Source organism: Hippoglossus hippoglossus, chromosome 3 (assembly GCF_009819705.1).
Source record: "Hippoglossus hippoglossus isolate fHipHip1 chromosome 3, fHipHip1.pri, whole genome shotgun sequence".
NCBI lineage: Eukaryota > Metazoa > Chordata > Actinopteri > Pleuronectiformes > Pleuronectidae > Hippoglossus > Hippoglossus hippoglossus.
The window spans coordinates 21,061,967-21,134,055 of record NC_047153.1 but is presented as its reverse complement, the minus strand read 5'-3'; the positions used below and the strand labels follow the sequence as shown (position 1 = coordinate 21,134,055).

The 72,089-nt window shown below is 40.5% G+C and overlaps 1 protein-coding gene and 1 long non-coding RNA gene across 2 annotated transcripts; one reads left to right on the top strand and one right to left on the bottom strand.

Annotated features, from left to right (window-relative positions):
- The first annotated feature begins 46,869 nt into the window (after nt 1–46,869).
- loxl1 (lysyl oxidase-like 1) lies at nt 46,870–67,890 on the top strand. The gene is made up of 7 exons (XM_034580978.1): nt 46,870–48,414; nt 53,358–53,466; nt 54,898–55,035; nt 62,191–62,347; nt 62,755–62,850; nt 63,275–63,390; nt 65,583–67,890. Exons 1-7 carry the CDS (start codon nt 47,268–47,270, stop codon nt 65,587–65,589), a joined length of 1,770 nt encoding a protein of 589 aa, XP_034436869.1. The 5' UTR covers nt 46,870–47,267; the 3' UTR covers nt 65,590–67,890.
- Nucleotides 66,604–68,352, bottom strand: LOC117758961. Its single transcript, XR_004613394.1, has 2 exons — nt 67,251–68,352; nt 66,604–67,157 (listed from the first exon to the last, which is right to left on the bottom strand). It is a non-coding gene; the product is annotated as an uncharacterized LOC117758961 (long non-coding RNA).
- Between the last annotated feature and the right edge of the window lie 3,737 nt (nt 68,353–72,089).

The window sequence follows — 72,089 nt, the reverse complement described above, 5'->3', positions numbered from 1 at the left end:
CATGTGAGAGTGTATAGTAGTGTTTGTGAGAGTGTATGATGGTACATGTGAGAGAGTATAGTAGTGTTTGTGAGAGTGTATGATGGTTCATGTGAGAGAGTATAGTAGTGTGTGTGAGAGTATATGATGGTACATATGAGAGTGTATAGTGGTGTGTGTGAGAGTATATGATGGTACATATGAGAGTGTATAGTAGTGTGTGTGAGAGTATATGATGGTACATATGAGAGTGTATAGTAGTGTGTGTGAGAGTATATGATGGTACATATGAGAGTGTATAGTGGTGTGTGTGAGAGTGTATGATGGTACATGTGAGAGAGTATAGTAGTGTTTGTGAGAGTATGATGGTACATGTGAGAGTGTATAGTGGTGTGTGTGAGAGTGTATGATGGTACATGTGAGAGTGTATAGTAGTGTTTGTGAGAGTGTATGATGGCACATGTGAGAGTATAGTAGTGTGTGAGAGTGTATAGTGGTGTGTGTGAGAGTGTATGATGGTACATGTGAGAGAGTATAGTAGTGTTTGTGAGAGTGTATGATGGTACATGTGAGAGAGTATAGTAGTGTTTGTGTAAGAGTATACAGGGGTGTGTGTGAGACCAAGTATTAATTATCTCTCATAGGGCCTCTCATAAGAATGAGTGGATAAACATACTGTCCATGAAATTACATGGAGGTTTTTGCAGCTTTGATGATTTCCTGTGTTGTTTGACAAGTATGGGAGCCTGCAGGGAGAAAAACCCCAGACACCACAATAGAGGGAGGAAGAGTGCAGGGCGAAGAATGGTATTGCAGGCCAATGCTTGCGTCATGAAAAGAATTATAGTTCATATCTCTGGAGCTATAGGCTTGTGTTCCCTTTTGTATTCAGTTTGTGTTTCACTTTCTTTTATCTTTTAATGCAGCCATTTGTCTCATTGTCTAACTCGGTGGCAGAAAAAAATAAGGCAGCATCCCATTTCCTCGCAGTGGTGAATAAATCATAGATTTTGCTCAAAATCTTTCACTGGGGCTTCGGTTAATCAGTTTGAAGTCACACGTGTAAAGTCTGTGGTCAAACACACCATCTGTCTTCAAAAAACAAAATGCAAGTTAAACAAAAGTACTTATCGGTACCTTCAAGACAGAGGACTTTTCAACACAGCACCTGATTGATATTTGGGCAACTTGCTGTAAACTTGACCGACAACATGGGAGGGGAGGCACAGCAGAAAGCATGTCAGTAGCAATTAAACTGTACAATGCATGTTTTGCACCTTCTTATTCAGGTCAGGCCAGAAGTGCAATGGAAAAAACATTTTCAAGTACATTGGAAACCGCTAACAGTGATCACATTTGTCCCGGGAAAAAATTATCACTATAAGCGGTTGTTAACTATAAATGAATTGCGTAGCTTCTGTATGATCCCAGAACTTCAGGGAAAGGTAGGGCAAATTGTAAGATGAGGACGATATCACATTGCACACTCGCGTATGTATGCACACACACACACACACACAACTCAGCTGATGTCTCTGACCCGCTACAGTTTAAATGTCGATTAAAATAACGCCACAATATCAACACTGATCACTAATGATCAATACCTTTCTTAATGAGTAAATCTTTCTTCATAGCTGCACTCATTCAGCTCGTCTCTCGCGCTGACACACACCAACACATGCACTCACACACACATTGATCGGACAAGCTCAGACTGGGTTTAAACAACAGAATTTGAAAACTCAGGTAATGGTGGGGCGCGCTCGGTTTGGCTTGATTTGGTTGATAGTGCACATCATAGAGCACATGGCCACATGATAGAGAAGCACAGAGGAGCAGTAAATTTCTTACAGAGCTGGTAAAAACTGTAGAAAATAACTTTTTTACCCTCCCATATAAATGGTTGATTACTATCTGTGATCACTATAGCCGATTCCACTGGATTTGTCTGTTTTCTTGACGGTTATTGCAATTTGTGGGGGGGGTTTTCTTTCTTTTTCCAAAACTGAATCAGTCTCTGGTTCATTTAGGACCCAGAGGACTGTGTTGTATCTCCTAAAATAAGACACTTGTTAGATGTAACATGTTAGACTTCAGAGACAGTTGCAAATTGTTATATGGACACCAATGTTAGCTTGTTTTTGAATGTTTGCTAATGGTCACAGAATTCATTAAATCCAGGACCATTATGGGGCAGTGGTGTATTGGTTAAACATTAGCATGCATCAATTAATTATTTTACTATCAGTAATAAAGCTCCTCATGTGCTCAGATCAAATTATAAAGATATACTGAATGAAATACACTATGAAACCGCAGTTATGGGATCACTATATCAAATAATTTTATGACTTTGCAAGACATGCAGAGAATTCCATCTGCATTTGACTCTCACTCCCCTCTGTTGTATAATTTTTTCATAAATGTTGGACTAATGTTTCTTTCTACTTTGTTAAGAATTGTTAACACTCATGAGTAATACACATCTGTTGACAACACATCACTGTCAGGACAACTGTCACTGATCAAAATCAGCTGTTCCACTCGTCAAGTGTCACCAATCATGCCTTATCAATACAATGCAGTTGTCTGTAGAATTTGACAAGCTCTCACTCTTGTGCCGCCACTGCTGGTTGGTCTTTATTCTCGCAGCCTGACTATCATGGCTGTAACTTCGCCCTAATGACTGCTTTACTCCTTTCTACCCATGCTTCATCTGCTGCGACTTTTTATTGTTTTTCTTAGATGGCATATCTTGCCTCGTGCATTTGAATAAGTATTTCTGGCTTAAACAGATTCATTTTAAATGGCTTGTGACATTCCTTATTGCAATAGTCTGCAGTTTGTGCGGTTTTGTTTTATAAATCTATAGCAATGTAATCTGCAGTATCTCCTTCAGGACTCTACACTTGTGTGCTTTGAACATTTATTACTGAACTTTGTTGCGCTTTAAAAAAAACAAAGATATTCATGTGTATTTTCATGAGGGATCATTTGCTGCCTGATTTTTACATGAAGGCATTGATTGATCACATCAGTTAGATTTCACAGTGATGAACATCTCTAACAGTCTAAACAATGTGGCCTATGTACACTATTCCCTATACTATAGGTTGTAAATGTATACATATTTTGTGTATAAATTGGTGTATTGCAATTGCAATGGCCACAGATACATAAAAGTTGTATTGAAGGGAATTGTATGAGTCATTTTGCCTGAGGCAGATATTAAAGGAGATAACATCTAAAAATAAAAGAGATAACTTCCTGTATCCTTAAAATAAATACATACACATAGGGTAGTAGCCTCAGGTTTAAATATTGTACTAAGTTATGTTGCTTATGATATTCATTCAAGCCTGGAGTTGCTAAAAAGGCTTCAGCATAATATGCATTGTTTTGCATGTGAGTTTTACAAGCATGTGTGACTAAAGAAAAATAATATACATGTTTACATGTGCTCCACATCATGCATGCATGTGTAAAAAGGCGATCAACATAACTCAGGATATATGAATAACGTATTTCATTGATATAGAATATTGAATATTCTGAAGATAAAGATAAAAAGTTCTACTGAAATATTTAAATATGATTCATGGAAAGTAGAAGGGATGGCTTCAAGGCATCCAAGTAATTTTATTCATAAAGTGAGTGTTGTATTTTAAACTTTCAGAGGTCACAGCAATATATCAGACTATGTGTCTGGTTTGGGCTAAAAAGGTTTGTAAAAGAAAAAAATATTTAATCATTCAAAAGGTCCTGATATGTTTACTTAAAATGGACTGAGCTTATAAAAGTTTCTTAAAATTGTTTCTACTCTAACAAAAAAATCAAATAACTAATTGAAACCAAACCAGGATGTATGACTGCAGCCATCCACAGGAGGCTTCACTTTTGATGGGATCGGTAATTTATTAAGGCATTTTATTTACGTACAGTTTATGACAGTCACATAAAAGTTAAAGCCACTGTATTCAATCATAATCGACCACATGTTTACCTGGGATAATGAGCGAATATAGAAATATAGAATTATCACCTGATTTTTGCAGTTTACCTCAGCTCTATGAAGCTTTATATTGTATTTCAGTATTTTTGTTGTTTATAATATTAGTTTTTTGTGTGCAATGCTTTTTGTGTGTCACTACTTCACCTTGGGTCGCTCTCACCACTGTCATCATTGTCGTTTTCAACATTGAAATATAGGACTGACATTGTCCAGGTGGTGTGAAACATCAGTCCAATTAAATGCTAATGTTACTCTGTATTTGCTATAGATGCTGTTGCAATAGGGATAATATGTTGATTGTGTTCATAGCTTGTTTCTACTGCCTCACAAGACATAATTAATGTGTTTTTAAGAGACAAGTAAGTAGCTATGTTACCAGAGGAGTGAATTTGAATGCCACAGTGAATCATGCAGTCTACAGTATCTGCAATGCATGTACAAGGAAGCCATTCTTTCTCACACAAGACACAAGAAGAGCCGTATTGGTCATTTTAATTTTAAATTAAGCCGCAGCTTCTTTTAGACATGTTCAGATGAGTGGGCTGTCATTGTTTGAGTAATCGCTTTCGTTAGCACTTTCGTTATTGACCTGGCGAATGCAAAAACGGGGACACTGGTCTTTTGTTTGTGTAATTCGAAATGAATAGGCAGACTGTATTGGCATTACTCACCGTCATCCATAATATTAAAAACAGACGCCGTCTTGATGTCGTGCTGAATGTGTTAAGAGAATGCTTTTCAAGCTGCTACGTTAATTTAAGGATAAGGATACGAGCCAGTGGTAAAGAAAGGTGCTCCTCAGACAGACAGCGGGGGCAGTTTTGCTAAAAAAAAAAAAAAAAAGATAAATGGACAGAGATTACGGGGGTGTGGGCAGAATTAGGGTGGCAGAATATGAAGGAATAAAGGCAGCGACAGAAGGAGTCAGTGGAGGACGATGTCTGTGTCAGCTGCTCGGACAAAGACGCTTTTCTTCAACAACTATGATCAGAAAGTCACTTTTTTTTCCCGTACAATTTTATTCTGTTTGGCTGCTGTTTCTTATCTTTGTAGAAAAACCAGGAATTTATTGTTGAGTTACAAGTAATTCACAGGGGTGGATGATGTAAAACAACAAATGCCTCCTATCTAACATCTGATACAGTATCTAAATTAGCCTAGCCACTAATGGGAATAAAATGTAGAAATTGGGTTGTTTACTTCTGTGATAGCACAAGATGAAAAAAACATTTACACAACTTCTTTAAATTTTTTTCTGCCAGTCTTATTTCTTAACCTAATTTGTCAAATTGTTTCTGTTTGTTCAGGCCTTACAATGCTAGAGGATTCACAGAATTTGGAAGCTGTCTCGGGTTATTTAGGGTTGTTTGGCTCTCTGACTTCTGGGTTTGCATTAGACTAAATGATCAAAAACAATATCATAATTACAATCATTGCAGGGATCTGGGCTCATTACCCTTTTTCCAGATGCAGGAATTCGTCCAATTCAGCGGGTGTTGTTCTGCCTCCCCAGACTTCTAATTTCTTGGTGCCCCGTGTACATCATTTGTCTTGGACCAAAATCTATTCTGAATGGAAGGCTTTCATTAAGCCATCCAATAATGAGCCTGTTTGTCAAGTACAAATGCCAGAGTGCTGAGGGCAGTCATTCAAAGGCACATTTTCCTTGCGGTGTCAATACGCTGCTCTGTTCACCCAGCACTCAAAAAAAGAAAAATCCAATATCAGTTTCCCTCAAGAATATGACCTGAAATTAAGATATTAGCGTGATGGGTGCATTGACGTGTTTATTTCCCCCTGTCTTCTTGCTGCTGTCTCTTTCTGGCCTATTTTGCTCATACGGTATACATTTTTAATTGACCCCCTGGGTCTACTCTCATGTAAACTGTCCATTCGCACATTCAAGGGTTTTTTACCTCATCGGATCGATACACCAATCTCAGCGAGGTCTCTGTCACTGTCTGTCAGCAGGTAGTCTTGTAGTAGTGATAACACCTCTGCTTTTTTCTCTTTGTAATGAAAAGGAAACGTCTCAGAAAACTAATTAGTCTGTTGGATAGTTCAATTTCTGCAAGAGAAGGATTTCAAGGCGCGTCCGGCTGACGGAGGCTTTGTTCGAGAGCAAAGCTCCGTCCACACAAAGACAAAATAAACATGGAAAGAAAAAAAGGGCTTGAGTTTATTTTCCTTCGACGTAGTATTAGGGCCACTTAAAGGGACGAAAATATCTGAGAGAAGTTGTAATATTTTGAGAATAAAGTCATAATTTTCAGAGGGGGAATATTTGAAGATCAGCATGTTACTAATGAAACTGGGATGTGGAGCATGCTAAGTTATACTTTAATTTAGGTCTCACAAATAACAAAATACTTAGTCACATCAGCACCACATTATCATAGGTATCAGGACTTTGGAAATATTGTGCAAGAAACTGTCTATTCTGAAGAAAAGACCAAACAGACTTGGAGGAAATTGCCTCTTTTGTTGGAGAGGAAATGTGTGGTAGTGGTCGACTGTGAGGTTGTCAGTGGTTACATCTGTGTGATGTTCAAAGAAGTTTCATAGTCTCACACAGAGATTAGTTCAAGATTCTGGATCCAGAGGAAGTGAAACGCGGCAGAGTATCGGTTCTCCTTGCTGCTTAATTCCAAATAAAGAATAAAGTTTTGTTTTCACTTTCATAATATTGTGAATTTTTTTCCTAATTAAATGATGACTTAATATTTCAAACATATTCCAGAAGTATGACTACATTATTCTTAAAGTCTCTGAACTTGTTTCCTTCAATATGACCCTAATACTACATCGTAATTTCCAATCCAAGTTACGGGATTGACAGAAAACCCTCTCTTTTTGACCCTCTGCATCTTTCTTTATTGCCATATTACTGTCTACATCATCTGCTGCTATTCAATACAATGAAACCAGTGTGGAGAATGATGTATAACAGTGCAGTGGTTTCCCCACCATCACCATATCCACACCCCTGGGCAGGTGAGAGCAGGCTAACGTATTACATACAGTATGTGTAAAAGTCTCCACTGCATCATGGTTCGATGTAATATATTATGTCTGTGAAACACAGGAGATGAAGCAGGCTGAGACATGATGTGCATGCAGCTGAAGTTTGCAACAGAGAATGTTCTGAATTATTTAATACCAAACAAGGTCTGGGTGAGTACTGAGGATAACAGTTCATTTAGGTAATGCATGGTGAGAGCACTGTCAAATTTTTCCCCAGATACATTCTTAACACATCCAAAAGAATAGAATTATAAAGCCACATTGTCTACCCGCGCTTGAAGGCCTCCCACAGGCAGTGAAGGCCTTGAAAACAGGCTAGTTTGAAACACATGAGGTGTTTTTTTTATTAGTATTTTATTCAAATACAGCACTGTTGGATCTTAAACTCTGTCTTGGTTGATACGTGTGTTTATTATTCCAGTTTTGATATGAACATTTAAATCATCACGCATTCACCAAAGAATGTGTTTACTTTATAGATGTAAGAGAGGCCCATCTGTGACATGTTGTGCCGTGCACGGAGCCTCAGGTGGGTTACACGATTCCTAATGTGTGTGTCGCAGACTGGAAAGGCTATTTAGTACCATTCCTGTGCTATATATGTCCAGCAGGGCATTCCTAACTAAAATAAATGATGTTTTATATCTGGGGCTACTCTTGCTCAGCTAGCCATGCTTGGTATCATAAACAAGCCACCCGACACAATAAATTCCAGACTAAGATGTATTTCCTGCACAGACAGCAAAATCCTAATCTTCCCTTACACACAATCATCTGTGTGATTCCAGGGACACTGTAGAGGAAAGAGATTCAGCCTGGATGAAATGACCAAGTGCAGTGTGTGTTCCATAGACTGTGTATAAAGATGGACGACATGACTGCTTCTCAAAGGAGAAGCCAAAGCATCTTGATCCCTACCTGGTGGCAGGCTGCAGTATAGGTCATACATCCTGCCTCCTCCACATTAATGGATGGGACATAGACCAAATTAAAAAGTCCAAGTGCATGTCAAATACATTTTTCATTTAGGTTAGGATTAGGGATAGGATTACGGTTATCCCTAACCCCACATATGTATATGTGTAGTAGAAGACATGACCTAATTTGTATGTATGACTTTGAAGTTTTGTAGCGCAGCTGCAAGCAAAAGGGTGTAAACCAACAACATAGAGAAGTTATTTGACAGACGATGTGGCTTTCATGAAATATCCTTTAAACATGGCACCACCACAAGTCGACGGCCTCTCAGTTGAACTTAGAAAGCGTGCAGTGATCTGAGTCTGGTAAGTCTAAGATGCAAACCTTCACCTCCATTTATTAACCTCGCATCCTTAAAAGTAGGTAAAGTGTGTAATGAATTGTATTTAAAATTGATGTCAGTTAGATTGTCAAAGCCAACAAAAAAAACTGAGCAAGGTGCCCACATCATCCGTGTAAGTATAAACATGATAATAAAAATCAAAGCAACCCAAGAGGTAGGGCTGGGCGATAAAACGATAAAGATAATAATTGCTAAATAACTTTCCGTTGATAGAAATGTAAGACATGGTCGATACAACGTCGATAGAACTCATTCCATCCATGTTTTGACGGACAACCCAAACAGCCAATGATAATTAGAATAGCACTGCGCTGAACCAGTCATGTGGCTGGAGTAGACATACAGCCACGTCAGGTTAGGTTGACGCACACAGCACAGAACTGAGGCGTAGCAGCCAGAAGCAGCACACGTGCTAATATTTGGGCTACTTCAGCCGTGCACACCAGTACGTCAGGAGTGGGAGCGAGATAAAAACAACAACAGAAAATGAAGACGACACCCCAGCAGACACACCCCCCGAGGCTCAAAACACAACATTTGTTGAAATGAAGGGTTCGAAGAATTCTGTAGTGTGGAGACATTTTGGCTGTTTAAAGTCCGACAAGAAGCAGAGTAGTGTGCACTGCAAATTGTGTCGAAAGCATGTTCCCACAAAGACAAGTAATACCACTATTCTTTTTTACCATCTGAAGCAGAAATGACAAAAATACCCATGCAGTACGAAGGCAATCAGGGATTTGAAGAGGAAGAGCAGGATTCATCGGGACCAGAGGAGCGCTTGAGAAAAAGGTTTTACCAGCAGCGCAGGAACAAGGTATGTGTGCCCTCAGATCCACATGGGATAGTTGTGATTAGTTGCAATGCTTCCACACATACTAGAATCTTTCAATCCGAAATAAGCTAAATATACTTAATTTGTTCTATAAACAGACGATGAGCCAGCCTGAAGAGGAGGTGATACAAAAACCACACTGAACGAAACAGAACTCAGGAAAGGAGGAGGAGAATGTGCCACAAAGGACTTACCACCTGCGCAAGAAGAGGGAATTTGTGCCCTCGAACTGGCAGACACCAGTGAGAGTTGTTCTGATCATTTCAGTGCTTTCACACAGTACAAATCTTTTAATCTTCCTTTCACTTTTCAAAAAACAGATGGTGATCTTCCCGGAAGATGACGGGACAGACGATTGGAAACCCAAACAGGATGAATCAGAAGACGGAGGAGGAACAAGTGGGACAAAGGGTTGCTTAGGTGGCCATGAAAAAGAGACTTGAGTGTCCCAGCCTGCAAAGTCAGAGTGGTGTCTTTAGTTTCAATGCTTCAACACATACTAGAATCAAAAATGAGGAATATATCTTTGTCTTTTCTAAAAAACAGATGGAGAGCTCATCTGAAGATGATGGGACAGGTGATTGGCAACACGCTCAGGGTTAATCAGAAGACAATTGAGAAAGAGGAAGACATGCAGGAAAATGTTAAGGTCACCAGGAGTAGCAGAAACTTAGTAATAGTAATACAGTGAAAACCGGATATAGTGATCAAAGCTTTATATGGATCAAAAAGCTTGGGACAGAATTGTTCCTATACAAATGCCATTTAAATATGTTGGCTATAATGATCAAGTAATCTGCTTACAGTGATAATTTCTGACAAATCCACGTTTAAACGTAGCAGGTCACAGACGTCTGCTGTCACTATGCAGTTCGTTGATAGTAATCAACTGCTTATAGCGATCATTTTGGCCCAGGAAAAAACATGATCACTGTAAGCTGTTTCCACTGTTGTAAATCTAATAATGCTGGAGGCTCATTTATAAGGACAGAGTCCTAGGCACTGGAAATGTAAAAAAATCTGTTGCTAGTAAATCCCCACATAATAAAATCATAAACACTGTTTTTTAATTCTTAGTAAAAGAAAACCTGCAAATTGGTGGTTGAAGTCCATTCTTGTCATTCTGTTTTTAAATAATAAATGTCAATACAAAGTTGGTTTATATATAATTTTTTTATTCTTGAATTCATGTCGGTAAATCTATCTGTCACTCCCATGACACCCATAGTAAGTATAATTTACAACATATGTCATCACATAAGTAAAACTGTTACCCATATTTAGTTAAACTATTTATTTTACAATAAAGGGACTTGTGTTTAGAAATTTGATCTTTGCCATTGTGGGTAAGTGATAAAAGGGAATTTCTGTGCATGTCAAAAAAATCCAAATTATAATTTTGTAAGTGAAGCTGATCTGCAAACCTTTTGTTAAATTGAAGTGTCCTTCTGTCAAAGCAATTGATCTCGAGAATGCTTAAACAACCCTCAACCTTCTGTGGGAAGAGGTCAATGTTCCTGTGAAAGTCCCTTCTGGTGCGAGAGCACTCCAGTTTAACAAATCTGAACTACAATATAATTTTGAGCCCTTATTTGTATCAGTAGTGATGAAGATGTGGAAGGAGCAAAGATCCACAAAGAGCCCTAAAAGAATCCAGAAGGCAAAGAAGGAGAAATGGCAGAAGCAGAGATCCAGGAAGAGCCCTCAAAGAAAAGGAAAGGCAAAGAAGGAAGAAAGTAGAAGGCAAGAGGGGTCCTTGAAGAATAACTTCAAGTGTGGACATAAAGATACTCAGGAAATAAGGAAGTAAAACATGTTTATTGAGATTTTCAGTTGGAAGGCACCAAAGAGATATAACTTGGCCGATTTTGTATTTTATTTATTTGTGTATTCCTTTTCTGAGGCCTCCATGTTGTTTTCTTTATTAAAAGAGTTCATATCAAAACATGTTTATCTATTTCTTAATTCCTGAGGTTTGATGCTGCAAAACTACATTACTAACATTTCCATATATTGCCAGAAATGTTAATATTTTCTGTTTTTATTGAGCTGAAAAGATTTGTACATATGAGTTTTAATCATGACCAGCTTCTCAGTTTACAGAGGTCCGACACTCATCCACCCGTCTTCAGTGTTTGTTAGTGAGGTGGAGGTGAAGAGCGAATTTTATGGGACAGCAGTGATGTCACTAATAAGGGAAATACACTGATAAACTGCTGCTGCTGCTGCTGCTGCTGCTGCTGCTGTCAATACAGCGAGTGAGAGTGAGTACGATAGAAAGAACGGAGCCTGATGGCACAGTCATGTTCACTGCAGCGATTTTACACACACTCGTCCTTGATGATACACGCGGTGTTAGAAGATATTATTAAAAACTATTAATGACTCGGCTCTGTAACTCCGCTGTTTAATGGTATCTAAACGTAATTTGATGTAAGTTGTTTTATATCTTTTTCAGTTGAAGGGTCTAATGGAACAGCTATGTCGCGCAGGCACAAATAACGCTGTTGGTTTTACTGTAAATCATGACTGTGGAAACGCTTGCCGACGCCATTACCTCCTTGAAAAAAACGGTTCGTCACTGTAGTGCAATGGATTCTGGGATAGGTTGGCCTGAGAAGTTGGCCTAACTTCACCAGTTAGAGCCCTTGTCTTGCAGGGATGGATGGACAAATTTGTTGGTCACATGTGTCGGAGCCTTGGAAATGGGACAGTGCAGTCACGCTGCTGTGATGCATTTGGTCTATGCAGCTTAAGATGTGTTCAGGTCTGCATGAGTGTTGCCTGCTGGTTTTTGAGTGACAGGGGGCACCGTTGCCTAACAGAGAAGAATTTGCTTTATGTTTTTTTTTGGTAGTGCAGCACTACCCAGTGTTTGCACATTGTTGCCTCTGCTTAATGTTCGCTCCCAGTGTAAGCACATCTCCAAAACACCAGGGGCTTCACAAAGTCATTTTCCGTCACTTATGGTACAAATTTGCAAGCGTGAGCACATTGTCTCGATTCCTGAGACACCAGTCAACTCGCATTTTCCATGTGTCAGTAAAATAATTCAACTCATTAGGCTTCCAAGTCTTATCAGTTGTTTTTGGGCTCACAAGAACCAGAACTTTATTGGCGGGTGATTCCCTCAGGCACCCTTGCCTTTTATCAGGGCCTGTATCTCTGTATCTTGTGTTAAGCTTACTGTCATCAAGGAGCCCTTTCTCATCTCCATCCACAGTAGTTATCACTGTCCCTATTAACACAGAGCACCAGTGAAAAAAAGCCAGCAGCCTCCAACTGATCTTATCAAGGTCATCCCCTGAAAAGCACTGAGGAAAAATAAAACAGATAAGAGATCTTCCATAACTTAATTAGCTTTTTATCACACAATGCAATTACAAAATTGTCAAGCACTCGGTGTAGGAGGCCAGGAACAGTTTGAAGGAACTAACAATAACAAAGTGGTCAGTGCCACTGGGAGAGCGATGGTCCTTTTCGTCTCTTCAGCTCAGGGCTGTAACTCAGTGCTGAGGGTAAATCAGAGAGAGCAATGTGGTTTATTTAGCATCCGTTGAGTAATAGTAGCCCAATGCAGAACATACCATTCTGGGGGCAGAGCACCCACTGAGATGCTGATAAGAGAGATTAATGGTGTTGTCGGAGAAGCTGGCATACGATCAGTGCTTGAGCAACCCAAATGTGTCTGCTATCTAAAGCATCTGTATCCCTGCGAAGCACTGAGCTGGATGAGGCAAAAGGACAAGATGTCACATGAATAAATAAAGCGACAAGAACAGGAGGGTAAAACGGCCCCGTGCCCGTATATTCTGGTCATTGCACAAAACCTGCATTAGGCCAACACATGAGAAAGACACAGGGAGTCTGAGCGAGGGCGAAATGAAATAAGTATAAATGTATAAATAAATCAAAAGGTTAAGCAGAGAAAACAGAGGGTTTGAGTCACTATCACGCTGAATATGGAAATCTTTTTGTAAGTATGCTAAAAATTTGCATGGAAATTGCATTTTGGTCCCATGCTCTTCTGTCTGAGTATGCATGTGTGTGTGTATTTGGCGGGTATGAGGGATGGGGGTGGTGGTCTATTATCACCTTTGTAATCTCAGTGCTGAACAGAATCAAGAACCAGGATCTGGATGTGATCTGCCCTTTTTCACATGGACCATTCAAGTTTTACCAAGTACACCAGCTTGTAAAAACACCCCCGAGTAATGAATGACCAAATGAGGTCATTTGCAGAAGAAAACAGAGTTTGCATAGTCTTAATATCCTGTCATTTTATATACGATTTCAGAAATGGGTTACTGTAAGAGAAGTATAATACAAATAGAACATTTGTTCAAAATATGTTAAGTAAAATACAGTGAAGAAAGAAGCAATCACCTCCAGTAGTTCATGATATTTCTCAGTTGTTCTCTTTTTTTTCGACTGCTCATTTATCCGAAATGTATTATTCGGTTTCATTGGCTGTATAAAAAACAAACTAACACAAACAGAGCTTCATCGACATGGTTTCGTAAACAAAGCAAGAAAAATAGATCCTGTTGGTTGCAGTACCTGCCCAGCTGAGTTCCCTCGTTGACCAAAAAACGTCCAGTCAAACCTCATAACGTCTCGCACAGCAAACAACGCTCAGTCTCTGTGATTTTCTCAGGGTTAGAAACAAACGCTGGTGGGAAGATCGGTCGGCTCATTAGCATCTGGTGCTGACTTTTGCACCCAGCAGTTGTGGAGATGGAGAGCTGTGTAAAGATCAGCCATGTGCCTGCAGACCACCTCCACTGTCAAGACAAGAAATGCACGCAAAAAAAATACATAATAAAAAAAGTAACCCTACCGGTCTGCGTGATTTGGTCTTAGATTAATAATTACTTAGCCTAATCAGTAAATATTGTAAGAGGAAAACTATTTATTACTGAAATGTAGCATATTGATTTTGCCTACTCTGTCTAGTAGCACGTAACGTGGGAATCTATGCCAGTGTAGCAACGTATCGATTTTACTAGAACCAGTATCTTATTTACATGGGCTATTTATTAACTTCGTCACAATACGACCTAAACTCCGTCCAGCAACATCAATATGCAAAAAACATAAAGCTCACTGATTAAACAATTGGAGCTTAGGTCTGTCTTTCTCAAAAACACTTTTCAACCTTTGAAGAATAAAATATCATAGGATTTTATCACAATCAGCTTAATTCAATATGAAAAACAGACAACATCACATGGCACACTAAAGCTGAGGATTTTTAAAGGTACAGTCGAATGTATATTTTAACGATGCAACAAGTCAGCACACGTAACCAGCAGGGATGGTTAGTTTAAACCATATTATTTCCTTCAAATAATGAATCGCTTATTGATGTTATCAGTCTCAACATTGTTATGTATTGGCCTATTTATCATTGTATATACAGTAGTCTACTCTGCTGTGCCATGACAGTAGAAAGTTTCACCTAAATTTACCATCTACTATACTTTGCTGCGATTTACTCTGCTATTTAACTTTTAGAATGTACATTGTTGACTTAAGTTTATGTATATTGCTCGACCTGTGATTGTTTATCATATGGCTTCCCTTGTACATTTTGATTTTATACACTTGTTCTTTCCCATCATTGATTTCAAATTTGGTTCCGTCTGTGCTATTTCTTACCTTGTGCTGCATGAACACCTACATGGTTATTCTTAAAATATATAATACTAAAGTAGCTCTGTATTCTTCATGCTTTAATCAAAAATAATAATAAGGGCTTTATGAAAAAGACAAGATTGAATATACAGCATATCACAAGAATTCCACAAGGCGGTTTTATCGATTGGTGGGAGCTCTGAACAAATTTAATTTAGTGGAGAATGAGCTCCTGGACAAATTCTGAAATAGTTTTCAAGGGGAACACAACATTTTCCAGGACATTTTACTATGTTAATCCTGCATCAAGTGTTTCACAATTCTGCATTCACAGTATGCCAGATATCTTCTGTGATCTGTAATTTCCTCGAGGAACTTCCACATATCTTCTATGCAGTAAACATCTCATTTGAAGGGCTATAAGACGCCCTCACTTGTTCTTGCCACCAAAGGATTTCCCAAAAGCTGTGCAGCGTCTGCCAATGCCTCCCCCATCTTCAGTGCATCAGGCAGATCCACCATGTTGAAAAACACATGTTGGTTTTCTTGGGCCCATTCTGCTGCCTCCCTGCAGTCATGCACTATCCTGGGCTCCACTCTGTCCAATAGAAAAGAGAGAGAGAAAAGGGGTTGTCTTTCTATCGTAGAAATCATCTGCTCCTTTTTCTAAAAAAAAATAAGAACATAATCACTTGTACTATTAAAATAATGATAATAATAATAATGAATACAAGCAATGACCCCATCAGGGGCAGTTGTTGAACTAATCCACACTGACTGATGTTAACCAGCTCAAAAATGGCTAATATTTATATGTTATACATATTGTGGTCATAGTACATTTAATTCAATTAAAATATGTTCAAATAACATTTAAAATGCAGGTAGACTTTAAGGACTTATGCCTCAGTGTTACGAGGCGACGCAAACTGGCTCGTTATTGTTACCTGCTAGACCTCTACTCAATGCTGGGTCCTTCACGTTATTAGTTCTCAGAGTTTTGCACTGGTTTCCTATGAATCAAAGAATTGATTACAGAATATTACTTGTGTAAGCTTTTTAATTTAGTTGCCTTATTTTGGAAGTTTGGTCAGTGAATTTGTGTTTCCTGTGAGAAGCAGTGCATCTGTATGGGACTTTTATTGTGAGAAGTTGTCTGTTTTAGTCCCTTTATTATACTATTCCTCTCAGGGTGGGTGAATTAAACCCTCGGCTACACTAGTGACTTAGAAAGCAATGAGTCGTTTGGAGACATGCTGCTCTGTGCATTTGTTCCTGAAATATACTAATATTAAATACATAAACTTGTCTTGTCTGTGCGATGTAGTCAACATCTCAAAAGCAGACCTACGCCATCGCCTAAACTCACAAAGCCAAACACGCAGTTTATACACTTATCTTATCCACAAAAATAAAAGCTAAGCCTAGCATAAAACTTCAGGCGCTAACGCTGGCCACCATTGTTGTTAAGCTAACTACCTTTAAACATGTGTGTGTGTAGCATTTGGTAATTTGTATGATTTCATCGTACACTTATTGATAGCTGTAGCTATTTTGATGGTGACAACATGCAAGACCCATGCATTCAAACTTGAAAATTGTCAGTTACCGCTGTCACGAAAGTGTTGACTGCACCATAAATCAGTCCATGCTAATTTCCTGTCCTGACAGTGGAGTTGTCCTGAGAGCGGAGCCTGCACCGGAAGCGCCCCCACAGTGGAGGTCTGCCAGCAGACACCTCTCGCCATTTCTCTAAATGAGACCTTGAGTCATATTACAAAGGGGAAACAGTGTTCCTTAAACTGCTTGTTATTTATCATATTACGCTCGTTGCAGTATCCAGGCCACAGAGACTAATGGCCTGTTGACCTCATTATGTGAATGTCCAGTGACTCACTGTTGGATGACAGCTGGTTTCAGGGTGATGATGATGACACGTTGATGCATTAGTGGTCCAACTACAACACACACTTATTGCTTTGCACCGACATCTGAAGGTGGATCTCTTCTGTTCAATGCAGATTCTTGAAACTTGATTCTGAAGGAGCTTGTGCAGTTTGGTTTTTACATTTAATATGAAAATCCTGCAGAGGTTTTGAAAATGTCAGAAAAGTGAACTGAAACTTTTGAAAATGTATTCTATTATTACACATCCTTTTTTAATCCTGAGATTTTTGTATTCTTTTGGGGTTTTCTTTAGCTTTGCGTCTATCACGTGTTAGAAACATCATCAGCACGCCCACTCATACGCTGTGAACTGTGTAAAAGCTGCTCCACTCGCTAGACACAACGCCTCAGAATGATCTTGAGGTGACACCTCATGTGTTGAAGTGGTTTGTTACGAAATAGGCTTTTTAAATAATAATAATCACATTGACAGGGTCAGGCAGTAAGTGCTGTGACCTTATTGTAACCAGTTAATCAAAGACAGGCTTCTCAAAGGTGAGAAGCCTGTCTTTGACCCAGCTCTACTGTTTCAGTTTGTATATTCACACAAAGACCACTATATTGTGTCCTCTTACTGTCCAACTGACTAAACCCGTATGGGAGAACTCATCAAAATTGACTTACTAACACTAACTCCCAACATTTAAGGTTTATAAGCAAAAGCCATTAGTATTTTAATATAATTATAGGTGATTTTTGTTTATAGTACATTGTTACACAGATATGATTTGGCTTTTTGTGTGTACTAACATTATAATGAAGCAGACAGAGGACAGCATAACTACCAACTCAATCATAATTTACTCTTTTTGTAGTTTATAAAGGAAACTTTAAATATTGAAGAAACGATAAGATATGCAACCTGTAGTGTTTTTCCATCTCTATCTTAAGGAAAGCCTGTTGTTTTTGTACATTTACACCAAACAAAATCAATATAACTCATACAAAATAATTTGCTGTTTTTCACAGAACATACTGTTTTTCTTACTGAGATTTCCAGTACCTTATACATTTTTTGGAGTAGGATCAATTGGTCGGTTGTTACATCAGTCTTACATTGTTATTTTGTGAGGGATAACGGCCTGTTGCTGTGGTCTGTCAATTTCTGACACAGGCCCTCACTACCAATGAGGAAGTAATGTCTGCAGCCATGGAGACTGTCATGGTTTGTAAACAAGATGTGTAATGTGAGCTCACTGCACCCACTGAGGGTGCACTATTTGGCAGGAGATTGATGCATTGTTCTACCAAAGTATGGGGCAATGAATGATGACACTGACAATAATATGAAAAAGTAACGTGTAAAAAGAAGACAATTCACTCATAAATTTAATTAGCTGACTGATTTTACAAAAAAAACCTCCTTGCATAATTATTTTACTCCCTAAGAACCTGAATGGCGTTTTTGATCAGCTGATAGTTCCGGTTGTTTCAAGAACCTGACTGGTGCCTAAAGGCCACCGTGGTTTCTCAGTACCCGCCCCCAAACTCTGGAATCACTTGCCAGCTGAGATCAGAAATGCTTCTCTGGGTGAATTTAAATTAATATTTTTTACTTTTATTACATTTTTTATTTGGGTATTTGTTGAATTTAATCGTTGTTTTAACCTCTTGGGAAGCACTTTTAAGTAACTTTTGAAGAAAAGTGATTCACAAATATAGCCTATCATTTTTTACATATTTTTATTATTTAACCACCTGGCCAGAAGTTCTAACTTATGGAATCAGTTAAGTTTAATTCCCCTTTTCTAAACCATCATGACATTGTAATACAACCCAAAGTTGCTTTATAATCAGCATATACAATTTACACTCAGGTAGTCCTTTTCCACTTTGTTTAACATGCAGGAGACTTTCCAAATAAATTAATAATTTCTCTAACTCTCTAAAGACAAAAGTTCAGTATGAGGGACCTACCTGAAAAGAACTCTTTACGGTACCCGAACACAAACAACACAACTTAAATTAGTTATAAAGACAATACACAATAGACAAATTCAGAAATGAAAATAAAATTGGCTTATATTCACATTAAGTGTAAAAGCTATTAGTATGTAATGTAAGTAAAACACTCACTAAAGTTGAACGGTTAATCAATTTACATAAATTTCAATTCTCACACCTGTAACGTTTTATAGAAATATATATAAAGTCTGATATTATCTACTCTGATAGTACCCTTTCTTTCATAAGTAATCTATGAGCCTTAAATGACTTGTAAACATAGTATGAAGTATGAAGTTTTCAAAGTTTTGCAACCTCTTCTAGAAGGAAATATTTTAAACTTAAGTGGTTGATTTTACCAGTGGGAAAGATGACCCCCCCCCCCTTGACTTGAGGTTCTTACTAAGCAAAACAAACTCTCCTCTCACTAGTTTAAGAGGTGCACTTTAGAGTGAGTGTACAGATATGGTGACCGGGGGTGGATTAAAACAATAATTCAGGTTGGGAATTTACTCCATCATGGATCATCCATACGTAAACTATCAGCGGGCTAGTTTTGTAGGTTATAAAACTAGCAGTAGACAAACACATGGCCTTTGAGCAGCAGCAGTTGAGCGAGACACTGCTTGTTAGATGATCACTGATCAAGTTGATGGTTTACCGTGGGCCAAGGATCCTCAGGTCAACGAAAAAGGTCCTGGTGAGGATGGGCTTTGTCTCCTACTGATCTTACCAGTATGAAGACCTTTGACGTGATGTGACTTTAGCATCCATTGCTAACAATGCTCCTGGTTGATCAACCTCAATACTCTCAAACACTACACCAAGGGTACATTAAAATCGCAGCCATCTTCTTGACAGTCTGCACCGTCCAAGGTAGTAGATATGTGCTATTGATTAGAGGGAAGTCTGTAAGTCAATACCCGTGACCTGTGCTGCATTTAAATTGCTCTTATTAACCAGGTTTCTATGTAGTTAAAACCTATTTAATACATTTGGTGAATCATTTGATAGTTAACAATGGTGTTTAACAAATTTCTGTCCTGTTTTAAGCGTATTGTATGTGGCAGCCAAAGCTGTACTTCATTTATCAACCCCTCTCCATGCTCTGCGCATCCATTGAGGCCCTGATTACCCTGATGCATTATTCATAGTCAGTGGGTCTTGGTTGACTGTGTGAAGAAACAGGGTATAATTTAAAGGGCGGGGAATAGAGGCTTGGCCTGTGTTGGAGTGCTGCCCAAGGAGCATGTTGAAACGAAACCACACTTTTTGTAATCTGCCTGGCATTTATCAACAGGATCGCTCTAATGGGGATGTCATTGGAGGAGGAGAGCAACCGTCTCACTGGGCTTCAGAAGAGTCCCCATGATGGAGATGGAGAGCTGTGTAAAGATTAGCCGCATCTCCAAATGAGACCTCAAGTCATATTAGAAAAGGGAAATAGTGTACTTAATCTGTTTGCTTTTTATTATATCACACTAATTGCTGTATCCAGGCCGTGGGGACTGATGGCCTGTTGACCCCCCATAGCAACTGACGCAGGATGATCACTATGTGAATCTCCAATGACTCACTGTTGGAGCACAGCCTGTAGGTTTCAGGGGGGATGGTGATGACAAGTTGATGTATGTTGAAGGTAACACAGACTGATTGCTCATAAAGCACAGTGTGAGAATATATATCTGCTCGCCGGAGCCTTTTTGTTGCATCGCATTAACCTCTAAAGGTGGATCCCTCTGCTGCTCTTTTATCAGAGCAGTTTCTTGAGGCTTGATACTGAAGGTGTTTAAAAGTTTGGTTTTGGCATTTGCTGCCATCTTGCATCAAGAGACTCTGATATCAGTCAAAGCAGAGGATGGTGGAGGGTAGGATGAATAAACTGAAACCACCCCAGACGACTGGGCTGGTCGCAAGAAACCTGTCAAGCAACAGAAATATGCAAATTGATGCAACCTGACACAGGCTCATACTAGAAGTGTATATCAAATGTCGACAGTTATGCATCTGGCTGGGGCTTTGAGGGTACAAATAAATAAAATGTGTAAGAAGTTCACAGTGTATTTACATGTTGGTTGCCTTATAAAAACAGCAGCCAACTTGCATGAATTATTTCATGCAAAACTTCGCTTTGAGTTCACTCTGAAAACACCTCTAGGCACTTATGCATTAGCTTCACCACGCGGAAACAGTGTTTGCTGCTCGATACAGCAAGAAACACAGACACAAGCAAACACCTCCACTCATGAAAACACACAGAATCAAGCTCACAGACGAACAGGATGAGTCTGCACGAATGAAAGTGGACACATCCTTCAGGGAAAACTTTATCATCGCAACGTGTGGGTGTCAGTGGTTGTTCAATGTTTCACAGCTTTAGCAGGTGATTAGCTTTATGCAATGAAGGCAAATATATTTCATGTTCAGAGTGATATGTAAATGTTGTTTATAGATGCATTATGTAAAATACTTATTAATAATCCTCCCTACTTGTGCTATAGTGTTTCCCTTCACCTTGAGAATATTGTCCATTTATTAGCATCTATTTGAGAAGATATTTTTGAGTCAGCTGAGCTTATATTTCGACTATGATTATGAACATCTGCACTTGGTGTCTTTAACCTGAAATAATAATGTTCAGCTTCTATAGGGGTGTAAAAATACTGTAAGTTTATTTTTCTGACTCACAGTTTGATACAGTCAGTCACCATCCCTTTAACAATATTTGACTGGAAATAAACAGATAGTAGACAGTATGATTTTACTATTCATAGTTTATATGAATACATCTAGATTTGTATACCTCTGCAACAGCCAATGGCCGGAGGCATTGTGTTTCTAGGTTGTCGGTCCATCCATCCCATCGTTGTGAACATGATATCTCAAGAACGCCTTATGGGAATTTCTTCAAAGTTGGTACAAAACTTCTCTAAGACTCAAGAATTATCTGATCAGATGTTGGTGGTCACAAAGCACTTTGTTTGCCCTCAAGGTGTTCCAGAGACATCTGGAACACCTTGAGAGAATCCTTTGACATGTGACACAAACATTCACTTGGAGTTAAGGACTAACTGGTCAAAAGGTCAAGGTCATGTGACTTCAGGTGGTTGTGAACACGATATATCAGGAATGCCCAAAGGGAATGTCATCACATGTGGCACAAATATTCACCCTGACGCCTGATTAGAATTTGGTCGTCAAAGGTCGAGGTCACTATGACCTCTTAAAACACATGTTTTGTCTTGTGAATTTGATATCTAATGAACACCTCAAGGGAATTATTTCAAATTTTCCAGACATTTTTAGTTGGACTTAGATTTAGGTGGTCAAAGGTCACAGTGACCTTATAATAATCGGAGAAAAAAATGTATGTAGACGGAACTGCACTGGTTGGCGGAGGCATACAAATGTTTTGCGTTATTTCTAGTTTGAATAAATACCCTCTTTAACGCTAAACATAAACCTACCTTATTCAAAAGTTTGGAATTTAGAAGTTGCTGCTAAGTTAAGTGTTTTTGTAAAAGGACTCATATGATGTGGTGGAATACAAAAGGACACCCAATTGCCAGCTCACATTCAAATTAATTTTGTCTTGGTAGGTAGAGGTTGATGGAACAGTGTTAGGATGTAAAATTAATCTGTCTTCATAAAAAAATTAGAATCTTGTGTAAATTGTTTTTAAGTAATCAGGACTGCTTCGCCGTTGACGCACTCAAGGGGAATCTTGTGTAAGTGACAGACGGCTTAGTCCCTCACAAGGGGCGTATGACAAGATCCTTCTCTGTGTTGACTTGTGTTTGGATGTGAAGCAGGAATCATGCAGACGGACAAAGAGAGTTAATTAAAATCACTCGTAGCAGGGGACTGGATGTTTCTTACTGACAGGGGCTTTAATGCAGGTGGACGCTTCATCACAGCACTCACACAAGTGTTGTCTTTTACTTTCCACTCCCACTTTAATCCTCCTTAACCTGAAATACGTACATCTGTCAGTATATTGTATGACATATCTATGCATTCCCAATGTTAGGTCATTGTTATGCTTGTGTAGCTCAGACATTTTGCTGTAACCAATCTTTGACGAAACACTACAAAGTCTTGGGTCAGACACTGGAGACTAACCAGGTGAGGAGGGTTGAACTCATGCTGGGCAATATGGCCAAACATTTGATCAAAATGAAAAATCAGTCACTCTTGATAATAATAATGTCATATTAATCATTTCTTTCAAGTTTAAATACAGACTTTTGCTCCAGAGTGAAGGTTTTGGGTTCAAACTCGTTTTGATCACAAACACTTGCTAATCGATTATGTGTTTTACATCCTCGTGGTGCTATAAGTAATATATCAATATATATTGAACTTTTGTTGTTATATACTGCTTTTGGTGAAAATTACATTGCAGTCAATATTGTTATTATTTCATCCCCCAGCCATAGTAGGAACCATCACAAAACACCAAAAATAATGTGATTATGAGAAGAAAATACTGTAAGACTCAAACCACAGTTCATGCATGATACAAATTGGTAACTTTTCTCATGCAGATACAACCTGGCCTTTAAAAATCTACATTCATTTAAATGTATTTGTCTTGAGTTATTTTGCCCGTCTTGTTGATTTAATGAAAACATTCACAGCGCACCTCTGTTGTGATGTTAAAATGAATCAATTCAATAATTAATTTCCTTGTCATAACACAACACTTGCTTTCTCCTTGTGTGGTTTTATGAAGTGGTGTATGATATCTGTGGGACTGAAGCACACCACCGCTGTCCTGCTTCTGACCCCCAGTCCCCACCTGCCACAGCAGCCTGCCTATTCATCCTCTTCTCTGTTCTTCTTGGCATTTTTGAAATCCAGCCAGCTGTGAGGATCGTCCTTTACTGTGGTTATAAGAAAAGCATGGAACATCAGAACAGGATGAGCCACTCTGCTCCACAGGCTCACACCCTGGGGCCTCTTTGAGAGTAAAATTTGCCAAATGCCATTTACATACACTTACTGGACAATAAACTTTTGTAGTTGGTTTGACTTTTGTATTTATTCCTGCATCGTGATGCAAATGTGCAAAAGAGAACTCACGCAGGTTGCCCAAACAGTTATATAATTTGATGATCTGTTAAATATTTGACTCATTATTGTGAATCAAGTAAGTGAGTCTTTTTGGCTGAATTCCACCAATCAATTTGTTGGCCGGTTTTTCAAAAGACCATAAATCAAGTTGCTGAGAAATTTTTGACCATTTTCACGCATTACATCTGTACAGCATTAGGAGAATAGTGCTTGTCTAATCCAACACACACTCTCTTCTCTCCCACCAATACCCAAAGTCAGTGCAGCCCTTTCTCCATCACACATCAATCACTCACCTACCAACAAAGCCGTCAGGGTTCGGTATCTTGCCCAAGGAAACTTCGGCACACAGAACCGGGGGAGCTTGGAATCGAACCACCACCAAGCTGTTTAGAGGACAACCTTCTCTACCTTCTGAGCCACAGCCTCCCTCCTTTTAATAGGAAGTGTAATCCAACGGGACTGCAATAAGGGCAAATATTATCTAACAACAGTTTTAAAACCAAATTAGGGAGCAGTAACATAAATTAGCATAGCATAAATCTGTCAAGCACTAATGCATGAAAATCATTTTAATTGTTGGAACTAAATTGAGCCTATTTAGTTCTACTGTATTTGCCAAACAACATATACCTGTCTCTCTGTAGTAATTAAGGTTCCGTTGTTTGAGTGTTGTAGTAATTTGGGTCCGTGTTTCATCATTTAGGCTACTTGGAGACTGTAGATGTAAATTTTAAATTAAACGTAAAATTAAATGGCTTATATCTCACTTTACTGTATATGATTAAATCAGATACCTCATATAACCCTTTGTGCACTTAAAGTTCCATCATTTATCTCCCTTCAGCAGATGCGAAGGGGACAGCACAGTGTTGCCAGTGAGTTTACTAAGGGTTGCTTTAAAGCATCTTGAGTTATTAGCGATGATGTGATAGACCACACCCATTTGCACTAATAAATATGGCAATACTGCAGATCATACACAGCTAATTATGTGAGTTTACGACTCAATGAGTTTTGAGGTACACATTTTTGCTATTTGTGGCATCCCCTAATGGTCAGGCAGAAAAGGCATTGGAAGCACTATTCCCAACCATGGCCTGAGGATACCTACCGTAATCAATGATGATTGGAAACATTCTCAAAGACATATAGCAAAGATTTGCGAAGCCCCGCCCTTTGCAAAGATATTTTAGTTGTTCATTTATGATAGAAAAGTATATTTCAATCCGCCAATGTTGCACACCAGTTTTGGTCAACAGGCTATAACTTTGATCTGATGCTGCGACCTTGACAAATAAATCCATAGTGGTGGTCTTGACCCTACTTTCAATCAACCTGCTAAAATTAATTCAAATTGAATTAAAACTGCCTAAGTTATCACTGGAACAGACAGACAGACACCACATACAATACAAAACACCCATCTACTGCCACATAACAAGGGTGTAACAAGCCTGTCGAGTGAAATGCTTTAATATTAAAAACTTCCTGATAAGAAATATATTGTCAGACAATAAAAAGCATATATTCCCTTGATTTAATATATTTAATCTCACTTAGATTTCACCTTTCGCGGTGTACCTGATCTCCCTCTTTCATCTCCATCACCTTCACTCTGTCTTTTTATCTCTTTATCTTTTCTCTCTTTCCAAAAGCTGAGCTTTGATTGATGCAGTCTTTTCATTTTTGTCTGTGTCAGTGAAGAATGTAAACTCAGGGTCAGCTGATATTTAAATGCAAATGTTACTGGCCTCTGCTGGAATCATTTTGCAATGAAATTTGAAATATACCAGGTACCCAATTTTAACATGCATTTCAACCCTTCGCACAAACCAAATTGAGAAAAGCATTTCACCTTCAGCTGAAAGTGTCATGGTCTCCACCTCTTCTCCAACCTTTCCTTGTGTTCCCACCCTCCACTGGCCACACTTTGGACCCAGCAGAGACGGTCTCCCTCCAGCAGGCTATATCCAGTCAAGACAATCTGCTGGGATAAAAACACCAGCTTCTGCAGGGCTTGATGGAGACCCAGAAAGTCCTTGGAGCCCAGGTAACCCAGATTGGAAATCTAGTCGAGTCCCTCGCTAATCAGTTTTCTCAACCACAAGCTACATCTCAAGAGTTTCCTCTTGTCATGTGGACTGACCACAAGATTATGGCATACATTCAGATGGCTAAGCGCCTGAACTCCTGTCAAGCCAGCTATGCTCTGGTTTTTGGACGCTTTACTTTCACCCTCACTTACCGCCCAGGTTCCAAGAATATTGAACCTCATCAGCTAGCCTCTGAGGAGTGTCCTACCAGCTCTGACACCAGCCCACGCCCAAGCCCTGCATGGTTGGCGCACTCACCTAGGACGTAGAGGCCAAGGTCAGTGAACCTGATTCTGGTACTGGTCCCCCGAACTGTCTCTTTGTCCCCAACTCTGCCTGTTTTCAAGTCCTCCAATGGGGCCATTCCTCACGGTTATCCTGCCATCCTGGAATTTGTCATACTCTCTCTCTCCTCAAACAACATATTTGGTGGCCCACTATGGAGACTGACACCCAAACTTTTGTCCATGCCTGTAGTGTATGTGCCCAAATCAAGGTCTCTCTCCGCCCTCCTGCAGGGTTGCTCTTCCAATCCCTGGACGACCTTGGTCACACATTGCTGTGGACTTTGTTACTGGGTTCCCTCTCTCAGAATGTAACACAGTCATCCTAACCATTGTGGATCGGTTCTCCCTTTTTGTCCCCCTGTCTAAACTTCCCCCTGCTCGGGAGACTGCAGACCTCCTGCTTCATCATGTTTTATGTCTCCATGGCATCCCCTCTGAGTACACTCACAACTCTCTCACTTCCTCAGCTACTGGTAAGTCCCCATTTGAGAGCTCCCTGGGCTACCAACCACTACTATTTCCCACTCAGGAGGGAGAGATTGTAATACCTTCTGTCCAGTCCCATCTCCGAAGCTGTCACAGAATTTGAAGGTAGACCCGAGCCTCCCTTCTCAGAACCGCGGCCCATAACAGACGCAGGGCTGATCGCCATCGGACCCCAGCCCCCAACTACATCCTAGAGCAGAAAGTTTGGCTATCCTCCAAAGACATTCCACTTAAGACAGAGTCTCAGAAACTTTCACCCGGTTACATTGGCCCGTTTGAGATTGAAAGGATCATTAACCCAACCACTGTTAAACTTAAACTGCCTAAGACCTTGAGGATTCACCCATCTTTTCATGTCAATTCAAGTGCCTCTCTGATTTGGTGACATTAGAAACACTATTGACAAGGGGGTTGCATTTTGGTCTTTTTTGCTAACAAGCAAGGTTTCTGCAAGGTCGTAAAAAGTCTAAAGAAAAATGTAATTCAATCATCGAAATTTTAGGGCTTTAAAATGTTAAATATTATGTACAAGGTCTTATATACATTTAGGTCGGTGTTGATTGTGTCAACATTCTTTACTTCCATTTTGCATAATTTATTTGTATACATTTTTGGTGGCATGCATGGTTTGTAATGTCTACATGTGTTGTTTTCATTTTTAAATGGTAGTACACTGTAATAAAACTAAACTCAAAAGACAAATGTGGAACCATTAACTGATAGCTACCTAACATCCCAGTCAGAATTCATCCCATTACACCTCGCTTGGCTGTGAGACCATGGACACTTACCGTTCGCTGCCTGTAGTAGCGAAATAACGTTGCACTTTAAAGGGTTATTCACTACTCAGCTACTTCACCTTATCTTCAATTATGGGGAAGTGCATTTTGTGAATTTGGGGATTCTGATATATCTTCATATCTGTTTAACTTGAAATAGGTCTTAAATTGTCAGTAATTTAATTTAATTCATAGTGGTCTTAAAAAGGTCTTAAATTGAACTTGTTGAAACCCGCAGAAACCCTGATCAAGGAGAATGGCTTTCCGTCCACCCTCCAAATTGTCTACTGACTCAATACTTTCTTTTTCTTGATCTGTGACCGCCCCCCTTTTATTTTATGAGTCCGTCCATCTTGTTCAACATTGGTCACTTGAATAAGTTTTTGACTGTCTTTTGAGGGTGTGTGCATTAATAGATTGTGGCTTTTTTGTCTGATTAAGGATGTGTAGTAAATGGCTATTCATTGCTGCCCTAGTCATTATGCAGCCTTTCAGTAATTAGATTGAATAGAAACGTGAAATTAAGTTTTTGCACTACTCAGGGTGTGGGGTTTTAAATGTATGTGGGCTGTTTATAGTTTTGTGTGCGAAAGTTTGAAACTAACTTGGCACAGCACTGAGAGACAGAGATGGATTTTTGAAGTTATGTTACAGTCCAGAGCCTGACAATTGCTTCTCAGGTCAGCCAACCTGACCAGACAGGCGAGTCCCGAACCCCCCATCACAGCTTGGCAAACACCTATGGGCTACAATCACCTGAAGTGTAGGAAATCTTAACAAAGTGGCTGGGCAGAGTATTGGAAACTCTTGCCAGTTTCACACAAACCAACAGCTGTTTGCTAAATCATTTCTTAGAGAAACTATATTGCAAAAGTTCTGTTTAAATACCACACGTCGGTGCCTCTCATATTTAATCGCTCGCTGAACAGATGCTGGCTTCTTTTAATTAAGCAACCTCTGAGTTTTGTTACTTCTCAGCGAGTGCTAATGCAATCTGCTCCACAAACCTGTAACTAGAAACGCTGAACATCCCATTTTCCACGTTGCTGAACTGGTTCTAATGATCAGTTGATAATGGCCTATAACCATATAACTAAGTCCTGAGGTGGTGAAGCCTGCAGTCAACAGGTTTAATCCAAGTTCTAATGCCAATCTTTATTGTTTGAAAATATATAATGACAAAGTCGATTAACCATACATGGCTGCTGCAATGATACAGAAGGGAAATACGTTTAAATGAGTTTGATCTGTATTGCATTGCATTTTTAAAAGTATAGGACACTAAACGAATATAAAGTAGCTAATTAGTGGCCAATAAATACTGAAAAATTTCTGCTGAAGGATCATCGCCTGAAGCAGTGTGAGTTCCTTCCAGCAAAATACTTTTGTAAGGCAACTTGAGGTAATAGCATTTCCCTCACATTCCGGGTTCTGGCAAGGCAGCATTGCCAGCCCCTGTGGTCCGTGACATTGTTTGTGAGGTTTAATTAACATACATTAACTCTTGATGGAAATAGTTTAAGTCATGAGCCCCTGTTGACTCTGGAATGGCTGAGTGAAGCACATTTGTGCAGTTGCCTTGATTGTTTTTAGTCACTAAAGGATCAGGACCCTGGAGAAGTTAAAGAAAAGGGTACAGCCAATTCCACCTCATCCAGAAACAACAAAAAGCAATGAAAAGATTGAATAAATCGGTTGGATTACTTCAGGCTGGATTCTAACAACTGATACCAACTAATATTCTAAACTTAATCATATAATGGAATCATAAAAAAAAACCACATTCAACTGTGGGGGAAAAAAAGTAGTGCTATTGTGGCTGTTTTTCTCTTGAGCTGTCACTAGCCTGAGCCACTGCACCGAATGCACTGCATGATGGACAGGAGTGACACATCACATTCATTGATTGAAAATGAAATGTAGGTCAAGCTGAAACACACAAGTAATTCATCAACAACCTTTTGGCAATGACGGCAGAGAATTCCCAACCCAATCTGCCTGTAGAGAAATGATCACCTGGTGATAGTCACTCTAATACTCACTCTCTTGTATCTCTGTTTTGGTCTCCAGGTAAATACTGTATCGTTAGCTGATAAATAATCCACTATGTCTGCCACCTAGTTGCTAATTGAATTTGTCTGCTGTTGCTGTGCAGCTAGTGCGCAGTCATTTACTGGAGGAAGCCTGTGGGCGCTGTGTTAGCAGGCTACTTAGACCATATGTGTGACTTGTGTATCTCGGCCTGGGGCCAGATCCTCCTGCTCAACACCTCAGCTTCACGAGAAAGCCACCACTTACCCATGCAGATCATCCCACATAATGGCATTAATGTCTGTACCTACAGGCACAACAGTTCCTCTGCCACCTTTATAATCCTGAAAACTCTGTACACCATCATATGGGTGAGGCATGAGGAAATCGCTTGTAGACGCTTAAAGATAAACATGCTTATTCAGAGGTTTGAAGGATTACGTCTACTTAATCAACAGCCATGCCACAAGAAGAAGCCATCACTGTATAACCTTGATGTACGTTTACTGTGGTGTTTTCAGTACATGAAGGTCATGTGACAAACACGTGTATTTGGTGAAGGAAGCAATGAGTGAACATCATTGTGCCTCTGTCTTGCTCTCTCACTCTCCCACTGACTATATGTCCCGGTAATGCTGCGGCCATCTTGGCTTCATTTGCAGCACAAGCCTCTTAATCCCTGGAGTCTTCAGTGTAGAAAGGCACATGAGGAGCATATGGACGGCTTCGGATCCTGAGTGCATGGCTCAGACAGCTGGCAAAACTCAGGTAATTTTTCAAAGCTTGACTTCTTTTCAGCCTTTCTGGTTCCGTCATTATTTTTCCTCACATCATGGCCCATCAACAGAAGTGTGAAGCTTCCCTTCCTATACAAGGGTTATATTGGAAATGAATTATCTTACAATTTCCACAATATTGAATTAAATTAAGAATTAAGATGTGACATTTTAACTTGTATTTGGTCTGAGAATGTTTGTGGTCATGTGTTCTCCTCTCCTGAAATGCTCCACTTTACTCACCCTGCTCATTCATGTGTTAGAGTTGCCCACTAAGACCACAGTCTTCGACTGCAGGTCTCTAAATAGCTCCACTTAAGCTGTTGGGGTTAGGAAGAGGGGATTATTCATTCACTTCCAAAACCAAGATTTTAGAGCTGGGACAGATTTCTGACCCAGCAACCTTCCAGTCACAAATTTGCTTCTATCCTTTTTCTGTTTGGTGCACGATTGGACTTCCTCAGGCACATAATTATGTAGCTGTAAAAAAAATTGAAACAAGAGCTTTAGCAAGGCATTCTCCCAAATCATAAATTACTCCATCACCTGGAATAAATCCTTCCTCTTGTCTGCGTCTGAGTGAATGGGACGCAGCCGCCCAAATACCACCTATCTCTTTATCTTTTCAGGTCCTGGCAGCTTTACATATCAAGCTAATAACATTTGTCCCAGTGCTTTAACTTTTTTATATTATAATTTCATAATGGTGTCGCCATGGTTATCATACCATCTAAATAAATTGTGTTTCATCTTTTTGGTTACAAAATGTAAAGCATTGCCACATTAGTGAAGGGAGAAACCTTGCAAGGCAAGCAACAATTTTTCTTTTCTTTTTTGCCAAAATATTTTTCTGCGTTGAAAAGTGAAAATAAACATTACAAGCAAGTTTTCATGACAGGCAAAAGAAAGACATGACTGTATATTTCTAACACACAATATACTTGTGTGTTTGTTGTGTGTTTATAGTGCATGGAGAAATTACAACTCATCTGGAGGAACATTTGAATGCTTTTAGTCCTATCTTGACTGCGATGCACTCACTCCTCTTAACACACACCAACGAAAATACAATTTTTTTTCCACTTAGCTCTCGGGCAGCAGTTAATTTTTATTTATTTATTTATTTTAATGCGGATGCACCTAAAAGGGTTTGTTATACGGACATTGTTTGAGTCTCCGACACGTAGCTATAGCAACATTAGTGTCGTAACTAAGGTGGCGCTATGCTCTCTATGCCCCAACCCTTATTTTTAAGGTATAATTGTAAGTGTGTCTTCTTTGTGACCTGTCACAAGCCCCTTATATCTCCACATAAATACAGACACTTCCACAGCACATATCAGCACAAACAGAACACCCAACATGACCTCAGGATGTTCTGGTCTTACTCTGATTGACAACATGATGTCTCCTGTGTACAGTACTCAAACAGATTCTTTTAATTAATTTAATGACACATATGTGCATAAACCAATGTTTAGTGGGTGCAACAATCTTCACATATAGTTGGATTCATACATCAGCAACACTTAATAGTTATGTCCTGGCTATCATGAGTGCTGATCTACAGTAGAAAGCTGAAAATGTCAGAGATTGTCTGAGCAAAGTGGAGTCATTACGCAACTGGGGGAGAACAAGGGTAACCCCCCCCCCCCTCGTTCGGCAACCTCAGTCAGATCCCTCTCACCCTAAAACCCCCTCCATCACAGTCTCTAATCCACAGCTTTATTTTTGTTTATCTGAATTCTTTTAATTTTATCACGAACAAGATCTTGTCTCATGCATTCATAATTTCTACGCCCTCAGAACTTCCTAATGGGGGTAATGTATTTTTTTTCCCCTTTTTTTTGTGGTGTGATCATTTGCATAACTAATCTGGTATTTACATTCATCAATTGCTTCATTAATTAGGTCAGTGATCAAAGCAGGATTCCTCTATCACTCGGGAGGAAGAGGAAGAAATACATCTTGGTGACTCTCTGCTACTCTGCTCTGCGCAGTGACAAAAAGAAATAAAAGCACGGAGTTTTGGGTTGAGATCTGAGGCATAATTTCTTATGGAGAGCCTGCTGAGAGATACTGCACTCTTATGTAATGCAGCAACATCATTATGAAGGCAGTGATAGGAGGCAGAGGGCCTCCATCTTTTGCAGAATAGTCAGATCACCCATGCCATCTACTGGTGGATAGATGGATGGACTTTAACCACCACTAATGGCCACCCAGGGGAGAAGGCCAGGGGCAAAGGAAAACTAACAGCCCATTCAGGGACTGGATTTGAGGCCTTTGAACACAGACGACATGTATGATCCGCCATCGGCCGGTACCATTAGTCATGTGAGACAGACCCCGGCTCTGGGACGCGCAGTGCTGTTCCCCTGCTCGCCTGCTTCTTTGTGAGTGGTGATGTGTAATTTGTCCTACCTTCCACATTCATCTGACCTTCTCCTTGACAAGGCGTCTTCCGAAAGACAGGTTTGTGTGTTCCTCCGAGGGCCCGCGGTGTCTTGCTGACACACACAATGTAACAATCGCACTGCACTGAAATCCCTGCTCCACTTCTCCAATCTCTCATCTGCCAGCAGCACTACATCATCATCTGGAAACACCAGGCACCAGACAGGAGCGCCACGCAAATAGAAACTGCTGACTCAGCAGTTCTATTTCTGTGTAAAAAGGGGGGGAAAAAAAGAAATCTGAAATATATAGGCTACAAAATTGAAAAAGGCGTGATCAATTTGATAAGCTTGGCTGCACTGAAAAATGAGTGTTGCCTTGCTTTAATTGCACATATTGAAGTGTTTGCGCTTCAGTGAGTTAAATATATCCTATTATTCTGCGAGTTCACTCACTCTCTACAACATGTACGGCAAACAATCAGTAAATGACTAAAGTAACCACATATTTATTCATATGGCTCATGGTGGCAAACATAGCCCCCATACATTAAGGGTATGGACACATTATGAGATAACTGGCCCCTGGGCACAGACATGTAAAAGGACCGTATTCGTTCAAGAGCCACAGATTCACGGTCTCCTTGTGGTTGTTTTATGTCTCTTTGTAGTTGTTTGATTGACTTCACGGAAGGAAATGTTAACGCTTCACTTCAAACAGAGGCTTAGGCTTAGGGGCCCAAAAGGCGTGGGGGGCCCCTGAGCCAGTACCCATTCAGTAATCCATTCATGAGGTAAATACCACTGCAGTATTCACCTTCATCTAGAAAAGAAGTAAATCAGTTGCACCCACATCACATATAGTTACCGTTTGAGTTTTTCTCATGGTTTATCATCAAGGGGTTTATATTCAGGCTGTACTGCAATACCATGAAATGCATATATCCTTCTATAAACTAGTGGTTTAATTTACATTCTTACAGAGCTGCAACTATTGCCTAACTTCACTCTTTTCAGACACAACTAAACTCCCAAAAGGAAACTCAGTAATTAGAGAGCAGAGCATCCTCCCCCTTATGTTCTCCTATCCCTTCACTCTCACCTCACCCTCCAGAGGATCCTACATCCTAAGAGACCCGATACCAATGCAGGTTATTGAGCAGGAACCCACGGGGCTGTCGCTGCTCCTCAAACCCCAAGGAGTCATCAACTGCTCCCAGGGGTCACACAGTCCATTGCTGTGACCAGTGCTGAAGATGCACATGTTTGCAGAAGATGATCTCAGATTTGGTTCACCCTACTTCTCTTTCTGTATGACACCAATAGAGGTTTTTTACGGATGGCCATGTCACCATTTAGAAAGGGTTATATCACATGTGTATGAAGGAAGACAAGTGGATGTGAGCTTTTGTCACAGGGTTTTCTGCAGATTGGAGCAGAACATACTGGCCTACTTGCAATTAACAGTATGTATAATAGGGCGACACAGTGGTGCTGTGATTAGCACTGTAGCCTCGCAGCAAGAGGGTTCCTGAGGAGTTTGCATAATCTGCCCCTATCTGCCTCATTTTTCTTTTTTGCAACAGACGTTTTCTGTCACTCCCACAGTTCAAAGATATGCAGACCGGGGTTATTATTGGAGACTTTAAATTGTGATTGTGAATGTGAGTGTGAATCATTGTTTGTCTCTGTATGTTGGCCCTGTGATACGCTAGCGACCTGTCCAGGGTGTACCTCGCATCTCGCCCAATGTCAGCTGGGATTGGCTCCAAGCAGGATGGATGGATGGATGAATAGATGGAGTATGTGAAATACTGTACTGCTTTCAATATAAACACACAAAAATGAAAGGCTATAGAAAAAAAAAACACATTTTTCTCAGTATTGCAGCATGTTTCAGCAACAGCAGCCATGACTAATCCAAGATGAAATGAGCTGGAGGGAGGGCACGAGGGTTATAGTAGCTTCAAATGGAAAGAGAAGATAGTGCTCACTGGTACTCAAACACACACACACACACACACAGAAATGCTACGATGAGGCTCAGAGTGATGGAGATTAAATTTCATTAAATTACCTGCTGTTACAGTAAAAAAAAGAAGTGCTGATTGCACTCCCAGATTATTCTATACATATTTTCTGATTAAATAAATTGCAGGTAAAGTACAAAGCTGGGACTCTGGATAAGACTGAAAGTATGTCCTCGCTGAACTTGAGTGGTGCTCGGAGAGGCTGGCGAAAAAATTTGAACTTAAACGGCAAATCATAGAAGAGGCAACGTCGTCTGTTGCCACAGATGAAGTGATTGCTCTGTCCCAACAACAGGTTACAGCCTCCAACTCTCGGTTGAGCAACTGAAGTGTAATTGCCTGCTGTTGCTCTTATCAAACTCCTGCCACTTTCATGTCGAGCTTCCTTTTCCTGCCCTACTCCATCCCCTGAGAACCTCTTCGGAGGAAACAGTAATGACATGAACGATGCAGTCTTTTTGTCTCTTCCTACCCTGGGGAAGAGTTTGCAGAGCACCAGCATGTCCTGCAGTTTGGTGAAAATGTGGTTGTATAAGGGTTTACCACTGACATCCAAGAGGACAGTAGGTCCCTCATTTAAAGGCAGCTCAACAGGAGAGAGCATTAGTTATTGTAGTTTGTATTTTCTGTTCTCATGATGCAGTGTTTGTTAACCAGTGCAGTTCGACTAATGAGACTGATCAGAGGACTGTGTTCCATACCAATGATCTAATGTCTTTCTCATCCGGTGACATCACCTCTAACCAATAATGATCTGTGAAACAGTGAAGTTTCAATCATAGTATCTTCTTCGGAAATGTGGCTTTGTGCTTATTGCAGTAAATGTTGTATTTTCTTTGCCAGACAAGAGCTTCTTCCATCAAATAAACAGAGTCTGCCTGATTCCCTCAACAATGAAGTGGTTTTGGTGCCAATTTATTAGGATACTTACACTGAGGCTGCTCCGTTCTTAACAGCAGCACATTCTCATTGGGGCATTATAGCTAAAGCTTTAGTGTCTGGTGTTTCCTAGATTAGACTTTTTAGGTCAGAATATGAGGTGCACATGTTTGATTTGAAACCAATGCTTGGGATCATATGCATGAAAGTTACTTCCTTTGCCATCACAAAGTGCAGAACCAAGTGGTGTGAAAAGATTTTTGTTCCAGCAGCAGTCGTAGCAACTAGAGCCCGACCGATATGGATTTTTGGGGGCAGATACCAATATTAGCGAGTAAAAAAAATTCTATACAGATATATCTGCCAATATAAAGTATATATTGAAAAAAACAATAATTGGCATTCCTAAGATGTTGTTATTAAATCATTATTAAATAAATATAATTAAGGCTTGATAGTTTACAGTTTAACCATGAACTTTTTATAAATAACTATAAATAAAAACACAACACAAATACAGCCAAACATATTGAGCTTAAATTAAGAAAATAATGCAATGCAAAAAAGAGAACATCTTTTTTGCATTGATTATTATGTAAATTAAAACTTTTCATATCTGCAAACATAAATGCAGATACTGATATTTCTGTTGTTTAGCCTAAATTGGCTAGTTTTTCAACTGATAAATCTGGCTCCTATAGCCACATAAGCCAGATGCAATGGATGCAGTGTTTATTAATAATTTTTATGTTGTTGTTTTTTTGTGGTGTAGTGATAATTGAGAATCTTTAGAACTTTTATTATGTTTGTCTATTTTTTGTGTTGTCTGTAAAGTGTACGTCAAGATGCATACCTCATCTACTGCAAGCCAAATCAACCCTTCTGGGTTAACAATAAAGTCACATGAACCCACAGTAAATGAGAGGGACAGTGAGGGAAGGTGGGGTAGAAGAGCAGCAATGGAGTGGTTTGTGGGCGGGGGTGTAGAGGGCCAGGGGAGTAAAGACGTGCGTGGATGACAGTGAGGCACCTCACTGTAATAAGTAAACACATCACAGCCCCGTGCGATTTATTGCAGGGATGACATTTTCAGCTCTGGGACAAGGAGCCAGAGTCCTTTTTTTTTTGACGCAGAGGACAAATCCTGCATTCTTATTCCTGCATTTCCCCAGTGAAGAAAGGGCAGTCTGCTTATCTCACAAAAATAGGAGAATCCAGCCACTAGGGCTGAAAAGGAGCAGAGATACAGTATTGGAAAATAGGGGTGGGAGGTTGCAGCCTGATAAAGACTCGAGAAGTGAACCATGGCAGGAATAATAAGTCGCTCCTGTTATTGATTCCTTTGTATGTATATTTATTATTTGCTTGAGGATCCCACCTGCTGCAAAGGGCACGCTGAAATTGCACAACGACTCCTTTTATTGCATCAAACGCTGGCAGTTGGTCCAACGCACTTGAAAATTCCAAACAGAAGTTTCAACATCTTTCTAACTTTTAGAAACTGAAGTCATGGATCATCAAATCCACTGTTCAACAGGTCAGGTCATGTCTACTAGTCATACTAGTCTATTTTCTGTTTTTATAAAAGTTGCAAAAACAAAAACACCAATTGAAATAAAAAAAATACCCTGATGGTATTTACAGGGTAACCAGTGAGTATTTGGTTAGGTTGTGAGTATTTAACATTGTTGTGAATATTTGGTTGTGTTGTGAGTATTTGCTTGTGTTGTGAGTATTTGGTTGTGGTGTGAGTATTTGCTTGTGGTGTGAGTATTTGGTTGGGGTGTGAGTATTTAGTTGTGTTGTGAGTATTTGGTTGTGTTGTGAGTATTTGGTTGGGTTGTGAGTATTTAACAGTGTTGTCAGTATTTGCAGTGCATGTCTTGTCAAATTGATGAAGATGTTTACTACATTTGCATGTGTTCTGTCTATTTGCATGTGTTTTCTTAAGTTGCAGTACATTGAGCTCTCAGGGCCACCGTACAAAGGCTTGGCAAAGCAGATCCTAAGTCAGCATTCCAGGTCTATTATGCCTGTCAAGAGAAACCCATATACATGCAATAAACCTTAAAAGTGTTAAAAAGTGCTAAAGCAGTCAGTCATCTCCAGGCTGAGGTGTTTACAAACAGTAACATATATACGATAAACTACATTTAATAGCTATCGCATAAAACACAGGGTTGTGTGATACTGAAGATCCTCAGTGTGTGCAGTCACCATCACCTAAAACAGAGCAGCACAGGGAACCATTTTATCTTTCTTATCTTGCTTTTCTTTCACTAACAAAAGCAAAATATGAAATGATTGCCTCCAAACAAACAAATGCAAAAGTGCAATTTCACAGAATAGAGTTTTGCATTACCAGGAATCCAAAATGAGAAACATTCTCGTTGTTCTATAACTTTTTTGAGATTATCTATGATATCAAATATATATTATCTGTCCATATCTACAGTTAACACAAACTAAATAAATTAATGTTTGCAAGGATTAAGATCGTATGCTTTGACAGGGGTAAGGTGAAAATAGCAGGAACCAAGAACCATTATGCTACTCAAAACTGCTAGAAATCAATATTATACAGGCGCCTTTACCTTGCTTAGCATTTGTAAATGTGGGGAGGATAAGTGTCTGTGCTTCTGTGCTGTGCTGTGCATTTACCCATAAAGAGACCCACAAGAGGGCAGTAATTTGTTGATGTCCATGTCAGTTTAGATGTGGCTGTGAGGGAAAGTTAATGCTGAGGTGCATTCCTTTGCACCAGTAATGGGTGGAGACACGAAACCACACAAGACTATTAAACACTCTCAGCATCAGGCCAAGCGTAGTATTGACAGCTACTTTCTCCACAACTAAGCTTTTCTCTAAACCTCTGTTTCATAGAGGAGTTTTTGGCAACTTATTGAAAAGAGCTGTTTCCATTTGTCCTGTCACATGTAGCGCGAGTCAATTTTAAACTTGACTGTAATTCTCCACTTATCTCACACTTTTATGTGCAACAACTGAAATGACCTTAATATAATTTAACTACAGCTACATAAAATAAATAGATGAGGTCCGAGAGCATGACCTCACGGCTTCATCTCTGTTAGGTTGTGTGCAGAGGTCTCTCTGGCAGCCAACATGTATACGTCAACAGTGTAATCATGAGGAAATGCCTGGGAAGTGTTTTAACCTGCCCATCTTAATCCAAAATGCCACAACACTAAATCAGGCCGGCGCAGAGCAAATATTCCAGTCATTTTTTGGCCCGGCCTCAGCTGCTGGAGTTTGCACAGCTCTCTCTCTCTCTCTCCCTTTCTTCTCTCTGGAGCACTTTGGCATTGACCCCGCATAGCAGCATACATTACAGAAATACTCTGCCTCTCCACTGGGCCAAAGCAGCATGTGTTTGTGAAATATTTATTACATACATTACACTCTACAGTGAGGAACACGCCCCTGACTGCAACTTCAGTGCTCCTGAGCAAGGCACCAGACCCTTTAGTGAAGCTGCACAGTGGATGGGCTGTGTTTGGACTGGGCAGACTTTTAGGTATGACTGCATGTGACTGTGCAGCGGGGCGTTATTGCGAAAGAGCACATGTTCTCAGCACAACCCTCCCAGGATAAATAAAGGTCTAGAAAACACACTTAAGCATTGGCCTCTGACTGCAGAACATGTAACAGAGATATTCTGTCATCCTGTTGGGACTCTCCAGCATCTATTAGTTTATGATTGATTCCACATGCTCTTATTTTGGTCTTAAATCAATGTGGAATTTGATTTTTGTACCATGTAGTAATTTAGCTCCATGCAGTCGATCTCATTCTCAGCTGTGGTGATGTTTATTACTGTGCCTCGGCCAAGGAGGTTATGTATTCACCCTTGTTGGTTGGTTTGCTTGTTAGCAAGATCACATAAAAACTACTGGATGGATTACCAGGAAACTTTGTGGCAAGTTTTGGTCTTTAAATTTGGGTACAGGTCAGCATTAAGGGGAGGATCCAGGATTTTTTGGGCACTTTCGTTAACTTTGCAAAATTAATTTTTGTTAGTTTCTCAAGGAATTAACTGTGGATCTAGATGTGGAATTTGTTGAAGGTACAAATAAAAATATGGAATCTAATTAATTAACATGTGGTTTCATAGGTAAGGCTGTTTGTGCTCTACTGAGTGGCAACGGTTTGTTTGTCTTTTGGCAAAATTAAACCAAAACTTCCGGGCGGATTACAACAAAAGTGGATGTGGTTTGGGTCCGGGAAGAACCCAATAAATGTTGGTGCTGATTTCCCAGAGAATAAAAACAATTGAGTGTGTGTAATTTTGTGTAGATCCAAATAAGAAATCTGGATCTAGTGAACTTAAATGTGGTTTTATAAGGGGACTGTTGGGCCTTGGCAGAGCTATGTGCTCTCTGAGTGCCATTCTTTACTGTTATGATAACAACAAACCCAGGATGCCTTCAACAAGACAGCAGATGAAAACCATGGGTACTTCCTCAAAGAGTGAGAGGGTGTGGTCAGGCGTCATTTCCCACACTCACCGTCCTAACCCCTGACTTTAAACAGGACAAGCTTTTAAAGGTGGAATTTATGGAAGAAGCTCCACATTCAACACCTGACCTGGTGTAGTTCGGTTTCATGTGATATTTTTTGGTTAAGGGGGAAAAAAGAGAGAGAGCGAAAGTGTTAGTGCTGACAGTCGGTGTGAAATTTCTGAGCCTGTAAAATGTAATCAGTACTGAAGGCCTCGGATCAAAATGAATAATGATATCTGGCCCGGGGAGGCTAGTTCTCCTTTTAGAAACACAGCCTCTTGGAGCAGATAAGGGGAAAGAAAATAGTTGTTTCGCTATTCTCTTATCAGTGAGAACTGCATAATGTAATCGGACTCAATGGCGTATCAGATCAATCACTCTGTCTGAGTGAGGCTGCAGAGAGGGAGAGAAGCGAGGTCGTAGAAAAAAAGAGAAACAAGACTGACCCTTTTCTTCTCCACGTGGACTTTTCATACAGCACGATGCAGCGATTCAAATGATCCCTGATGAGAGTTAGCATCCCATTCATTCATAGCATTTGTTTGTGGGGTAACATTAGCCGCTTTGTTGAGATGTAATTGGATTTAACTCATGAAACGTTCTACTCTCAGATAGCGCTGCGTTTACCAAACACATGGGAATATAACAGTACCGTTCTGGTTCTGTTCAACGTGACAACAGGACTACGTCAGAATACGATATGTCAGCTGGAAACATTATACAGCAGACTGGAGAAAAACCAACAGCTGCAGCTGAGTCTGTCGGAAATAGATTCGAAATAAAATATGTTTTCCAGGGGTTCAACTCATATCAGCGCAGGTTGAGCATCACACGAGAGGCATCGTATCTCTACCCAGCCCTCTCAGACATAATTCACTCCCTGAGCCATGAATCCAGCGAACGCCAGCCGTCTCCATTATTTTTGCACATTATTCTGAATGTGGGCGCGCCTGCCTTTGTGTCTGTACAGAGCAGCGCCTTGGATGACTCTTTCTCCTTGAACAATATCAAGCGGAGGTGTGAGATGATTTCAGATTCAGCCTGTTGTCTGTCTCTGCGCCGTGTTTCCCCGGCTCAGCCAGCATCTGATTACCAGGACCTTGTTGTGTTGTCTGGAGAATGCAACAAAGAGGGGAGGTGAGAGTTGAGAGAAGGGGAGAGAGGGAGAGAGAGGGAACAGAGGAAGGGTATAGTTCTCGGGGGTGCGACGACAACAGTGCATGGCACATCTGTCGAGATGACTCTCTGGGGACCAGCTGTGGATTTCTGGAGCTAATTGAAAAGGCTGCTCCGACAAATTTACAGGCTCCCGTTTCTTTGGGAAACACATGATAATGGAATTCTCCCTCTTGCCCCCAGCCACACCACTTTACCCATTTATACTTTGTTTTCCCTCCTTTCCCTTTTTGCTCAATATCTCCCGGCAGTCACCGTCGTGGTGTGTGCTAGTGGTGCCCACAGCCGAGCGGTAGGCGCTTACTATGCCAGTCACTTCCTTCCATCTCCGTGTCCCTGAGAGACCTAATTGATATTCCAAAGCCGAGTTGGAGCTGCATCTCAGGCTCACCTTAGTCATTAGTGAGCCCCACAGGGCTGTTTGCATTATAATCTCTGATTTAGATTGTGTGTTGCCTCCGTGTCCTTCCCTCGAGGTTGAGCTGCGTGTGCAAAAGGCCACCGGCGTGCGGGATCCGAGCTGGAATTAGCCCGTGCCTCTGAAGTTTGCATCTGAGATAAGGGTTACGAGTAGTGAGCTCGCACTTAAACAGACCGATCAGATGAGCAGATACATATCCAGCCCCTCTGCCTCTGTCACAATGTGTGAGGAGCGAAGGCCAACATCTAAAGGTCCATCTGGATATTTGTACAGTAACGACAGACATGAAAGTGCTTGTTTCTCATCATATCCGACTTACTTATGGAAGGAGCATGATAAAGTCTTGGGATCCACAAGTGCATATTATCAACTCTATTATCGGGTGCATGTTTATGTGTGTCTGTTTTGCTTAATCACATGTTCTTTCCTCATGAGCCTGTTACACACTGGTGGATTCTCCATCGGTGTAACATTCTCATCAGCACCAAACAAGCACACATTTCTCCCCACAGCTCTCGGTACCCTCGGCTAAACCAAACCACATATTAACATCAATTACATCACTCTCCCTCACTAATGTCCCCAGACTGTGGGGACGGGGGCCATTGTCATGGCGATGTACAGTACCTGTTGGAGAATTATCTCTCTGTGTCCTCCCTCCTCCATCCGTATCCTCTGATTTACACCTCATTAGGTCAATGGCATCCAGGGATGGAATAATCTCACCCCCTTGGTAAAATCTATAATGAAGGTTCTGTGAAGTCAGTGCCATCATCATGGAAGGAGGTAGGAAACGTGTCTTTCTTCAAACAAAGGTCAGCATATTTGAGGACACTATTAAAAACAGATGAACATTTTTGCATGATGTTTGGCCAATGAAAAAGTGTTAATTAGATATAATTACCCCATTTATTGTTGCTCATTCTCTTGCTCCTCCTTGATGATCCAGTTGTGTATATCAGAACAAAGTGAATGACATAACCAGCACTGTTATGTCCAAAAAGATCCCACTGGGAACAATCAAGACCATTTTGGCATTTACATCTTCATGAGAAGGGAGTTAGAAACCTACTTTAATTGACTCAGACATGAGCATATTATATAAAACACTGGGGCTTTTCAGTCCTGGCACATTCAAAATTATGTATTTCGCTATAATGTGCACTTGTGCAGTATGAAACAGGTGGTAATGTCTAACAAGATCTTAAACTCCCTTGCTGCAGGCCTGTAAGCTTTTATTGTACCTTATAATATTGAACTTTACACATTACACATATTCACATCAGGCATTCAGGGCCAAGTAAAAGAGTCCTGATGTTGTGTAATTGCACTTTACAAATATGATCCAAATTCATAAAAAAGGATGTTTTCCCTAGAAAAAATACACGTGAGGTCGATTAGTCCATCGATTTAATTTAATTTTATAAATAAGAGGATCGCTGCTTCATTTTAATGTTGTGCCATGAAAAAATTATTAAAATTGCTTAAATGATTGAAGGCGTTTAAATTGTTTCTGTCTCCTGGTATCTGGATCCTGGATTCTGAGCCAAGCAGAGAGTGCAGGTGCTTGATGACTCACCTTGAACGAAAATGAAATTAATGGAAAGCAGGTGGGTACTTCAAAGGTGGACGGCTCCAGCGGTATGACCACATGTACTCGCAAGGTCCAACCTCAGCTGCTGTGCTGTATCTCTGTATCTCTAAGATAAAGAATAAATAGATAATGATTGTGCTTCTGCCTTAGTATTTTCATATCTGGTACAGAAAGTGCTCATTAGCATGGGCTGAAATAATATATATGTTTATATGAGTCTGGGCTTTTTTGCATAAATACCTAATTTTCTTCTTATTGTGTCTTTTTTGTATCCTTGTGTTTTTTGAACAAGGATTCTTTTATCCAACCTACTTTACCTCCACGCTGTTTTTAATCAATGCGCCTAAGCGTGACATTCCTTAATGTTTGGATGTAATAATAATAATAATAATAATAATAATAATAAAGGATTCTTGCCATTACCCCAAAAAATCTTTGCAAAATAGCTGGAAATGTTCCACACAAAATGCAGCCACAGCAATCTTTTTAATGTTTTTCCACCAGATTACAGACGAGAGGGAAGCTGCAGGACAACAAAACGCTGAATGCGTCAAATTCTTTATCCGACTTCAGGAAGTGGTTTATCGTCATGTCTGACATTGAATACACAAAGTTATGCATCACAGCAGTCTCAATTGTTTTTTCCTGAACAGTATCTACTTTGTTCCATTTTAAATCCTTGATTACAAATGCAGGGTATATTAAGAATGTGCAGGAGAGGAGATGTTCTAAATATAACTTTTCTCATCAGATCATTTTATTTTTGAAATACGGAGGGATCAGATATATATATATATATATATATATATATATTGCAGAACACAACTTTTGCAACATCTGATAGCTACAAATTTTAAATAGATTTATTTTCCATAATCTTCAGCTCTCTTCTCTTTATGAGATAATGTGTAGTCAGCTGTTGAAATTAGCATCTGCACTGTGCAAAACCATGTTTCCTTGGAAACCAAGAATCTCTTGACACAAATGTGCTATCTGCCTGATATTAATCAATCTAAAAGCTATGATCACTTGATTATGCCCATTCCCTGGTTTCAGTTAAAGATTAATTAATAGAATACTCTATGGATGCAGAATGAGGCCACAATATTAGTTTAAATATATATTTCTTAATCAAACAAAATATAAAATTCAATAGAAGTCTGGACTTTAAACAGTGTTAAGTTAGTTTTATGATCACATGTGAGAGCTTGTATACTGTGTTGACTCTGACTGACTGAGGTTGAATGTAGGTCTCAGTATGGAACGAGCATCTCTAGCTCTGCAGCTAAAGGTTGCACGCAGCAGGATGCCCACTCCCTGGGCTTTCCTCCTGTGCTGCATAGTCACTGAGATCAATGCGTTCTTTCACCGCACTTCACAGGGTACATGGTGTTTCTTGCAGACAGGAGACGCACACAGCAGTCACACAAAAACAACCAACCTTGCCTCACAACTTAGTCTAATCTCTGTGGAATGTTTCAGTGACAGCGTTTCAAGGAATTCTGGGGCTCTCTGTCGGTCTGCCTCTTGAAAGCAGCAACTTCTATCTCAGAGGAAAATCTCCTGGGATCAATCTGTAATTAAAGCAGAAACGCCTCAAGCCCAATTTAACCACTGAAATGTCTAAGGGCATGTAAGACAAATGCAAAGAGTATGAAATGAAAACAGGACTCGTCAAAAAAAAAAAAGGAAAAAGAAAGGACGAATCCAGGCTTTGAAAAGAACTAAACAAAGTGGGACAGTGTAAGCTCAGAGTTTGACACCGTTTCTCCATTTTGTGGCACTTTGAAGTAATTTCTCAACATAAGGTATTACAAAACCATCTACTGCAAGATGGTACCGAAAATAATTCAGTAAAATAAAAAGGAAGATCCAGTAAATCACCTGGCAATAGGATATTTGCTTGTGTAAATGAACGGTTAATGTTAAATATGCAGTACAAGCTTGAAAGTGATATTGCTGACCTCTCAAATTACTTAACAACATAACAAATTAAATCAATAAATCTAATAATTATCCTTCACAGTAAGTAGCATCAGATATTTTGTAAAATCTATGTGAGTGTGAATGGTTGTTTGTCACTGTGTAGTATCCCGCCTCCGCCCAATGTCAGCAAGGATTGGCTCCAGCTCCCTCCTCATCTGTCAAGTGGTATAGATAATGGTTGGATGAATTTTGTAAGAGGAAGATGCAAGATCTTATATACATTTTACACAGATGATACCATTATTACTTCAAAGTACATTTTCAGCATATCGTTCACTGTCAAAATTAAATAAAGATTAAAAAAAATTATGTAAAGTTGTAAAAAAAAATTATCTTCACTCAAGAATGTGTCTTTTAAAAGTGAGTTTAGTCGTCGTAGTGTGAGGGAACAGCTCCTGTCAGTAGAGCCAGATGTAATGTATACTGTAAATATACATATTGATACCATATCCATATTCATGCGCTCCACTGATGTTGAATCTTCCCTTTGTAGTTTGTGGAGCGAGATCTTTTTCAGGGTACTGTTTCAGAGGGACAAAGTGAAACACTGACTGCTACAGCCCCGTGGGTCTGTTGTCCTTTCTCTGGTATGTGATTGTTGCCCATGTAAAGCAGTCCAAGGAAACTACCTCGCAAACGGCTCACTTTGATAACAACGGTGAGATCTGGTTCTGTCTGCATGCACAATCAAGGGGAACAGTAACCGAGCTGTTTCAAATCCCACCGGAATTGTGCTAACTAATGACTTGTCTCTCAGAACATGTGTGTAAATGAGGGTCTCATGGAGCAACAGGGCTTTGATAGTGTTCACAGACAACAGCACACACAGTGTTGTCTTGCCGGGGAGCCAGGCATGTATGCATGTCTTTTGTGCATTCAGTGCACTACAGGCAGCGAGGGGAACGAGGGGTGGAGAGGTGTGTGTGTGTGTGCGTGTGTGTGTGTGCGCGCACGTGCCTGTGTGTGGGAGGAGGGCTTTGAACACTTACCTAATTGACCACAGTTTGATATTTCTTAGGGTGGGGTGTGCCGAACACATTTCTCAACATATCTACCACACAAACAGACAATTGTTTTGAAGGGCTGACATTATTTCATTGACATGAGTTCATATCAACAGAGACTATATTCAGTTTCTTTACTTATTGTTTGCAAATACCACACACATGACTTATCTCAACAACGCCTTATGTTATATTTTACCATAGGATGCAGTTGAAAAGAAAAGTGTTGTGTATTGTGTGAATTGCATCAGTGGATCTCTGGGACAGGATGCCCCTGTTACCAATTAGGTAATTTTCCATCTGCACATGTTTATTGTAACTGCTAAAGGTTTAAAGGAAAAGCAACGAGATAACAAGCGTTTGAACAAAGTGGAAAAATCAGGTTCATGGTGTTTGTGCTTGTAACAAGATGAGCAAAGAATTCCAGCCGTTGAACGTGAGATGTTTTGTACAGTATGACTGAATGCCTTCACAGATGGTAATGTTGACTCTGGAGCTCTGGCTGCTGCAGGCCAGGAAACATCACTAGCACTAGGGCCATGTGAGACCACTGTTAAAAAAAAAAAGAAGAAAGTTTGAGATTTTTTCACAGCCCATTGTAAGCAATCAGGCAAATAGAAGCTTGCAGTCTTGTAGTGCACAGGCACTTCTTTTCAGAAGGCAGAGAGCAATGCTCAGTCTACTGACAGGCGAGCCAGCAGACCGACAAGAATTCAGGACATATTCTCATAGCACTAACAGACGGTAACACCACCAGTGGGTCTCCTGAAGCCCACTTTGACTCTCCTGGGTGTGATTGCTCCTGACTGCACATTCATCCTCGTCTGTTGCTGGCAGTGAAACCCTGCAGATGCACTCAACCGCAGGCCTGCTTCTCAACCCTGCATCTGTCTCAACACTCGCTCTCAAGCTGTGGGAAGACGACCCGCATGTTTTATTGACACAGCTACAGGTGGTTTGAGTTTTAGCCTCTGGTGGACTGGGAGGGTTTTTTTTCCAGTGTGGTGAGTTGCGGTGTCTTTGGAACCAGTATGTTGTCTACTGTTGTGGGATGTTTGGTATTCACCCTGCTGGGCTCAGGGCAGGCTCAAGTTGCTGCACAGAGCCAGGGCCAGAGTCAGGGCCAGAGTCAGGGCCAGGGCCAGGGGCAGGACGGCTCTGCCACCCCATGGAGGCAGGTGATTCAGTGGGAGAACAATGGCCGGGTGTTTAGCCTGCTTAACAGTGGAGCTGAATATGTCCCTGCTCGAGCAGGGGCCCAGGACAGAGCTCCCAGGGTGGTTGTGGCAGATTCTCATCCACGCTCACCAGGCAGGCCTCAGGGAGGTAATGTCCGCCGACAGGCCCCTTCAAGAGGGTCCTCTGAGACTGTCCGTGGGCAGGCAAGACATCCTTTTGGCTTTGGGCAAGTACCTGATAATTGGAGATTAACTGCAGGCAACACAGGTGGGAGCCAGTTCCAGGGATCATCTGCCAGTCGCTTCAGGCCATCCACAGGCTCTTCATCCTCCTCATCATCATCCTCGTCTTTCTCTTCATCCTCTTATAATTTACCATCCTACCCACAATACCAGTTTCCTCAACAGACTCCCTATCAACCAGTGCCTTATGACCCTAGTTATGTGGAGGCACCAGTCAGGAGCTATGAGCCTCCCTTTCAGCCTGTTGGTGGTGGAGGATATCCCGTTGGAGGATACGGTGTTGGCCAGGTTTATCCTGGAGGAGGGTATGCAGGTGGTGCAGCCCCAGTGCTCCCTGGCTCCCCATCCGATTTTACTGATGATGGCTACCGTTACTTCCAGTCTTACAGCTACGGGTCCGTTCCTGCGGTTCCTGCAGTTCCTGCGGTTCCTGCGGTTCCTGCCGTTCCTGCACGTGCTGCACAACCACCATTCGCAGATGGTCTGGACCGCAGATACACCCACAGTCTCTTCAATGAGGACACGGCTCCTGCTGTCCCTGCCCCCATTCCCAACCAGGCCACACCGATGTTAGTGGACAGGAATGGACCGGCAGTGCAACCACAAATCAGGAGCCCTCAATATGAGCAGTTTCCTCCATTTGGAAGACCCCAACCTCCTTTCCTGCAACCCATTCCTGCAGGAAGAAGTTCTCCAAACTCTGCCGTTGAGAACCCCAATATGAGTGTTGGAAGTGTGTACCGGCAGGAACAGATAGGTACAGTACACTTGGATATTGGTGAACTAACACAATGTATCCTCTATTTCTTATTTTGTTCGGGAAGTTTTACCAAATCTTGAAAGCCTGTGACACATGAGACAGTTGATGCTGATTTTGAGGAATGTGTTATGAAGCACTTGAAATATTTTAAATTGCCAGGGGGGAAAATGGAGTGAGTTTATTTGTAGGCATTCACCAAAGGTATGTCTTATCTTTGAGGCAGATTATCAAGGGACCACTATGTGATCTCTGTTAATGCTGAGCATATGAATTCAAAATATGTCGAAACCCAGGAGTCTGGAGAGCTCACAACCCTCCTCAAATACACAGCTGCATGTTTCTCACTATACCTCTTTCATGTCAGATATATGAAGTAATCAGAATGAACCAGACGCTCAAAAGTCTGCCGTGTATTCAGTTTACAAACAACGTGAAGTGGACGCAAGGTTCATCTTTTCCCACATGCATGGTTATTAGAACCAGGTGTTGGGAGAGCCCTGCCAGTGTAGAGAGAGAGCGCACACACACAAACCCCTGTGTTTTTGTGAGGGAGGTTCTGTTCTGTAAGAAAGAGGTTCTAAGGCGTGTGGAGTTTTGCAATAGTGGTGACCTCATAGTGGGGCTTGTGACGGGGTGGTGGGGGTGGGCAGTGGTTGCCTCTCGGGTTTGAGGACAGGGGAGAGGAAAGAAGGGGGGGGTACAGCTCTTCACCATACCCTGAGGGAGAACATGGAAAGTCCCAGTAACACGTGGGGTCCATTGCTTCAGCTACAGGAAATCGAAGAAATATTTAGGCAGAGTTATTTGGAGGTGGGGGTGTGTGAATGAAAGTGTTGAATCAAGTAGTCACATAAAATCTTTCTGTAACAAAGCAGACAGCTTCTGTAAAGCTATTAGCCATTTATCAGGAGACGAGGACCTCTAATGAAACTCTTAATTATGCAAATTTAGATTTTCTGTTGTGATCTCTGTTGTGCCTTGCAAACACCATTTATTAGACTCTATAGAGCTGGGAGCCATTTATACAGCACAGAAAGCCAACATATGTGCAGATGCCTTGGTGCTCCCTGTAATCATTGTGATAAGGATTCAGCCGTTGGGAGCTGTTGAAGAGTTGACATTTTTATTGCACTGCCTCATGGCACAGAAGCTATGCCAGTATTGTAATAACCACGGTGATCTACAAGTTTTAAACTGACTAATAACAGAGGTTGTATAATACTATCTTAAATATATTGTTGTGTGGTATCAGAGGCAGTAAGGTTCAGGAGGCAAATATCAAAATAAAAATCAATTTCCGTGTCCAGACTGCTAATGAAATAATCTGTCAGTTTCATCGTTGTTGCTACTGAGTACATAGAATTAGGGTATGGACTTAGCATTTGTGGGCAAGCATGGCAACAATGCAGATAACTGCAGTAATTAAGTTTACGACCAAAAAACAAGATTCATCGCATAGTTCCATCCTATTCCTTGTGTAACCTTCATAGGATACAACATGTAATGTGTGTTCAAAACAGATACACATTTAGACCATATGTAAAAATAGCATCTTCTGGATTTGGCACCAGCCAAGCACAACAGCCAATGACCAATGGGGACAATGACCTCAATTCATATGGATGGTGTGTGTTCAAAGGTCAGGGTCTGCTTTAAGCATCAAATGCACTTTCATGAAGGTTAAAGAAAGATGTGGTTTTCAGTAAATGTTGATTGTCACATTGTGACTCAAGTCCCTGCAGATGTTGTCTGTATTAATGCAGACCTCGAGGAACCAAATCAATTTTTTAGTGTTGACATTTCTGTAACTTGATGAATTAACATTTCCTTATTATGTAATAGAAAATGTAATCTGAGTAGCAAGACATTTCTCCTCTAAATATATTTCATGTTGCAAGGTAGTTGAGCATGAAACAACAGTTGTAATGCAAAGATCGAAGAAGTGGAACAGGTGCTCCTGCAGCCATGCTTCATTTTGATTCTCTCTAAACACCTTTTGACAGTCAAACCAACAAAGATCATCATCAGTCTGATTTGCTAACACATTGGGTGAGAGGCACGTCCAAGATGCTGCAGAGTGGAACCGGACCGAGCAGCTTTGGTGATGGTGTGTTCTCTGAGTGGGTTTTAGTTTGGAAAGCTACAGTGATGCGGTGGTTTTGTGAGTAATTAAATGGCTTTAATGAAGTGACCTGGCAAAGATTGGTTTAAAACGTCTGCATAATGGCCAAGCTATGCATCTTGCAGCACATCGTCATTTCATGTCACTCTTTGTTAATCTCACACTCCCTGACAAATTCAGCAGCATAGGTCTGAGTGATCAGACTGTAAGTGGCACTGAGTAATTCATCAAGGCAGCAGCGAGGCAGCACCGGTTATTTCACTGAGCAGTTTCATATCTTCAAATGAAAAAACATTTTAGTGTGAAACAATTTCGGATATTGATAATGACAATGATAATAATAAAAAATAAATTGCATTTATATATCACCTTTCAAGGTATCCAAGACAGCTTTACAGGAAAAAATACAATAAAAAAGAATAGATTAAAATACTTTACACTTATTTATATTGATCCATAATATGTCAATTGACCACCAAAAATCATTTGGTTGATAAGCATGAAAATAGATGCACTAGTGTTTATTGTAATTACAAAAGGTAGAGTATGAACTGTCTGACAAGGGAAGTTGTGAAAGTATTGATGATGTGATTTCTGTTTTTTCATTGTGAGATAACCTCGATAAATTCCAATCTGTCAGTCCTCATAGCTCAGAGCTTAAAGCAGGAGCATCAAGAGAGGGAGCCCTCGTGTCTTTTACGACGCTATATTATGTAGTTTAAAAAGACTGGCAAGATCCACTTCCTTCCCTCTGTGCCCCACTTAGAGTGTAATGTGTGGCTTTGTCACATGCTGTCGAGAGCTGATCAGCTTTGGCTTCTCAATACATTTTATCTCTCTGAAAGAGACCCAATTTCACATTTCAAAAGATTAGAGGGCAGAGAACAAAGCCTTCTCAGGGAGAGCGGCGGTGGAATTGAGGGTTCTGTTGGAAAACCTCAGCGTCTCACACTGGTCTTACAGTGTTTACACGGTCTGGCCCAGGAAGCTTCACGCTGTCCTATATGTCGGCCTCAGAGAGACAGCTGTCAGATGTGATGTTTAACCTACGCCCGCAAAAGGCAGGGCCCTTATTTAAACTTGCAGCTGGGGAGGCAAGAATCACCTGGTTGTCAAAAGCCGGGAATGAAAAAAAAAGGGATACTTCCTATCTGGGTTCCATAAACACATCATGAATAAAGCCCTTCATGTTTCCTAAAATCAAAGATAATATTGTTCAGGGCAGAGGCTAGAAACTAAAGGATGAACATCATTTTCATGATTATGTTAATGCTTCCAGGCTTAGAGGTCAGATGGTTCGAGTTTGAGTTGCTTGAACAATCGCACATTAAAACATGTCTGGCCTTTATGAGCTGAACAGAGAGGGGCGATAAGCCATGCCAGAGACCCCTGCTGGCAAGGCCTTTGTTGGGAATGAGATAGAAAGACATTCAAGTTGACAAGTCAGTCCTGCTTTTTTTTTTTTTTTTTACTTGTTCCTCAGGTTTTCCGACAGACTTGGTCAGCGGCCCACTTTAAAAACTGGAGTAGTGTGAGATCACTGTTGTTTTACCATGGCACGCACGTTCTCCGGGTCTGTGTCTCTGTCTGGCTCACTTGCTGAATCACCTCTGCCTCTCTCCATCTCTGCATCTCCGTCACTTGATCGCAGAAAGCAAAGTATGAAAAACACTGGCTGCATTACATCAAGCCCTCCTGTGATAACTTGGAGATTTAGCTTTGATATTTCAAAGTTTTGCCTTATTCCCAACAGGTCCGGCCCCTGTGGTTACGACTTATCATGCTATGTTTAGTATGCTAAAGTTTAGTCTGAAATAGCACATACATGTTAAAGTTGAGTCGTGAAGGTTTCCTCAAATGATAAAATATATTTGGAGGTCAAACAAACATATTGTTGAGTTGATGTGTTTTCAAACTAAAATGTAGTAGTATGAATGTAGTCTTCAACTATTGGGAGGTCCAGGTTTACTATGATGTTCTCTAACCCTGATCACCCCTGTCTGAGAGGCACATTTGCAAAAAGAATCTTATTAAAAAAACATGATAATAATCTGGAATGCAAAGTGATTAGTGGCCAATGGCGTTCTCTGACCCAGTCTTGAACTGCAGGCCCTGTCACTGCATCATCACCCATCGAATCCTCCATCAGCACCACCATATATATTTCATAGCTTATAAAAAATTGATAGCAAATGTGCGGTTTCAGGCTGGAATGCAGAAATTAAAAGTTGACATGTCGTGACAAAAAGATCAGTCATTGACAGTTGGATTATTTTAGGTCACTTCGCCATGGAGGTTATATTTTCACCCCTGTCTGTTGGTTAATTTCTTGTAAACAGGATTACACAAGAACTACTGAGCTGATTTTCACAAAACTGGTGGGAGAATGGGACATTGACCAAGAAAGAATCCATTAAATAACTGGGTGGATCCAGACAATGGGGCAGATACAATGATGTGTTTCTTGACATTCTCCCCGATTTCCCAGAGCATAATTCATGGATCATCATCCAAATAGAAATCCAGATCCAGCAGATTTAAATGTGGTATCTTAAGAGGACTGTTGGGACTTGGTGGAGGTGCAGTCTGTTGAGAGCCAGTCTAATTGTAAAGGAAATCATAAAAACTGTGCTATAAATACATTTTATGAGCTTATTTACTTCTATTGAGGTGTTTAAGTAATTACACTTGTTTTGTTTTTTTTCAAAGAAATCTCACAAATGTGTGTGAACGAACTGCTGTTCTCCTTTGTAAAAAATAAATCAAAGTTGTGATGGTCAATGACAGTATAGGCTGAACAGTCTTTCTATCTTTTCAGGTTTTCCTGACCTGGTTCCTGATCCCAATTATGTGCAGGCCTCCACATACATCCAGAGAGCGCACATGTATTCTCTCCGCTGTGCTGCGGAGGAAAAATGTCTGTCAAGGTAAACTCAATTCTGGTCGCCCTTTACTGCCACGCATTTATTTATTTATACATTTCTTAACTTTTTCAGTGGGTTCATTCTCATGTCGCAGCATCTAGAATGTTCTTGGCCCTACAGGTTACGTTGTCAACAACTGTTTTCATTGTAATGGTTTTTCCTGCATCTTGAGGGCAGAGTTGTGGCTCAGTGGTTAGATCCATCCAAAAATATCAAATTTAGGTCAAAATAGCTTCACATAACCAGACCTATCTCCCCAAAACTGTCGTAGTGCAGGAGAATGGTGTGGCTGCACCAATTATCATTCCTTTACAGGGGATATAAGTGCTCAGTATTGTTTGTATTTATTTGACCAATCACAACTGTCTTGGGGGACATTAAACCCAGGATGCATGTTATTACATTGGCTAATTCTCTGCAAATGAAATTCTCATTAAAACAGTTAAAGACATATGTTGACTTAGTGGTTGCATGATCCAGATCTTTAGCAAATTTTGAAGCGAAGGGGATTTAGAAATTTGTAACAGGCCAGTAGGGGTGTGCTTAATCTGCCTGAAATAGGTCCTGAATGGCAGGTTTTTACCCCTTGTCTACATCTGGTGAGTCGGACAAGTAAATTGGAAGCAATAAATTGTGTTTCCTGTCTTGCCCTCTGATAGACTGGTTGCATGTTCAGGTTGCACTCTGCTTCAGTACTTTACAAATGTTTTATGAACTGCTTCACCCTTTGAGTACCTTTGCCCAGTGAATGAACCATTCACAATTCTAAAATAGCCCAAAGAATTATATCCATTCTTTGAAATAATATCTGAAAGAGGTCATGCATTTTGTTCACCAACAGCATAAGAGTAAACCAAAATACTAGTCACCTTCAGGGATCCAGGCTGCCTTTAGTTTCATTTCTCTGTGTCTGTGGATAGAATCCCCTGAGCCCCAGCCCTGGGCCCTTTGACTGTCTCCGCACTAAGGACACTATTGAAATGATGGAAGCGTGCTGTCCCCATGGCTGCTCTATTTGCCCTCTTCCCATCACAAGCACAGCCATCCCTCAAAGCCCTTTCATATCCTGTCTGAGTTTGCAGCAATCACATACAGATGGGCTGTTGTAATTTGACATACACTCGAATGTCAACAGCCACAAGACACACGTCTTACATCTTGGCGGTATTGAAGTGTTGTGCCTCCTTTTTCGCAAAAAAAAAGTGAGTGTTCCCTGTGTCCATGTTAGAAATGTCGAGAAATGGCTGTTATGTGTAAAATTAATTATTTAATAGCTATCCTCCTGCTTCCAAGCCTTTTACAATCCTGATCCTTTTTCTCCTTCCTATTCCTTGTCTTAGTTATGAGAAACAGACATGCTGACTTTCTTTTTGCAGCCACTTGTGCACTTTCCCCTCACCGTTTTCTTGTTTGTTGTATGTCTCTGCCATTCAGCTCTGCCTATGGCCCTGAGACCAGTGACTATGATGTAAGGGTCTTGCTGCGATTCCCACAGAGGGTGAAGAACAAGGGCACTGCCGACTTCATGCCGAACAGGCCACGTCATACCTGGGAGTGGCATAGCTGTCATCAGTAAGTGCTTAATACAAAACAGATTTTATCCTATCAGCTTGTCAGGCTTTACTCACAATAATATCAGCTGCTGTGGTAACCAGGGAGTCAACAAGCACTTCTTTGTCAGTCTGATTTTATTCTTACACATTGTATTTTTTATGTCTGTACATATGGGCTGGTACATAACAAATAGATGGTTGCTGTTTTTGGTTATATAAGTTCTAAAAGTTGTAAAAATCCTGATGTAGCTGTTGTTAATGGTGAATTTGTGAACAATAATGTTCTATGAATAATATTTAAATAATCTACTGAGTCATGATAAGTGGTGTTTTGCACTTCTTGGTCCAATCAGGAAGAGTCAAGACTATTTTTTTTTTTTAACTCTACATCCACCGAGGAAACAGCAAGTAGAATAATAGGGTGAAAAAGCAATTCAGCTTACACTTATTATCTTATTGTGCGTTCATGAGGTGTTGGAAGGAAATTGGTTCCAAATTGGCATGAACGCCATCTCAAGTCGGAAAACCTATGTTGGTACACAAGTTGCAGGGTTTTAACATCATCACCTATAAACCAATAAAGCTTTAAATAGCAGCTTTCAGGACCTTCCAAGGAGCAAGTGAATGCACAGATATAATTAAAGGTACATTATGTAACTACTGTGTTTTTTTGTACAAGTATTGTCATCCCACTAACTTTAGAGGCATAAAGGCAGCATTAATAGCTAGATGTCTAAACAGCTGGGACACCAACATGACACGGTATTCCATGGCCCGCGATGGGAAGGTGAAGTAAGCTTTAGATTCAAACTGGAAATGGAATTCATGAATTACTTTGCTGATTTAAAAGACTCCATTCATTTCAGTTCAAAGATCCATAGTCACTCTTCATAGTTTGTTCACTTTTTTTTGGCCGGACCACAACGGTGAAGTCAGCCTTGGAAATGCGAATGTCCCCGACAGAACGAGTAACTGACTGACTGATGAAGCTAGAGCATTTGTCAACTGATCAAATATTTGAGTTTCCACATTTGCCGCTGCTTTTTTGAAATGATTTGACATGAACAGTTTCCATTACATCTTCAGGAAGGGCTTTATGATACTTTTAGCGACCAAAGTGTTGGCTTTCCCCTCTGTAAGCATACCTGTGTCTGCCTCTTATTAAAATTGGCAGGCTTGGAAGCAACTGCTGGTCTTAATGGGCTGCATTTCAGTAACTATTTCATACTTAAATCTTACATCTTTTGTCTGCCAACAGCAACAGAAAAAAACATGTAAATGAGAGAAACCTCATTGGGAATTTGCCTGTATTGAAATAATTGGATATGTGACTTTCATACAGGTTTTATTTACTTTCCATTGAAGGGAGTTGTTTTTTAGCATTTCAACTATGTCTTCAATTTCGCACATTGCTGTTTGAAACTGTTTGAACTGGTCTTGTTCCTGAGCTAATCAGTTGCATCACCTTAAGTGAACAAATAATAAGTTTATGGTCCTTAATGGTAGGGTTGGTAAGTAGTCTCTGATTAAATACAATTTTCGGGGGAAAAAAAAGAAGTGTCTGTGGCCCTTGCAGGAATCATTTCATTCTGACCAAATGGAATGATTGGCTGGTGTACCTGTCTGTAACTAACCGACCTACCTGCCTGCACACATGAGCGGAGTCTTCAGCTGCAGACATTCACCACTGAAGCAGAGACGATAGCCATAAGCTTCTAGCAGTTGTCAGGCAGTGCATGTTCATGTGTTTTGAGGGCACAGCTTAGATGACAGGGCTGATGAGGGGGTGGGATGTATCAGTTCTATATTTTCAAATTGTAGGCTGCTCTCGCTTACCACCCTAGCTCTAAATATGTACCTCTGTTCATTCAGTATGTTGGTAGTCCAAGCTGTCACATTCAATTCAATGCAAAACTACCACATACAAGCAGTGAACCCAGGGTTAATATCTCAGCAGCCACTTATTACTGACATAAATATCAGATCAGATGTGCCCTGTCTCGCAATGCTAAGGAATGTGAATCCACACCAAGATTTAACTGGGTCTTCCTTGGTCCATTTTTCATCCTTCCACCAAGTTTCGTGGAAATCCATTCTGTTGTTATTGTGTGATTTTGCTTAGAACCAGACTTTAGTGAAAACATGAGTGAAAACCGTCTTTAGCGGAGGTAATAAGGTGAGTTTCCAATGATCCACTGCTCAAAACTACTGATTCAGTCTATGACAGCAGTGGTTACAAATTGTTTTTATATACAGTGATCACCTCTAGTTCAAACTAACTGACCTTGTATAATACAAGATCAGCAGTACTCACCCTCTCATCACTGGGAGATGACTGTAACTCAGCCCTCATATTCCCAGCTGGCCTCATTATATCTAGTGGACACTAGAAGAAAAAAACGCTTCAGCAGCAAATGAGTTTGGATGTAAGCCCTGGTTTATAAAACATTATAGCGTTTACTTGTCATTTCTCTGGTGATAGCCCACCCCCAAAGGCGTAACCTCGGCGCTAACGTTTTAAATGCCTGGGTTCACTGCGGGTTTGCAGGGCAGTGGGAGTCCTCTGTTGAAGTGGAGCACTGTGAGGTTGTTGACTTTGAAAGTTTGCACACAGTATGTTTCATTATGCGGCTCTAAAGGGGGGGGTCAAACCTATGGAGTTCATTTGAGAGTCAACCACGCGTGAAATAGAACAACGGGTCGATACACTCTCGAATTCCACTGTACATGAAAAACGACGATATTAAACGTTGTGGCTTTGATCAATTCAGAGAGCAGTTATCTCCCTCTCTTATTGTGTCTTCCTCAGTGGACAGACTTTAGTTGGTTTAGCCGGAGCGGCAGTGGCTCAGATCGAGCAGCTCTGTGGGGACTGCTGATGAGGTGATTCAGAGGCTATCGTCATTGTTTTATGACATGATATTCCATGTGGACTGGCCTCTTATCACACTTCCAGAGAGTCCGCCCGTGCACTGACGCTTTATTGTACCAGGCTCTGTGCTCTATACTGTCCTCATCTTGGAGGAATGTTGACTGGCCGTTTGGAGATTGGCAGTGTTGTTGCTGTCTGACATCGGTCTGCATTTACACAGCAGTTCCCAGGGGGCAGAAAGCCAAGGATAATCATTCCACGGGCTTGTGTGATCAGAATGACAAATCAATCCATTCCTCCTGTCAGGCTGTGACACCAGATCACACAACTGTTAAGGTATATGGGTTACTGGGACGCAGCGTTTGGTTACAAAGAAATCTCTTTAGGGGGAAGAAAATCTCGAGCTCAGATTCTCACAATAAACTTCCCTGCCCCACATTTTTGGCGAATAAGCCGTGTGGTTGACAGCTTTGCTTCTCACTACATTCACTCTTGAGCATTAGAGGAAGGGAGGGGAACAGCATCCTCTTGTGTATCACAGGCTGCGAAGATGATGGAATATTAACCAATATGAGGAAACAGAATTCCACATCGACCTTTGTTTTCATACCAATTAGTGTGGGAAGCATGACCGTAATTGAAATGAACTTTTATTTTCTACACATCAAAAGTTATTCAAATAGTTCTTCATCTTTAACCCCAATTTACTACTCAACTTCATTAAATGTAGAGATAGTAATCTGTAGATAGTTATCTTCTTTGTTGAAATTCTCCTCACGTCCCGATAGCCATCAATAAATAAAGCTGTCTGGAAAAAAGAGAAAAAAACAATGTCTGTGGCCCTTCCAGGAATCTGGACCAATATTTTAATTTGGTCCAACTTAAATGGTGTACCTGTCTGTTACTAACCAACCTGCCTGCCCTTGCTCTTATTTGGTATGACCAGAGTCTTCACAAGCCGTAGAGACAAACACCGCTGAGGCAGGGACGATAGCCAGAAGTTTGCGAGTGAGTTACGGAGAAGTGAGCTTCTAGTAGTTGTCAGACAGTGTGCGTTCATGTTTTTTGAACGCTAACCCTAACTTTAAGCTACGTGACTTTTGTTAATAAAGATCATGGCTGCTGTTTGTGCAGTTGCTTGGACATACATATTCTGATTGTACTTCATGAAAGAAAAACATCAGGCAAAGTTGCGTAGTTCTCTACTGTAGTCTGCAGTTTCACAACCGGAATTGTGATCTGAGCTTGTTTGTTGCGACTCAAGTAGAAAATGACTCACGTCTATGAACACGACCTGGAATGTTTAGTACATTACGATTACAAGCTTTTCTTGTTAAGTCCTTTGTGTGTTCTTCCAGCACCACATTCTCTGTAGCTGACATCGCCAGTGAGGGAGAATCCAGGAATCCAAGGAGGCCGGGGAATTTTTTCCAGGCACCTCGTAATCCAGCTCCTCCCATTCCCACTCTTTTCCTCTGCTTCCTATACTCCGTCTGTCTGTTTCACACACACGTTCACATACTGTAGATAATCATCTCAAAATTGCCAGTGTAATGAATGCCAGGTTCAGGAACACAAAGGCCCTCCAGTTCCCTCCCTGGTTTGTACAAATATGTGATTGTATACACTCAATATGAATGTGTCTATAAAAGTCTATGAATGGACATGGATCCATACATTATCATGTCAACAAATACAAGAGAGTAAGTTATGCCCACAGTCACAGTAAAAATGTGTTCGGCCCCAGATAACATCTGCCAGGTTTCTACCTGAGCATGACTTCTAATTGGTTTCCTCTCCACTGGAAAGAACGAGTCCTTGAATGGTCACTTCACTTCATCAGTGGAAAGTACCCACTTTTCCATCCAGGTCGTCTTTCAGTCTTTAATGACTGTTCGAGTTAAAGCTGTTGCAATGTTGAAACATGGGCCATGAGGTAACGCGAAAGGACAATATTTATATAGTGTGAGTTAGTCCGACTGTCAGAGAGCCAGTGCTTACCTCACCTGCTACAACGACTAAAGTCAACACCACTTAAGTATACTGTATGGCGCCATTTAAGAGTCACTGAAGAATGGAAGTATACCTTTCAGTTAACCCAAAAAGGTTTCTTTAAATCTTGTGTTGTATAATTTCATTTGGGCGGACCCCCTCAAGAACATATTAACGTTGTTATTTGGATCAACATTTTATGGAGGATTTGCTTTAAATCTAATCGTTACCTCCAGCAATGGGGTCATTTGTTTTTACTTTGTTGTCTGTCCGTCTTTTAGTTAGCAGGATTATACAAAAGCTACTGGACGGATTACCAAGAAACTTAGTGGAAAGATATGGTATGCAAATGCACCCGCATGAATGTCGCTCTCATGCCACTATTGATCGCAATAGATCTGGAGTGACAGGTACAAAGATTAAAAGGTAAGATAAAGGTTCTCACGAGATGAGAGAGAACATTATACAAGAATGTTATAGAAATAATTCCAGGACTTGCTTCTTTCTCTGGGTCTGCGCCAATTTTTTTTCCTTTTCCAGTGCATTATCCTTCAACCAAGATTCTTAGAAATCCACTCAGAAGTTGTTATTTAATCCTACTGCCAAAAACTAACAGACAGGGGTGAAAACACAACCTCTCTGGCAGATGAAATTAAAAACATGCTGTCAGCTGTCAAGTGCTGTCAGAACTTAAGAAATCATTATTGTGCAAACTCTTTGTTGTTTTATCATAAGTAACTTTGGTAACAAGAGGGGAAATCCCTTTATTGGACATGATGTTTGTATTTTCGTTTGAAAGGGGAACATGCAGCCTTCATACATTATTTGAGAGTAGAAACCTCATTAAACTAACATGTAAACACTTCAAGGAATTCCCAATTGGCAGCTGAGATGTTACCTTCTTATTAATGGTTGTGTTGATTTCAAAAAGAGTGCCACCGTAGTGTGTTCACATATCACAAATCTGACACCTGGGGACATGCCTTGTTCATACCACTGGGATACTGTATCCCGCTATTAACAAGGACTGACAGTTAATTAGATAAACTTGTTTTACAATTATATGTGCCCTGAATTTTTTTCTGTATGGGTTGAGCATTATGATACATACAGTGCAATACAACAACAGTATGCAATCTAATAACCCGATACAAACTCTTTCCATAATGGCCATTGAGTTAGATAAACACCTTTCTGAGCTTCATAAACCTTGGATTTATTGTTGAGCTGCTGTAATTAGATTGCAATAGATTTTGCTATCTGGGAATTCTCAGTCTTATCGTACTGTCTTTGTTGCGCCTGTGACAAATTATGTCATAGATAGAAACCTGATAGCCATGCTTCATATTCAGTGCTGCTCCACAGCCCCCCCCCCCCCTACCCAAGGCCACGAGATTTGTGCCTGTATTTACTCACTTTATAGCATATCTCTCACCCGAAGTGTCATACTGGAGAAAATCATTGTTTGCTCATACTGCAGGGTAATTTCTGCCATCTGTTAACCAACACAGTTTCTGACCACATCGCACAACTTGCTAATATCTCATCCACAGTGCACATTCCCTATAGTAATCAGAATCAGGATTTATTGCCAAGTAGGTTTACACGTGCAATGAATGTGCTGTGGTGTGTTTGTGCAAGGATATATCTAAAAAAATATTAAAATAGGAAACAATAAAATATGAAAAACTTATAAGCACCAGGGAAGGAATCGTGCAATACCTGGTAAATAAACACAGAGAATGGACTGTGTATAGTACAGTTGGTCCGTTATTGGCCACGGGAAGTTGAAGTGTCATCAGTGCAGTCCAGTGATAGGCTCCCGGGCCTTATTCATGGGGCCAGCAGCAGTCGGGAAATCACTGTTTTTGTGGCTTTAGGTTTTGGTCCTCGTAATGATTTTATTTTGGCAAACCTGGCTGCACACGCACACACACACACACACCTCTGATATGAGCTAATTAACAACATTCATACATCATTAGTGTGTTAATGTTGTGCTTCAGCTATACTTTATCGTTGCCATTAATTAGTATCCATTGTCCTTTCATATTTAATGATGTTTTCAATCAAGGTGCAGCATCACTTACAAACCTGTTAACAAATGAGTTCAGCAGGTTGAATACACAGACAAATGCACTTTTCTTTTGAAATCCACATGTTAACGTGTCATTACAATATAATGTTTAATAATTGATTAACTTCCTCTTGATTATTGTTGAAAAGGCAAACTTGACACATTAGAATAACACTAGAGTAAGCTTATACTCTTCTGATTGTTGAACTCGTGTCCTTTGATCACTCTGACAGGCACTACCACAGTATGGATGAGTTCAGCCATTATGATTTACTGGAGGCCAGCACTGGCCGTAAAGTGGCAGAGGGGCACAAGGCGAGCTTCTGTCTGGAGGACACCACCTGCGACTTTGGTCACCTGAAGCGCTACGCCTGCACCTCTCACACTCAGGTAACACAGCACACGGACACATGAGAGGAAATTGGGTCAATTGATTTGGAGGCTAATAATAAATGTGATTGGTTGAACTACAAACGAAAAACCAGAAGGCTTCCTGCCCCGAAATCTTGTCCCTCAGCTATGTATTCTGCATAGTCACATGTTGAATCTGTTAATTGATATCATTTTTTCACTACATGCTTTATCGACAACATGGTGATATCCTTCCACTGTGGTTTTGCCAGAAAAAACTTTTCATTACATTACAACAGTTTAGTGCAACTAAGGAAAAAGTTAGGTTAGCTAGAGGTGGATTTATTCAATATCCTGCCAGTGTTTGCTGACCTAATATGCCTCCTGTTTTTGGCTCAGATCAGTATACCTCACGAGTGTTTCCCCCACCACCTTATTTAATTCAGGGTCTGAGCCCCGGCTGCTACGATACCTACAATGCTGATATCGACTGCCAGTGGATCGATATCACAGACATCAAACCTGGAAACTACATTCTAAAGGTAAGAGTCTGTTATGTGTGGACATGCAATATTTTATATTAAAGCAAGTTTGTGTACAACACAGGGTCATGGCTCATGGAAGACAGTGAGGGTCTAAGCTACCAAAACAAATTGATCCAGGTTATAAAAGAGTTATAAAGTTCAGAAGTTGTTATGTTGCTAGTAATTCAGCATTCTTCAAGTTGCAGCATTTCGTGGCTCAGTGGCTCTGCATCCCCATCCATCACACTGTCTATTTTCATGCATATTTTATTTGGTCAATATGCTCGCAAGATGTATGGCAAGCACGCAAAAAATCTATTCACAATTGCATCCAGTGTTAGCTCTCCCAAATACATTCTTTTTCTGAAGCATCGTTGGGCCAATTATTTGTTTGTTGAGATTCATGGTGAATTGTAATTTGCTTTCCTTCCTTTGTCTCCAGCTCCAGGTTAATCCCAAATTCTTGGTAAAGGAATCCGACTTCACCAACAACGTGGTCAGGTGTAACATTCACTATTCAGGACGGTTTGTTCGAACAACCAACTGCAAGATAGCACAGTAAGTAACGTGGTTTGCACAGTTTTTTATCTCATGGTTAGTCATTGATTATTATAATGGCAAAGTTCTCAAAATCTGCCGTTAATGATTGATTTGTAATTGTCTTTTGATTCTTGGGCAATTTATAGACATTGTTCTTTTACAGAATTAGAACTAAAAGGCAAACTTGAAATCAGGGTTTGCGTCATTTTCCCACAAATGAGTTACAGTGAACCACATGACAAGACGAAGGCTAAATGCAGTTTTATGAAGTTCCTCGCAGTGTTTTGAATTACTTAGAGGACTTAATGGGTTCTTGGCTGAAATATTTGATGTCATGAATTATGGTCTCCAGTTAAAATGTAATGCCTCTGAAACCCTCATATTTTCCCTCAAAGGGACAAGGGCTGTTGAACATGATTGCACTCACAATTACTATTACATCCTTTTTACTATTATATGACCTCATATAGAGAGTGGGTACACACAAGCAGAACGTCAGTAGGTTCAAGTGCTCCAGTCGGTCTCAGTCAATGGTACTGTGAAATACAAATAATGGCTGCCAAAGCATTAGCAGGGTTCCAGAAAACTGGATATAATGGTTAGATTTGAAGTACTGTTGCCAATACAGCAATTATATGCCAAGCAGATACTAAGAGCTCTACTACCAGAGGTATTGCAACAGGGTAGGCAAAGCAGGCAATTGCCTCGGGCTCCCAGCTTAGAGGGGGCACCATGAATGGCTGATTATGACAGTCTACACCAAGGACAATGTTGTGAGAACCCTCTTAAATTCTATGATCAGCTATGTACAGGAGACTGCAAAGACGCTATGATTGGAAAGCGCCTAACGAGGCCCCCCGGTTTGATGGAGGGTCCCCAGGTCACTTGACTGGAGCCCCTGCCTAATACCATTATATCAGTCCTATATTTGACCAATTTCCTTATCTGAAAAAAAATCAAATCATCATTTATCCATTCTAATATGATTTCATTTGTACAGTTTGTTTTGACTTTCAACAAAATGGAAACGTTAGAATGAACATAAAATTATAGCTTAATATAGTTTAGTTTAGTTTACTTTAGCTTAGCTTAGCTTACATTTGAAATTAGATGTTGCCTTAATGTGTGTTTGTGTACTATTGCTAATTACAAAAGAGTGTATTGACATAATTTACTGTTTATATCATTAAATGAAATTACTATAATTAAATACAGTAGAAATGTCTGTAACTAGGCATGTCGAGCTATTACTCAACATAACACAGCCTGCATGAGGCTGTAGTGATACTCTGGTGTCTTTTTTACAACTTTGAAAAAACACTGTTCCACAACCAGAACTTATTGTAACCATGCCAAAGATCCTCTAACCTGAAGCGCATATTCATATTTTAGTCTAAATAACAATCTTTGTGCATAAATCAAACCAAATTTGACTATTCCACAACCTAAAATATGTGTTTATTATTGTCACCATGTCGATGAAGGCTCATTGCTGTTACTGCCATGATCCAAAGTCTTGTATCTGAGGGTTCAGACAAATGACCTATATTGGTGTTGAGGTTTACAAAAAACACAAGATCTAAATACCACAGTGTGGTAATCAGACGGATATAATCTCCAGTCATTAGCAATTCTGGCTAAGTAACTTACTTCTAATCGAAGTGACTGAGCAAACTTAATTTAGGAGGCTAATGTACCTCCATTTGTTGCCTTATAGGTTATGTTCAGCTCACATGAAAAAACTACAAGTAGTGAACTACAGTTATTATAACAAGAAACATTTATGGAACAAAATTAAATTGTCAAGTCAAACTCACATAAAAAATAAACAGCTAAATAGAAAAATAAAACACTTGAGGCAACAGAAGAGAGTTGGGTATCCATTCATATTTGTGATAATTACATTCAGTTTAGACAAGCCAAGCCCCTTACCATATGGTGGGGATAATTCACAATTGTGCACATTAAAGGGATAACAGTGTGTAAACACCAAGCTTCTTTAAAATGGTCCAAAGGGAACAAAAATGTGAACAGAGAAAACACATTGTGTGTAAATACAATGTTAAGCAAGATCTATGTGATATATACAATTTTGTTTCGGCTTACCTGTCACTGTATGTAAGTTACATTCTTTCATATTGTGTCAAAATCCTTGAGTGAATCTGGAGCCTTACATCTCCTCTGAGTGTTTTTTGTTGTTTATTTCACAGGTCTTGAACAGGCACTGGGAGGCTGCCACACTAGAGTGACCCTGATTGCTATTCCATTGAAATGTGAATGGAATCCATTTGTTCTTAGTTCATTGTTGATGTTGTTTGTCTCTACTCTTTTTTTGTTGCTGTTTTGTATCCTGCACCTGTGTTGAACAAGTGCTCTCCGGCACTGAGAAGAATGTCGAGGGGGTGAGGGTTATTAGACACACAATACATATTATACATCGATATCACAATAATGAACCAACAATTCAGATCCCTGCAATCGACAAACTATATTGCAACCCTATCAATCAGGTTTGGACACACATTAGGACATATTATTGACTGTCAAAGACAGCTTTACTGTATCTGCACACATTAATCTATACGCACACCCCCCACACAGTGGCTCTCCTTGAATTTTAAATAAAGCATAAAATTGTGCCAGTGCTGAAAGGAGTGACTCTTAACAGGTCAGGGCTCAGACGAAATCCCCCAAAAACTAAATTAGGAGACAAAGTCTTCTCAAGTGCATTCACCCGTGCAGTGTGGGGGCAGACAAAGATACCCAGTGACTCTGAAGAACTATAATGTGCTAGCTTTGTTTTTTGTCTTCACTGCCTCAGTGGGTGGGATACTGTGACTCTCTGGGCACATGCTGTTTAATGTTATGTTATCAGCAAGAAGAGGACAGCAGGTCCTATTTTCATTTTTCAGCCCCATCAAATTGTAAAGTCCGGATAAAGACGGACTGTCAATGCTGGGTGCTGCACCTTTGTGTCCCCATTCGTCCTTTCTTATTTCAGTAATACAGGAACAGGAAGCTCCGCTGGCAGAAAATGGTGCTTTCCAGAAAACAAGACAGGCAGTATGTTAACTCTGTGTTTACACTGTGTTTACACTGTCCTGGAGTCTCTTCTTCAACTACCAACACTGGTCAGATGGCACATATGTCATCTATACCTTTTGAAGAATGTATATACAAATATTCCACACGTGCATGACTTTAACGGTGGAGATTATTTTGTTGTAACTGTTTGTACTTTGTTTATCCATTCTGACCTGTTACTGTAATTTGTGAAATCTTATATATTTTCTTGATAATCTGAATTATACAAAGTGTATGTGTTATTGGAAGGAAAAAACACTACTGCTACAGACTTATTATTAATGCAGAGTGCCAGAAAGTCGTCTACCTACCTCTCCAACCGAGTGAGCTGTTGATTACTGTTAATTGTTTAGTTTCCATTGGAGAATCCTGCAATGGCTGTTTATGACAGCACACAGGAAACCTTCAACTCTACTGCCTCTATCAAAGTATACATGATCTGGTACAGCAGACAATGACGTACCTTTATTACAAACATCTTAAAGTCATAATCCTTAAGATTTCCGATATGGCTATGGCACATGACACAGGTGACACATTCCGTTTAATACAACAGTTCCCAGAATTCTACAGGCAGAGGAACAACAGTGTGATTTCATGCTGCACATGGTACAAAGTAGGCAGAGGAAGAAGTCGTTCTCCACCCAACAGAACAGGACACAGTAACAGGAGGAGTTGCAGTTGTAGTCAGTTGCCTGCAGCTCTTCATGTAACACCTCCCTGTCCTGGTCCTTTCTTACGTATTCCTTTCTGCAATATTTCAAACTGAGGAAATGCATGTGAATATTCAGAACCTGTCGGTGAGGGACAAGATACTGTGGCTGGAAGCCTTCTGGTTTCCGTGTATAGTTTGACCAATAACGTTTAATGCAGATTAATTAAAAAGCCAGACTGCGGACAACCAAAGCCTGCTCAATCTGCATTCATATGCAGCTAGCTGTTGATAGAGATTAGCCAAAATGTCGTTTGAACCTAAAACACCTACAGAAAGTATCACTGCTTGTGTTTTGTGTGGAGAAAAGTTTGACTCGAACATTGAACAGTGTGTGGCAAACTGAAAACAGAGTCCATTGCCTTTATCCCCGGAAGCTTATTTGTCGTCAGACAATAGCCAATGGTGTCCAAGATTGTTGTTAATCTGAGTTAAACAGTAAAGGATGATATCAGTGAGATACATTTACCAACAGCAGCACTGGAGTACTTGCCTGTACTGTTGTGTAATGCATATGGGGGCAGTTTTAATGGAGTTTGGAAATAGTGAATCCTGCCACTAACAATTACAGCGAAATGGGATTTGACAACATGACAATCTTAAGGATTATTACTTTCAGAATGTGTATGAATGTGATTACTAAAGCAACATTTCCCAGCAATAATCTGGATCAAACAACGACAAACCACCAACATTATTAAATGTGGTTTTTCATTCTGCAATTTCTGCGTTCTGTTTCTAATGTAGAATAGGCCTATTGCACCTAGTACATACATCTGTCATCTTGTACTGTAAAAAGTCAGTTGTTTAATTTGATCCACTCTGGTAGCTCACGATTAAACTGTACATTTGCTGAGAAAGATGCATCAACATGTGACTCTGACATCAAGTGGAACAACAACACAAACGTAGGTGACAGTTAAGCAGCATCCTTGACACGCAGTGATGGAATTTGTATTCAACACCTGTCAAAATGTCATATAGCCTACAATAAATGCATTTACACATCTGCTGGGCTCAGAGTGGGATATGAATGCTATTCAGCTTTCCTTACAGTGGTGGTTCATTCTCCGTATGAGACCACATCGACAGGTTTACGTAGAATGCATGTCAGTAGATCCAAAAGAAGTGGCAAATGAAAAGTGTGACAAATTATTGGGATCGTCTGCTCCATAGAAGATTAGGTGTGATTTGTTTAATACATTAAGGCATTTTCCCAGGTGCTGTGTGTGTGATTTCTTTCTACGCATTGGTTCAGGCATGGATGCAAATAAGACCTTTTCAAATATAGAAAATCACACACTGCATATATAGTAATATACCTACACACACCAAACAGTGGTGGAACCGGTGCTGTACATACACAATTCAGTCCCACTAGTTTTTATGCTGTAGAAGAGTTTCTGGCTGATGTTGAGATGCGTCGACGCTGACAAATATTCTGACTGGTTCATATTTCCATTATTGTCACACACTGTCACCACACAGCCACAGACCCATTCATCTCTGCAGGTTTACTCTCCGTGACATCTTGATTCTGAACATGACATGGAGCAGGATGCTGTGTTGCAACAATGCGAGAGGAGCTTGTGATGTTATCGAAACTAATGCATTGTTTACAGTCTTTCAATGCAGTTGCACACTTTTCATTATCTAATGGTACCAGTGACTTGAAGAGTAATGGTGATGATGTGTCCCACTGTCATGTGGAAATGTGAACCAAGGAGTAGCACTTGTAGAGTTATTACAAGCTTCAATCACACTTTGATGATCAAAAGTCAAGATAATATTGAGTCACTTCATCCAAGTGTAAACAAAAGCACAAACTGTACAGAAACACACTAGTGATATAACAATATGAGGATTCATCTCCGAAATAAAGGTGAAGAACAATTATGATCACAGCAAGATTTTTTTTTTGAGGATTACTTTTATGTTGCCTTCTCAATATTTTGCATTCACTTAAAATACTCTTGTTTTAACTCACGATACTTGTTGTGAGCTAAAACAATGCAGTTGTCCTGAGTACACTAATTGATTCCAAATTAGTCACATAGCAAAATTGTTTAAGCCCAGATTTGGCCCACACTGTCATCCGGCCCACATACTGCATGGAGTGATGGCACTTGGGAAGTCCACTCCTGTTTGGTAGATGTGGTCCACAAGTAAGCCATAGCAATACCGCATGTCAACTAAAGGTGCCAAAAGTGGGCCAAACTAGTTTTGTGCTATTTGGGGCATATTCTCCATTTGCCACATGGGCCACTTAAGGTTCACATCCAGATTGCACCTTGCTAACTTAAAGCTCACAGCCATTTTGTCTGGTCCAAAGAAGGTCAGAAGTGCCTGAAGTGGCCCACACCCAATTTATTACACTGCACGTGTCTGTAGTTGGGGAAAACAATCAATTACCATGGGTGTCAGGGACAGAATAAAACAATGCAGCTTATCTTAAAGCAATCGGGCTCAGGTTGGGTTCGGACACAAAAAACGGAAAGCCCATCGGGTTGAGGTCGGGCTCGGTCAGACAGAAAACTGCGACCTGAGCTGTACTCTTCTGCAGATGGCTCAGAAGCAATAGAAGAACAAAAGTATTGAGGGGGAAATGCAAAATGATTGCAAGGTAATGCAACATATATTTTGAGGTAACACAAAAGTATTATGAGAGAATGCAAAACATATTGGAGACAGCAGAGTAATCTTCAAAAACATTCTCTCCCTGACCCTTTTGGGGCTCCTCGTGGGAGGGGGTGGTAACAAAGTATTACGTCAACACAACATTGAATTGAAACTATTCCTAAAAAAGGGGTGAATCAACTTCATTCTGACAAATTCTTGGCAAAAAGTGGATATTAGCAGAGATAACATTTATACTCCATTTTATTGCTTTGCACTCTGCCCTGTACCTAATAAAATGGTAACACAGTGCAGATTGTGACTGGCTGGTGGAGGCATACAGCTGCGAGGTGGTAATTCTGCTGTGAAATATCCTATTTGGAAAAGACAGAGACATTCCTTGTTGAAGTATTTCCTGTCGCCCGGAGGAATGAGAATCCATTATCTGGTTGTTTTGATACGCAGTTCTCACTCTCATATTCCGTCCTAACAAAACTCTGACCCCAGTGAAGGGACTTCCTCTTGTTATGGGCTGTTTGTTCAGGCTGTTCACACAAAATCGGCCCATTCCAGCTCTCTGTGCCACATTGGGTTGCTTTGGGAAAGTGATGCGGTACGTGCCCGCTTTACTCGACTTTGACCATATGTGTTTATTGTGTTAATGTGGCTGCATGTGTGTGTTTCTATATGTTTGTTTGTGTATGTGTGTGAGAGAGACAGACAGGAGCGGGAACAGATGGGCGACTCCTAATGAGGGAGAAGACAAATGATACATTGAATTGTTTTTACTTAGAGGTAATACTTTTCCTAAAAACCACTGCATAGACTTTGCTTGTCATGTTGAAAGGTTTTCATTTTTCACAAGCGGGCCTCCGGTTCTACTTTCACATATTTTCATGCAATCTGGTTAAGTAGCATAAATTAAGTCTGATATTCATTCCTCAGTGGGATGCAACCCAGAACTGCACAATGTCCACCAGGAGCCGCTTTTTAAAGTGCTGGCTTTCTGTCCTTGTTGTTGGTAATGAAAAAGACGTACTACATTTCCAAACAGCAGCGTCTGCCATTTCTGTCAAAGCGGTCGAATTAGAGACATGTAAATGATTTAGGCCCATTTCTTGCAACAAATGAATATGCAATTGTATTTATCACAAATGTGCTAGGGGGTGTTTCCCGAGTGAATTCAAACAGTGTGAGACTCTGAATGGAGCACATAAAAACACCCCTAAGGGGCTGTACGGAACAAAGCCCGCCAGACACACGCTGTATCGCTGCGATATGGAATATACATGATGCACGTTGCCAGCAGTGCCAGCACAAGCATGGTACTGAGAAAGTAGAACAGGAGGAGGCATGAGGGACAAATTAACACAACTAGCAGCACGTAGCAGGAGGAAGTGTTGGTATAAATGCCTGTTTGATTACGAGGGGATTGTACGAGTCAGATGTTGCTGATTAGCTGGCAGGATGTGCAGCGTCATTGCTCTTCCCGATCCAAGAGTCAAACCAGGGTAAGATCACTCTTTGTATGGTTACACACTCTGCACTTGCAGGCGTGTTGTAATTCCCCTTGAATGTTGCAGGCCTTCTTTCATTCGGTGCGTGAGCTCTGCGAAACAGCTTGGCACCTGATCAAAAGAACATGTGACAAGATAGTGTGTTAGTATCCTGAGAAACGGGGAAGATGAGAGACTGCACACAGATCGGCTTGCAGCACGATAACAGCAAAAATCCGTTGCATATGTAAATACTTTGCTCTGGGCTGCAAAATGTTATGTCTGATTGTCGATAAGGAGAGGATCTGTCGGGAGAGCCAATAAAAACCCTCAAGACAAATACCCCCCCGACAACAAGTTGCATTTACTTTCGCAGCAAACCTATGTTAAGCAACAAGCATTTCACAGCTGGAAGCATCAAACCTAATTGAGGAAACAGATCCAGTGAAGTGGAGCAGGACTGATTAGATCTTCCAGCATTCTCAGTGGCCAGACGTCATTGAATACACAAAGCCCCTGCAGGAATGGAAGCCATGGGAGTTATGCTGCTGAAGAAAAACACGAAGAAACACCAGCTCTGTGGTTTGAACTTGTCAGTCATGACCAAACGAGGGCTGCAGGATGACGGTGGGCTATTACAGTTGTACATGCGCCTGTACATGAAAGTGGAGGAGATTGAACCTCAGGGATCTGTGATGGATATAGACAGGTTGTGGAGGGTGTTATGACCTGTCAACACCAACTGAGACTGATTTGTTCCTCTGACCTTTGAACACCCAAATCTAGTTAATTCAGTTAATCCTTGAGTG

Coding starts and splice junctions, on each gene's coding strand:
- loxl1 (XM_034580978.1), top strand. CDS start 47,268: ATGTTGTCTACTGTTGTGGGATGTTTGGTATTCACCCTGCTGGGCTCA. Junction 53,467..54,897: donor GAGGAAAAATGTCTGTCAAG/GTAAACTCAATT, acceptor TCTGCCATTCAG/CTCTGCCTATGGCCCTGAGA. Junction 62,348..62,754: donor CCTGCACCTCTCACACTCAG/GTAACACAGCAC, acceptor TATTTAATTCAG/GGTCTGAGCCCCGGCTGCTA.